Source organism: Opisthocomus hoazin, chromosome 9 (assembly GCF_030867145.1).
Source record: "Opisthocomus hoazin isolate bOpiHoa1 chromosome 9, bOpiHoa1.hap1, whole genome shotgun sequence".
NCBI classification, from domain to species: Eukaryota; Metazoa; Chordata; class Aves; order Opisthocomiformes; family Opisthocomidae; genus Opisthocomus; species Opisthocomus hoazin.
Window position 1 is genome coordinate 24,822,656 of NC_134422.1, and position 72,089 is coordinate 24,894,744.

Sequence of the window (72,089 nt, forward strand, 5' to 3'; positions counted from 1 at the left end):
ACCCTTGGCACCAAAACACTTTCATCCACAGATGCACATCAGTGAAATTGTTTTGCCATAAAACTTCTGTACTGAGAAGCAGTTTCATTAAGAAAATAAACCTCTTTCCTCCCTCTTAAAACAATGCACTAATACAGCTCTGCAACTGGCTGGAGAGATGAGAAACACAACCTAAGTGTTACGAGTGGAAATAATTTATACTAACATGCTCTGTGAACTAAAACAGCTTTTGGAAACCATGCCCATTCACCTGTCTAAACGCAATGGATTCAGACTATGTTAAAATACTGACAACATCCACAGAATGGTGCAAGTCCTAAGCAGCACTGTCTTGTCTCCCAAGCTGCTACTCTTGTGCCTTCCCAAACAATTTCACTCTTTTATTTTATTAAATAGAAGATTAAGCTGATGGTGAGTTAATTCCCTTTTCTCTGTACCTGTCAATTTCTGTTGCTCTGAATCTCAAAAGATTTGCATTAAAATTTTTTCCATTAAACTGCAAATGCAGAAAATCTTCCCTTTGTGACTTTTTCCAATTCTCTCTTCTCTAGACTGAACTCCATCTGGTTTATCCTAAATTATCCTTATCTGTCTTCTGGCCATTTGATACTCCAAGATTTCAGACTTCACAAATAAAAGCTTTTCACTTATATTACAGCATCATATACAACCATCACTCTTTAATGTCAGAGTTCTCACTGGTCTTCTTACTCCATCTACAACCACCACCTCACTCTTCCAGTCTACGCTCACATTTTTCCCCCTTTTACTTACGTTGTCTTCCTATGCTTTATGCAAAACGCTTTCAGCCACAGTTCCCTATCAAGACTGTATCGTGGCCTGTAAGTGTCAGCGGACTTCAATGCAACTTTATTTTCATATTCTATAGGATATGTTTCCTATGTTTTGTTTGTCCCTGCTCAGCATAAGGTCAAAAAAAGTTACCACTACACCAATACAACATATAGTACATGCACATCTGCGCACGCGCAGATGGGGGTTTTTCTGAGAGCAAGGAAGTGGTGTATTACCATCTCCTTGCCTATAAGGAAAGGAAACACCATTTCTACTTCTCACTATCCAGCACAAAACAATAAAACACCTCTGGCTATCAAGATGTATTGTGAAATTACACCTTGTTAGTTAACAAAAAGTACAGTAAACTCAAGTCAAAAGAAAAAAAAAATAGTGTTTTATTAACTACCACACTGTTATAATACACTTTAAACGTACAATAAGGTAGCCTTTAAATTTGAGGTGGTTTTAAGAATAACAAATGAACAGATTTCCAAATGTTTGTAAATAGGTGAACTGCAGTTAATTATTGTACATTTTTTGAAAATGGTATAGCACTTACAGACTGGCTATATAACTTCATTTTGTACATTTTTCTATAATTGAAAATATAAACAGTAATTAAAAAATAAAAAGAAAATTCAGCATAATAAAAAACATATATGTTTATCAGTTAAATGTACTGGATACATACAATTTTAAAGGGAAGAAGCAAAAAAGGAAAGATGGCTGATATTTAAATGCAGATTGACTAACCAAAAACTAAACAACAAACAAATAAAAACCTCATAAAACCCCTAGTTCACTATGACTATATCCATACGTTTGGGAGTACTGTCAATATGGAAGTGATTTTTCTGTTGTATTTGCATATGTTATATTTTACTGGTAATTTACATGATGGCTTTTAAGGCCCTGGCAGACAGATGTTTTTTGGAAAAAGATTTGATAAAAATCACTGCTGAGACGCAATACACCTTATTTTTGGTCCTCCAATGTTCAAAAGAAGGGATATACTTCACTATAACATTTGCCTTACCACCCAAATGCCTCAACCTATACATATTTATTTTTTTAACATTTTAAGCTTTTTAAACATTGGTTATATTGCCCACCTTGGTTACTGAAAGAATATTAACAAGACATCATTTTGGCAAATTAAATCTTAAACATGGCTTTTCAATAGGATTTAAAAGGTGACTATCCCTAGAGCTCCATGTTAAAATGTAGTTTTCAAAATCTTACAAGAGTAATGCTTAAAATATTGTACATAGTTAACCTAATTAAAATAATTAGCTTCAAAATGACAAGTTGATGAGCTAAGTAAAGCCTACACTATGTAACATTTGCTTGGAAACTTGATTTGTCAGTTATGCATAATAAAAATTCCAGTCATCAAGAAAATTACAAAATTTCTTTTATCATAACATGATTTCTTTTCACCCATCAACTTCTTTTATCTTACAATAGATAAATACCAACATGTTCTCATTTTTTTTTACACTAAACCACACAGGATTGATGCATTTGGTTAGACTACCATTTCCATCGTTAAATTCTTTTTTTTTTAATATAACTTGGTAAAATTTCATCTCTTCTAGATTCCAAAAGTACCTACAAAACCCATGCAATTTTACCATTTTAATATACTATGGAATATCATACAAAGTAAGGCATTTCAGTGTCATGTATAACCAAGTTACTGTCAATCCAAAAATTTTTGCACATCAATAAAAAGATATCTAAGAACTTAGGAACAATATTCTCCTCACTACTGTATAAAAATAACCACAATTAATAGGTATCTTGTGTAATATTTACTCCATTGTCTCGTTTCCCGAAACTGTGACAAGCTGTAAAGGTATTTCAGTGTTGGTAAGAATATCCTGATTGCTGGTGCCAGATGTGTTAACAGTTCCTATTCCTGAAACAGAACCTTGTTGAATATTTGCAAGAATAAGTGTTGTTCCTCCTGCAGTAATCAAAGTATCATCAGGTGTTGCTTCCACTGATGCCAGCACTGTACTGCTAGAGTGAATACCTTTTTTATTCTGATGCGTTTTAATGTGTTTGGCAAGGTGGTCACTTCTCATAAAGCGTTTTGAACATTCTGGACAGACAAATTTCTTCTCACCTGTCACAGAAGAAAAAAAAATGTTTTCAAGAGCATTAAAAATATCACATGTACACCAAAAACTGGGATAACTTACTGCCTCTAAGAGTCAGAATTCTAGCAACATCTATACTGAAGAAAAAAGCGATCGAACACGATAAACTTGTGTGTTAAATTTCTAGACACCCAGACAAATCCTTTAAAAGAATTGATTTATTTTTCTATGTCTTACTGAGTTTGGGAAGATCTTTCGGGCAAGCTAAAGAATATTGCCATCTCATATCCTCAGGCTGCTAAGTTTCACCGCAATTATTACCAGTAAATAACTTCTAAGAGGAGAACAAAACCTAACAAATAATGGACGGGGAAGACTATATGAGCTCCTGCAGAACCACACTTGAGACTGACAAACAAGATCATAGGGTAGTTCAGGTTTGAAGGGACTCTGGAGGTCTCTAGTCTGATCTCTCTTTAAGTAGGCTCAGCTATGAGGTCAGATCTGGTTGCTCCAGAATTTATCCAGTTTGGTCTTGAAAAATTTTAAGGACGGAGCCTGCAGAAACTCTCTGGGCATCCTGTTCCAGTGCCTCACAATGAAAAAGTTTTTATTTACATCTGGTCTGAACCTCTCTTGTTTCAACTTACATCTGTTGTCTCTCATCCTCCCACCAATGCACCACCATGGAAAGTCTCTGACTTCTTAACAGTGGCCTTGCAGGTACTAGAAGGCTGCTATCAAGCTCCTGCCTGCCCTTACTCTTCTCTTTGTGCAGCTGAATAAGCCTAGTTCCTACAGCCTCTCCTCATAAGGCAAATGCTCCAGCTTCCTGATCATATTGGTTACCCTTTAGTGAACTCAATCCTGTTGATCAATGTCTTTCTTATATTGGGGGCTGAAAACTAGATGCAATATTCTAGATGCAGTCTAACCAGTGCCAAGAAGGGGATAACCACTTCCCTAGAACTAGTGTGCCTCCTTCTGTTGATACAGTCCCGGCCACCTCTGCTGCTGGCCCTTGCTCATGTTGTGGTTGTCTATCAAGACTCCCAGGTACTTTTCAGTAGAGCTGCTTCCCAACTAGTCAGTGCTTAGCCTGTGCTGCCGGAAGGGTTAATTCCATCCTAGGTGCAGTACCTTGCATTTATCCTTGCTGAATTTGAGAATGTTCCTTCAGCCTCAGTCCCTCTGAATAGCAGCCTTGCCCTCAAATGCATTGACTGGTTGGCCCTGTTTAGTATCATCCACAAACCCAAGAAGCGTGCACTCTGTTGCCTCCTCCAGGTCAGTGATCAAGATGTTAAAACATGTCTCTTTATTGGTATGCAGGTACACTAGGAGTCACTAATGCTCTGAGCTGGATCACTCAACTAGCCTCGGTTTTTTAATCCCATCTGGCTGTCCATCCAGACAGACCATAACATCCCATCTTGGGTACAAGCATCCAAAAACACACCATTAGCTATAAAACATGACATATTTTCCACAGGCATTACAAGGACAGTTTTCTATGCAATGTAGATGCTGATAAGCACATAAATTATTTATCTATTGTCACTGGGTTTTTCAAATAGTCTAATTTTAAAAGGCAAGCATCCTGTAGAATGTAATTATGGGTTCAGTCTGTAGGAAAATAGGTAGTATAGACAGATTTTCAAATTTTATTTTTACAAACTGCTTCTTGAAAAGGTGGAAGATCTAGACTAATCTCTTTGCTTTGTATTAGAGACAAGGAGAAATGTGAACCCAGAGTCCCTAGACCACCCGGTCTAACCATGAAACTAGAAGATGCAGAATGATGCACCATCACATGCTCTTCTTTGATTTTGTGAATGACATTTAATCTGGACATCCAGCCCTTTATTTTTCTTTTTCAAAATGAGAGAAAGTTACTGAAGTTTTAAGCTGGAACAACACTTCTAATCTGGTTCAAACAAATGAAACGCATTGCTGAACCCGAATCAAAGTATTCTGATAAAACTACATTAAATATTAGCTTAAACGTCAGCTCTGAATCAGAAAAGGTAGCTGTTTTTCCTCCTCAGTCTTCCTAAAGCAACCAAAGTGTATACATAGCTGTAAGCATTAGCTGATTTTAGAAAAGTCACACTACATTAAAATCAACCCAGTACAAAGATCTGTTCTCCTCTTAGAAATTATGTATGATAGCCCTCTCCATGACATGTCTTTAGTTAAAGGCACCAGAATCAAAGACTGAAAACCTGTGTGCGTTCTTCGGTGTCGCTGAAGCTCATCGCTGCGGGTGAACCTTTTGCCACAGAACATCCAAGTACAAACAAACGGACGCTCTCCAGAATGCCAGCGGAGATGAGCTCTCAAATGTGAAGTCTTCCCATATACTTTGCCACACCCTGGTATGTGACAAATATGTTGCTTCTTTTTTCCCAAGTTGGAGCCTCTGTTAAAAAAAAAAAAAATAGGAGAGAAGTTATTCATTCTAATACATTCCTGCTAAATACCGGTCATACATATAAGTGGGGTTACATATACCAGTAGATCTCCAAACAAATCTTAGCAGCTTCCCATTTTTGTTTCAAATACAATCAGAGCCCAGTACACTCCATAAGAACCTGGAACTAAATTCTATAATGCTATCCTGATTCTGCAACAAACTATCAATTCAACTGCACATGAAATTTAAACGACAGGACTGTAATCTTTAGCAAGCATACATATACATGAAGTTGGAAATACAGTCATTACAGCAGTTTGCACTACTTTGATGTTGAAGAGCCCATATTGTAAATTTCTCCCAGTTTCAGTTTTTACCAAACCAAAGACAGTTTTGGCAAAGAAAAACACAAATTACTGCAATTGCCAAAACAGAAACTGGAGATTTTGGCAACTGGGAAGAGAACAGATGGGACTTTTGGCATCTTGGGGAAACCTGAGAAGCAGTTTGGGGTTGGAGGACAAGCATACTAACCTGAATATTCCCACTAAAATGAATGGCAGTGAAACAGCTGATCTTGCTAACATATAAATTAATTCCTTTATTATTTCAGAAAAAAAAATAAATCAAAATGAACATATACTTCACACACAGTATAATCCAGATTACTAAACTTGATGCCTTCTTTAACATACTGCCTCCCTGAAATGGTAGGTGATTGATTCAGGGGAAGCACCTAACCACGACAGGCTAACCCTTTTTTTTTTTTTTTTTTTAAATAAAATTACCAGAGAGAGATAAGAGCCTCTGACGACCCAGAGAAAAGAGATCAGTCTGGTCAGTGCAGGGCATTATGATTGATTTTAGCCAATTTAAGTGTTTGCTGCTGCTGAAAGGGGCACTCCAGGGGATAGATCTGGCTGACAACACAACTATATGAATGGTAAATGCTGGTACAAGGGAGGAGACTGGGAAAGGCAGCCAAACATCAGGCCACCTTATTAATCAGCAACATTAACTTAGAACAGCTTAAGTGGATTCTGAAATCACAATCTTGGGCACTCCATCCTCCATGACTGATTATACAATTTTCAGTTACCTCCCCAGGGCAATTTTCTTCCTTAAATTGGGGTGCTGAACTTCTGCTTAGAAGTTCAGTGGCTGAAGGATTTAAGGATTTGCCAAGCAACTATTAGATACAGACTCTCATCCCTGCATTCAGAACAACTCTGTTTTACATCTAATGAGGGTTCAGGGTAAAATGCATACACACTTTAAGGAGCTAGCACTTGGAGCAAGCATTTCTGAAGAGGCACAGAATTAACTCACTCTAAAAACTCAAAGCATCTAATGGGAATTCCAACCTAAGCACATACGTCCCTAAAACACTCCAGACAGTCCAGAAAAGTAAGAAGATAAAGCCCAATTAAGTCCTAGGAAATGTTTCTAAGAAGTCTCGATACAGAGCAATCTTCATACAGCTTCATTAGTCACTTTGTCTCAGAAGAAAAAACTATCCCTTTTACATACTAGTTACTCGTCATGACAATGTATGTTTTGACTTCAGAACAAATTCAACAGCAGCAGAAGTAAAAAGTCCAGAAGGCTTTTGACCCTGCTGTGGTAGCAGTAGACTCATATGAGCCTATGGGTATAGTAACAGAAGAGATTCTGCTTATCTATCTAATTTTTGGGGTGTTTATTGCAACCTCTCAATCCTTAGCCTCACAGAAAGTTCACCCGCTTCTCTTATCCAGCTTGTTTATAAATTTCATGTAAAAAAATTCTCTGGCATCTGACCTGACATCGTCAGCTCTTCCATCATTATTAGTCTTAGCAAGAATATTTTTGACTTAATTTTCCTTTTTCAAATGTCCCAAAAGAAGATCACTTCTTTGGACCAGGACAAACACTGCCTTTTTTACATCTCCTACCTCAGCCAAAACATCAATTTTTGCTAACCTTTGCTACATCTAAACTGTCGGGTTCACATTCTTCCATGGCCTTCCCTCAAGCCAAGACTAAAAAGCAAAATTAACTGTAATGTCAGGCATTTACCTTTTGTCCTATGCCACCTACACAAAAGCTCAATATTCACAAGTTTTGAACATTCAGCCAATCTCTAGCCATTTAGCAAAATGTCTTTAGATTGCCTGCTTTCTTTTCTAGTTTCTCAGCCTCTGCAGACGGATAGGACACCACACAAAACTCGCTCTACCTGTAACAGTTCCAGTGGCATTCATCTATCAGCCCAAGACACCCAGCTCCCCAGATTCCAAGGAAGAAATTTTCTGTATTGCTCCTTTTGCCTTACTGCAACAAGTTCCACAGTTCTCAGGCTCTACGTTCATCTTCATCTAATCACTGAGTTCTAGACAGGTCGTCTTCAGGTCCTCATTTGGTGGCTCAATGCATCCAGCAACTGTGGTGCAAAGCAAAGGAATACCCATGGCTCTTCTCAATTTAACAGCCTTGGTAACTGAAAGAAATGCTGCTACCCTGTGTCTTTAATTGTCTGTCCAACTTCATGTAACCCTAAGAAGTGCTCAACCTGTGCTTATTATAACAAAATGTATTTCTGCATTCGAGAATATATTTCTGCACACAGAATATTTTTTTGTATTTGGTATTTCATCCTCACACCTTCTCCAAATATACCGCAGTCTTCCCCTCCACAATAATCAGTACAAATCTTTTGTAACTTTGCATGATACAGTACATAAATGTGACATAAATGACATGAAATCACGTCTTGGAATAATTTTAAGATTCCTAAGTCAATCAGTTGAAGTTGCTTAATTGCACTTTTAGTCTAGACCGAAGGAAACCAAGGTCCAACTCATGGTCAGCTTACTATGCGTAGGTGGTGCAGCATACGTAATTCTAAGCACCTCACTTAACTGACAACAGAATTCCTTAGCGTGACTCTGAAGTTCAAAGTGAGGGGGACGTTAGGGATTCACAGAATGAAATCAGCAAGACTACTGCGAATGAGTAACTAAGTGTATTTATTCCACACAGCTTCATACAGGCATCCGCATGTTTGCTTCATGTGTGCTCTGAACTGACTGGATATGAGCCAGATTCTATCTGGACACTCTGCAGCTGTGACAGTCTGGCACTATGCCCTTACACGTCATGCTAAGAGGCCTTTCTTGCTGCACTGGCCAATAAGCATCATCACTGAGTAAAAGGATCTGACTCAGGACTGCTCCTCAACTGAAGTCTTCAAGTCAATTAATATTTCAGAATTTTCATAGTACATGTTAGCTTTATTAATATTGGAAACTATGTTTCTCAGTAACCATGCAGAATGCAACAGTTTGAGCAGGAGACGCCTTCATCCACTGAGAAACTGGCCTTCCAGTCCAGCATTACTTCCAGGAGAAACATCAAGTATTTCAAGGGTAAAACATACACTTATTAGTTATTTTAAGAATGGGTATTTTAGAGTCACGTACCTGAAGTGGTACTTAGAAGCACAGTTCGTCTATAGATCCAGACAGTAGTGGTTACATCTCAGTGTAATTCCAGATGTAACTGAGAGGAGGGTGAACTTTTCACCTAACTTCAGACACCCTAACTAGAATCCTACTACAGTCTGTTTGCGATCAGTCATCCTTTGAGTTACATCTCTCTCTCTCTCTCTCTCCACTTGCTTATCCCCCCATTTACTACATAAGCTTGAGGCTATAAGGTTTTAATTTACACATCTCATACATGATCCTCTTCCCTTCCTACCTTCCCCCCGCCAAGTCAGGTAAAGATAATAGTGGCTCCCTACTTCATGGGACTGGTACAAATAGAAATCCTTTGAAGACTGCAACGTAGTCTAGTTCTGTAGCAAGAGTCAAAAAAAACACAACAAAAGCCAAGAACAAAACATAGAAAGAACCCCTCAATCCCCCTTTGCATCCAGAAAACAGAAAATACAAGAAATGCCAAAACTAAGACTACACAACAGACGAAATTATGATGAAGTCTGCATATGTGAAGCCACATACTACCTTTTCCTACCCCATTCAGTGCATAGGAGGGATAGTATTCATTGAGTGAAATGCTATTCACCTTTTTCATACTGATTTAATGTGCTTTTATTGTCTTACTAGTTGTGTATTTTTTAACTACTATCTTAAATACAGAATTATTCATTTCCCCAGGGCTTTTTTTTCTTCATCATGGGCACTTCAAACACTCACAGTGCCTAAGCAATTCACAAACATTAATGAACTGATCATCTTGCAACACTCCTGTGTAGCGAACTTGAACTAGTACAATCATTTCATACATCCAAATATGAGGTAGAAACAGATTAAGGCCAAAACTGTCAAACACCCACCAGTCTGAGGTGTCAAGTTCAGTATAGCAGAAGCATATTTTCTTAGAGTACTGTAGATGTTCACAATTCAGCTCAATCGACTTCTTTACAGGAATGCACTCAGTACTTCTGCAGTGGAGAAGGTGGGGTGGATAGACAAACACCTCCAAAACTTCAGAGCACTGTCGCTGCAGTCTCGTATCATTCCCTAAACACCTTCCACTTTCTGCAATGAGTGAAGCAGGTGCCAATCATTACACAGCCCTGACTCACTCCTGGTGCATCATCCACCCCATCCACTGAATGCCACTGGGGTCATATGAAAAAAATAGTACGCAATCATGTAATTAAAAAACAAGTGATAATACATATGTACAAGGGATTAAAGTTACCCAGGATATCTTAACTCCAGCATTTGCCAACTTCCGAGTTTTCAATTTTGCAACCTTAACATCATTTTTAGAATTGTGAATGCTATCTGAAAAAATTTATAAAAGCAAATGTTCTATTATCTGAAACTCTGCAACTCATCAGCAAAGTTTAAACACAAATCAAAACTCAGAATTACGGCACTAAACAAGTAACTATAGCAGCTATGAAACATGATCTACATGTATCAGAGGAAGGAAAATATTCTTCCAAGTGGGCTTATTTCTTTTTGCTAGACTCTGAAGGAATTCTACATTCCAGTGGGAAAGTTGTTCTAGCAACTGTAGGCACTTTCACTCTTTTTCTATTTCCTCACCATTGTCTCCTTCATTATCCTGTTTCTATTCCAGTCCTAATTCTTCTCACCTCCTGACTTCCTGTCCTACTTTTCCTACTTACTTTGTACATTTGTCCTGTCCTTCCTTTACAGTAGATTTCAGATACCCACCTATCTAAACTCTGTTCTAGCTCTTATCTCAACTCCTTCCCAAATTCCCCTATCTGAGTTTCAGTCAGACTACGCCCTTCTCCAGACTTCATCAAAACCATCTCTTGGAAAGATCTTCTTGGGCTTCGACTTCAAAATTTGGTGTTATAGCAAACCCACTTAGGAGTAAGAGGATATTAAAGTAAAGATGTCTTGAAATTAAAGCCACTCTAGTTTGGAATAGATCACAAGGAAGATGGTACATGTGAAATCCCTATGTTTCCTAAGAGTACGGCCAGTGCAAAGCACATTTTCAGAGTTTTCTCCCAGACCGAAGCAAATCTCAACCCAGGGTGTACTTTGGGCAGATCTTCATCTGGACCTTATAAATGCTTATAAATATCTCAAGGGTGGGTGTCAGGAGGATGAGGCCAAGCTCTTTTCAGTGGTGCCCAGAGACAGGACAAGGGGCAATGGGCACAAACTGAAGCATAGGAAGTTCCGTCTGAACATGAGAAAGAACTTCTTCACTCTGAGGGTGACGGAGCACTGGAACAGGCCGCCCAGGGAGGCTGTGGAGTCTCCTTCTCTGGAGATATTCAAGACCCACCTGGACAAGGTCCTGTGCAGCCTGCTGTAGGTGGCCCTGCTTCGGCAGGGCGGTTGTACTAGATGACCCACAGAGGTCCCTTCCAACCCCGAACTTTCTGTGATTCTGTGATTCATGGCAGAGCCAAGGTTCACCAAGAACCCAGGAACGTCTATGCCAGGTTTCAGTGAACTACACATAGGAATTTAATAATAGGAAGCTGATGGACAAAGATGCTATATATTATTAGTTTCATTTGTGATGTAAACCTATTGTTTTCATCTTAAACATTTAATATTTACTTGCCATAGCTGCCTAAGACATTACCTCTCCGTGCTTGCAAAGAAGGTATCTAGAATACACAGTAAAAACCCACAAGAGAATTGACAACAGAAATATACAGTCAGCACTATTAGAACTCTCAGAGCCACAGGACATTGACAGGTTCTTTAAAGAGAACTCAGTAATTTACACGATAGTTCTCACACAAGTAAGATTTCCATTTTAGAGAAAAAAATATCAAAATGGACAAATTTCAGTGTACTGGAAAGAAGCCCCTGCACAATTATACCAAGCACAAAGACACCTAAATGTTTTCACTTATAAAAGGCAGCCTATTATTCCCACTTCCTTGCTTATATCCATAATTGAGATGTTTAAAAGGAAGTGTTTTGGAATAGAATAAAATATCTATAATAACAAAAAGCTGAAGAATACTTTCATGAGATATAGAATAATAAAACATGGCTTTCTGTGCAGCCCTGAAGTTCTTTATGAATTGGAACCTAGTACCTCATTATCAGCCAATCTCCACTAACTTGGACTGAAAACAATCAGCCAATTCAAAATTTGGTATTTAGAGTTATTATATAAACCTTGATTTTCTTAGGAAACCAGTGAATAAGAAAACCAGGATAACTGTATTTTTGTAACACTCTAAAGCAATCAAACTGCGGAAAAAAATGCTCAATCAGTGAGGAAATGCGGGAACACAGGATTTAATCAAGCCCTTGACATATGATAGGAAGCCAATCACGGATGTGCATATTCCAAAATACTTCATTTTCATATTATTTAGTGCAATGTTCTATCCCCCTCACTTGTACGAGGTGGCATGTAACTCCAGATTTTTCCAATTAAACCCAGTGGAGTAACTCACAGAAGATGGAATAATCTGCCTGTCCATCTACAAACCCAGAAATAAAGGTGACAGTCCTTTATTGCAGAAGCTCTTTTGCATAAGTCTCTAGTTTTCTCTCACTGCAGACAACTGCTGTTAACTAAGGCTCCTTTTTTCCTCACTCATTATTTGTTTTCGTCATTACATGCATTATATAACACTGAACGTTACCTACCTTCCACCACCTTCTTTGCAGTTGGGACATGTGCAAGCTACTCGTCGCAGTCTTTTTCCCTCTTGATGCGGTTGGTCCCCTTCCTCGTCTACCACCTGTACTCTCAAATGTGTTAGATCATTGGTATTCAGTGTAGAATCACCACTGAGCTGCCACTCTTCTGGATCAGGCTCCTCTTCTTTAATCCTAATATCTGAGAAGAAGAACAAACACAGATCCATAAGTAGCCCATTAAATAGAGAGAAGCAAACCGTAATGATCAAATCTTTTTACTGTTGAGAGCACTATGTCAGTCAAAAGTCAACATCCTTTAGTGCATACTGACATCGCTTCTGTGCCCTTGTAACCTGCATCGTATTTTTAAAGTTTATCTTACTATACATTTCAAAGTTGAAGACAAGCTATAACGAAGTATTAAACTTTAAGCTTGAACTGTTCTTGGTAGGGAATGCTGTCACTAGGAGGATTTTGCTTGCTTGAAACTTGGGAAAAACTGAGGAACAAGAGGTGTCAAAAAATGTAAACGCATGTCTAAAATGATCCTGAGTAGCCATTTATGTTTCCACAGGATTTCTCAATTAGTGTGACATGTAGTAGAAACAGCCTTTCTCGATGATCTTCAGAAGTTATCAGTATGCAGAGTGATATATAAAGTAATACCAGAAATCAATTAAATAAAAGGTTTTGACCTAAGAAAGTCCAAGATATCTAAGTAAAACAAAAAAAAAGCGCATGCCTTTGTTCCCCTGAGCACCTTAAATTTATGCCTTTTCCACCACATATAGAGAAGAAAACATTTAGGGAAGAATGATATTCAGCATTACAGAGAGGTATGCAACACACAAACCACTTCAACATTTTGATGAGCTAGTAGTCAAAATAGGTCCTTCTGGCTTCATGGATACAAAAAAGCACCTTAAGTTATTCTCATAGGATGGACATTTGTAAGTACGTACACCCTTCTCCCCACAGAGCACTCATTCAATCTAATCCAAAGAACTAATTACACCATCATAGTACACTGTGAAACAACAACTATTTTAACAGATCTACATTTTAATAGGAACATTTTTCCCCTCAGACACAATTCTGTATTCCCAATGAGCTGAAAGTCTGAATTTCTTTATTTTGTTCTTTTGTTGAAACTTCAAACAAAAAGCTGTGTGTCTTTCTAGATGTATTTAAACTGCTTTCTCTGCAGAACAAACTCAGTTGTCATGCAGATTTTTATCTTCAACTCAAACTGCACTCAAACACTGAAACTTTAACTGAGCACTGTAGTCTGGGAGTTAGGGCATCAGCTATCTTCTGCACAGGGAAGACAAAACTGCACAGATTGCGTGATAAAACGAATGAAAAACTGTGCTGGGCCAGGTCATAAGCAGCATCCTGTCCTAGTAGAGACCAGGAAAGAAATTAATGACAAAACATGTAAAGAGTAATAGTTACCTGGTCTGTCTTCCAAATCATCTCCAGCATTCATCTGTTTGGAGACAAAGGATGTAGCTACACACAAAAATTTGCTCAGTGCTACTAAAGTCACAGTCCAGTCTTTCCCAACACCACAATTTGCTTTCCTTTTACTTGCACACGTATAACCATTTGTGGGACTGTGCTGTAAACTACATCACTGATATAACTAAAGTTAAAATAATTGTCTAGGAAACTACTGCATTGGGAAGAGAATACCAGGTCAGAAGCAGGAAGTCCAGACTATTTGCCTGGTTGGGTTGCAAAAGTCAACGCTAGAAATTAAGTTTGCATGAATATGACAGACGGAGCTGTGGGAATCCAGGAGCTAGCACACTCACTCTTGTTGACTCTTTACCCATGTGGTAACATCCAGCAAAACTACTGTGGTAAGCTTGAGGCGAGTCACCTGCACACCGAGCTTCACTCTTACCATAGGAAGTTCCCAATTTCTGACAGCAACATAAAAAGTATCTTTCATGTGAAGACCCAAAAAACCTCTGTGGTGACTACTAGTGTTCTGCATTAGCCACCAAACTATCTTTCCTACCAAATTAAGTCACTCTCTGAGACTCACCTATTAAATAATTTTATTATATGTAATAATTTGTATATACATGCTATATATAAAATTAATTTTACATAAGCAAAGATTAAAACACTATACAACATACAAAGAGATTATAGAACTGATCTTTCAAATTTGATACTATTAAGTATACTAATACATTCACTCACAGCAACTTCAGCAGGAGGCAAAAGCCTCATTTATTCTTAGGCAACTGCGCACACAATAGGAAAATACAGCAAAGTGGCAAGGCTGCCAGCACAGGCCAATACAAGCCTCCAAGCACTTCTTTTTAGGACTCAGTATGTTACACACCATACTCAAAACTCTTTTACCAATGAAAGTGTTCCACAAAATGTATGTGATATAAATTCTGTTTTTATCTAAAACACAAATTACTGTAATGTTAAACACTGTAATAAGATAATTTAACTATGATCTTACTGATGTTGGACACTTGCATATGATGAGTCTGTAAAGTCAGTAGCTGAATCCAGTCAGCAGTGCATACTCAAAAGAGGTATCAACATGTCCTAGCAAAGATGAATGGACCAAATTAGGATCTGTGCTCCCAAGACCCAACTCCAGTACTGAAGTCAAACCCTGCTTATAACGTATGACTTCTCCTGTTATATGGACACCCCAAAGTCACACTCTAATAACAGAGAGACACCTAACAATAGAGATATATCCAGAATGCCTATTACTGCACGCCAGTATCCAGGACTTTCTACCTTCAGCTCATGCAATGTTTGTTTCACTTTGCAAACCTTCATCATGAGTTCCTTCCACTTTTTTCATCTATTCCCAGCCCCTACCAATCATCACCACTATTGCAGCAGCACAAAGGCTCAGAATTTAGTTTTATAATGGTGGAGGCATAAATGAGAAAATTATTTGGACAAAAAAAGAGGGACAGACAAAACACTCCTAAGAGTTGAGGATACTGGAGAAAACAACATTTTGCAGAGACATACAATAGTTTATAGTATCATTAAAAAAAATGCAAAACTGAAAGTCATAGTAGTACTGTGTTTGTAATTTGTGCTGTGTTTCCCCGTTATCTTTGTAAGGCAGAAAGTGTAGCTTTTACTTTCAGTATTCTTCTGAAGAACCGTCTTCTACTCCAGGCACACAGAAAAGTACAACATAAAGTGGCAATTTACAGACAGGACTTTTTAATACGTAATCATGTAGATTATACTTTAAATAACACAAAACTAAATATCAAACGCTGCATATCTAGCCTCTCCAGGATGTAGCATAGCAGAGAGTGGACTGTACCCAATCCCATAGAGAATGTGATTGCCTTAACAAGGTCCTTGGAGCCAATGAGGCTGTTGTCCTCCAAGTAGGTTTTACATTATTGCAACAGGTGAGGGAAAATTCCCTCACTTTTTCTGGGGGGAGGAGGAGGTGCCACTGTAATTTAGACAGCACTAAGAAAATGAAGGATTAAAAGGGGCAAACCATGGAGAAGAGCAAAAGCTAAGAGTCTTCTCCAATGCAATGAACTGGAGATTATGCAAATTCATACAGATAGCAACAACTCTGCATTTCTCCCTTTGTGTTCTCCTCTGGAGATGCTCCATTCTAATTCAGTCTCAAGTGACAAAATACTAGGCGTTACACACGCTACAAAAAATTAGACGTAAAAAAAATTTACATAATCCCTAAACTCATGCCAAGCTGATGCAAACAATGGTAAATTTGAGGCAACCAATTAAACGTAGGCTAAACGAAGGTTATATTTTCTTTACTACTATTTTATTTCCATGCTTTAAAATTTCTGTATGTCCTTACTTCTTAATTAAGTTCAAGACCTAGTACTAGGCAAGTATGAAGGCGAAATTCAGACAAAGATACTGTTTCAAACTGCCTACAAATTCTGAAAACTGTATATTCTGTTCAAGTTCTTCTTGGTATCTAGTAAGCTAGATTTGTTTCAGGTTTTGCTTTCCTCTTAAGGATGGAAATTAGGATCTTAGTGTACAATTTTGTTCCAAAGGTAGCATTACAGAGTTACAGAAAGCCCAGAGCTGGCTACAATATGGAGCAAGTTTAAGTGGATTTGGAAAATAAAAACAATAACTAAGAGATTTGTTTAAAGTGTTTCAGAGAAGAATAACTAAACTGACAGGATGAAACTATGCAGATGTAAATACAGCTTAAACTGTTCTTGAGTACATTTCAGCTACAGTGTGCAGAGAATTACTGCTGCCCACTGATACAGCCAGGTCATTTACCTACTCCACCATCTATCAAATGAACACATCAGTAAAGCTTCATGTTCTATCTTGGTCTGTTTCAACCAGGACTTCAAAAAAATACTGTTTTCTTTATCTACGAGAAAAGTTCTTAGGTTACCCAACAGCCATAGAAACAGGGATAAACTGAGAAGGGAGGGGGATGCAGTCCAAAAACACTCCATTTGAGGACTATGCCACCACTTCAATTTTTTTTTTTCATACATCTGCCTCTGCAGAATATCACATAAAGGCACTCTCAGCATTACCTGTAACTCTCCAGACTGTGGGCTTCTAGTTTAACTGCTTTTCCTAGATGCTGAAAGCCATCCTGCCTTTCTACTCAGCTAAGCTTTACAAGTTCCTGATCAGAAAAGCAGAAATACGGACTTTCAACTGAAAACAGATTTGCACTAGCACTGCACATACCTTTACACCAATTTCCTCACAGCATCACAAATTGACTGCAGTTTCAACATCTTGTAATCAGTCATGCCTATTCATTTATTTTTCCAAATGGGAAGATGTTTCCCTTCCCAATTGTCCCAAGAAAACAGATGTGAATTCACATCTCCTTTCCATCTTCTCTTGTTAATTTGGTTTTCAGTTTTCTCTACAGTGCGGCCCCTGTTCCCTCAGTGTCTTGACTCATCTTGCCTTAACCTCTGGATATGAGGAAGCTTTAATAACGATGTTCAAATTTCTTATACACAGTCCTTGTTCATTCCCATCTAAACCAAACTTCCTAAACTAAACTAAGTTAAACTCCCCCTAGTATTTGGCCAGCTGTCCAAGTCTTTGAGATGAGAAATTCAACAAGGTTAATGATCTCTACCTTGATTTGCCCCCAAAAACTTATGTGTAAATTTAGGCATTTCTATTTTGTAATAAACTACAAGGCAACAGAAGACACGCTACAAGATGTCTTCTTGAAACACATGTGAACATCAGCTCAGAAGAAAGACTGTCATTTAGTTTCAATCGCTCTAAATCAGATTTTAAGCTTCTGAGGAAAACAACAGTTGTGTACAAGCCTAAAAGCAGGACCTCACAGCACTGAATATTCAAGCAGTACCAGCAAAATGATTAACAACAGAGCTATAGATGATTTTTCTTACAAGAAATGCCACATACTTTATTTCCAAGTGATCCTATGCATTATTCTAAGCCGGTCATTTAAAAATTTGAATCATGAAAGTACTTAAGCCAGTGCTACTATAACACATATTACATACCCTACAGTAACTGCAGTTCTTTGAGATGTGTTGTCCACAGACTCTCAAGATTTTGGGTTCTTCTGGACAGTAATATGTGCTGCAGTACGCCTTTATTTTTTTCCTCTTTTTTTCCCATAGTTGAAAATATAAGAGAGGATAACTAGAAACGGGGAAGAAGAGTTGATCATGCTTGACATAGAAGAAGTCAGGAACTGCAGAAATAAGTAAGGTAAGCAGGAACACACAGAGAATTCTGTGACCAGTGGAGTTAAGTATTCCTACACAAAAGCATATTAGGCTGCTGCTAGGGTCAAACAACAGAATTGTCAGCAGTAACTGAGGAAGGCAGAACTGTTCAGAAGTATCTCTGTTCTATATTTCGGTAAAACAAAATAATAGTCCTATCACTACAAGAGAATGAAAAGCTTCCCACTCACAGTAACTCAAGAAGATGTAAAAACAGCTACTGAAATAAACACTTAATAAATCAACAAATTAGGATAATTTGCATTCAATAATTTAAAGAGAAGGCTGAAGAGCTCTCTGTAGTTTTAATGCTGCAACCCTTGGACCATGTGAATGCTCCAGTGGATTAGAAAAAAGCTAGCACTGTGGTAAGACTGAAAAAGGGTAAACAAAGAAGTAAGGAAGGAATTAATGCCACTCAAAATGGGATTATGGGAACAATTAGATTCAAAAGTAATTTTTTTTTAAATCAATGATGACACTATTGTTGACATAATACACTTGAGAGTTCTGCACAGCAAGTGACTTACTAGGATACAGTAAAACATCATGATTAAAAAAAATGAAGTACAAAACACACATGGAATACATGGATTGAAAACCGGCATGAAGTTTAAATGCAGATTAAGAATTATCATTTCTGTATAATAAATAATGAGGGCATGTCACCGACAATGCCTATTTTTTCCCCTCTTTCTGTCCTTAAAAATTACTACCTTTTGAAAAAAATGTGTCTTCTACAAGCATCGAAAGATAACTCATGTACAACCCAGCCTTACCTTCAAGAGGGCAATCACAACCAAGATTCTGGTGAGCATTACTGGCATTATAAAAGCCTGATGTTGTACTCGGTAAAAACTTCAGATGCTTTTTATGAGCCAGATGTACTGCCAAGTTAGTTTGAGAGATCAGAACCAAAGTATGTGATCCTGCCATGAGGTTCAAAAGACAAGAAAACTGCACAGAAACTGAAACAATGGACCTAAACTGCTGAGACTGCAAAAAAACAGAAGATGAGTTTCCAGCCTTCTTTTTAAGTTGAAGAAGTACTGGAAATAAAATCCCTTGCCTCTTTCACTTCATGGATACTTGCCATACATCTCCACAGGTGTAAGAGAGTTTTCTTTTTGCTTCAGGAGTATCTTGTAAAAAGGGTATTTGAAAAATGAAAAAGGAGTGAGTACCTGAAACTGGGTAATATATTCTTTTGTGAACATCTTGAGGATATCTGAGCCTAAGATAACTCAGGCTAACCTCCTTAACCTTGAGAATCTAAATTGCATCATCAGGCAGCATACATGACAGAATATTCACTTAAGAGTAACACAGACACAATGAAGTTTCACCTCACCACCATGGGCTGCAGGAAAATTAAACACAGAACAGAACAGCACATGGAAGTACACACACAGAGGAAGGATGTGACAGAAAAAATGCAAATCTATTCCACATCAGTAGATACTGCACTAAAAAAAATAATGAGACTAAAGTTATGCAAACTTTCTTAAATTTCGAGTGAAGTATTTTACTATATGCTGTTATAAGCAAGATTGTGAAACACATACAAGATCACCTAATTCTTCCACAATTTATTAATTTCCTTTGAAAATTATGAGAATGATGAGTAAATAAGGAATTAACCTTTTTGAAAGCAAACTATTTACACAAGATCAATAGATAACTCACTCTAATTCCTGCACTAGCTTAAATTTGTCAGTTTCCAATTTAATTTTTCATATCAAAAATAAAACAGTGCAGAAATTGTTTTTAACTATTTTGATTTTACAAAATGTAAACTAAATGCCTCAAATGTAAATGGGATAGCCCAAAACAGATGTTGTCAGATGAAAATATTTACTTAACATCATTGCTTCAGTTTACTTCATGCATTTCATATGACTTTTTTTAGTAATCAGATTCAATTTCATAACAACACCATGCCTCTCTCTCAAAAGCTTGGTATAAAGAATGCCTTAGAAGGAAAAACTGCATAACAAAGTAAAATTAATAAGGTTAAAAACTGGAACTTAAAAAGAAAGAGAAAAAACTAAGTTGTGTCATACTGAAAATCAGTCAAAGCTTTTTAAATGTTCTAGATGCTAGAAGAAAGCTATGCTTTAAGTAGCACTACTTCACCAGAGGCATTAAAATATTGAAACAAACATCTCTACAAGTAAAACTGTACATACTCCATTTTAAATTTTGTTTGGTTGGGGGTTTAGACTGTTTTACCTAACAGATGTTAGACCAAAGCCTCACCAGACACCAGCAGATAAAAGATAAGTTGTCACTTGGCCAACTATTTACCTTGAAAATTGTCAGCCAATTTTTTGGCCAAATTTAAAACAGCTTCAAAAGAACAGCTAAATTATTAGAACAGAATAGCTAAAATTACTTCAGCATGATAAACACTTCGGGTTCTGGCAGGAATGGAATGAAGTCCCCACCACAGTCAGCCAACCACTCCTACTCTCTATCAACTGGTATAAGTTGATCAACAGGCACGACTGTAAACTCCAACCGCAGCAGGCAGAGGAGTCCATAAGTAGCTGCATATACCCCTGCACAGGAGGAGCTGGGAAGAAAGATGAGGGAATTAAAACCTCAGTTTTGCAGTGGCACTTTGAGTCAACCCTTGAAAGGGATCCCTCTGACTTTATTCCAACTGTAGTCCAACCTCGAAAACTTAAAACTTTGTAGGCTTTTTTTATTTTTAAACAAATGAGTCTTCCAGCTGAGCACATCTGGGTTGATAAGCAGCAAAGTCCATTCTCAAGCCAATGCTACTTTCATTCAGGTCACTTGCTAGTTTCTTCAGATGCTACTGGAATAGTCAAAAGAAATATTTAAAAAAAAAAAATGCATCTAGCATCTTATAAAAAGTTAAGCAACCTAGGTAAGACCTGGTAAAATTGCCTTTTATCAGGAAATAGCCAATCCAAAATTGTGATTCAGTAAATTAATAAATTAGCTGAGACCCTACTACAGTTCCATTTTGATTAACACTGTTAAGTCTCCTCTGTCTGGACAAAAAAAAAAAAAAAAGCTAGTAACTTAAAAATTCTTTCAAACTGACAAAACTCGCATGATCATAAACACGAAAACTATGTTGGTACATTTCAGTATCCTGTATTTTTCCAAAAGGAATGTTAGTTTATAACAAATATTTTAAGAAGTAATCTATAAGCATGCTAATAAACACCTTTCTTGAACAGGTAAGCTGCTAGAGAGTAATGTGAACTGCACACATAACAGCCCTTTTTGTTACACACAATGCAGTATTTTATTACAAACTGCCAACAAAAGGAGTTAACTACTAGAGAGCTTTCTCAGATTTAACTCTCAAGACCAGAAGAGCGAAGCCAGAACACAGGTGAGAAAGGAATGTCTTTGCCAGTGTTTAAGACATAGATACTAATCAATACAGCTTTTCGTTCTGAAAAGCAATGCTGAAGAAAGTTTCAGCTATGACTAACCAATACACTTCCCCCTTCTCCACCACAAGACAGCACAGTGAGGAGGAATACGAGCTCTAATAAGTATTCTAAGATAAAAGTAGCTCAGCCAAGACTTTTCAGAACAAATTCAGTGCAATGGAAGGCTGCGTGTACACACACTTGGTAAAGCAGATATTTTGGTAGAAGACTGATTACTAGATATTTTTCAAAGAAAACTGTACATTTACTGGACAAAGCTATTAGCTTTGTATTAGGGTACTGATGACTGCCTATTATGTAAACAAAATGTAGGACCTATGTAAAGACATTTTGTCCTCTCACACACTCATGCGAACAGTAAAGATGTGCTCTGCTGCTTACATGGGAAGCGAAGCTTGGAAGAACACCTCTCACACAATGCGCTGTAGCTACCAAAACTTAAAACCCAACCCACAGTTTTCACAGCTAGACTGCTAACAGAGCAGTCTACATCATTTGGACTTCAGGTAATTACCAGCCACCTCTGGTCCAAGACTTAAAATACGTTCTCTTTATTTTTGCCTCGGGTAGAAAAGCTTTGCTAAATGAAAACGGAAAATACAGCCTGACTATTTGTTACGGAAAGAAGTGCGTTTTCTGGGTTGGGGGAAGAAAATCAAGGGAAACCCTTCTTGTCTTGCTTCAAAACTTGTTGAAAGTTTGCAGAAAAGAGGAATCAAGTAGCCTCTCGCCCTTTACCTTTGATTTGTCTCGTTCTGCTGTCCCTTCCACACATCTTCCTCCTTCAGTTTAAAACTAAATTGTTTTTCCTCATTTACAGATCAGAAAAGCAATAAATTCTTGACTGCAAAAAATTTTTTTGTAATTTCACCTATCTGCTTCTAATTGCATCTTTATTCTTCAACCTGAAGAAAGGGTGACATACTATATTGTAAGGGGTTATATATAAGAAGGGGAGCAACATCACTGAAAAATATTATCTCAGACAACTTTGATATAGACAAAATACCAGATGCATATGAAAAGACATTGAAGGTCAGTCAAGATAATTCAGTCTGATTCTGTTAGTTAAAAGCAGTTTCACAGTGATCATTACTTTGGAAAAGTAAGTTTCTTGTAACATAAAGGAGGGACCAATTAAATTCTCCCCAAATTTAAGGGATGGCAGATTTAATACCTTCCAGTCCATTTACTAGTCCTAGACAAGTAGGAAAAATGTCACTATAAATCTCCACCCTATCATTAATATAACCAGGTGTTTATAGCCATTCACTTCAGGCAATAGTTTCTGCTATTCATCTACCGATTCTGCCTTAATCGCATTTCATATATCCCATTTACTCTCTTCCCTTCCCACATGAAATTCCTCACAGAAAAAATACACTTAAGGAATGCTTGATGGAACTCCCTTGCATTTTATTATGAACCATTATTAAAACACTTTCAAGGACTGTGAACACACAGACTAACACAAAGAGCAGACTCAACTTCTTTTATCTGTCTTTTCTCTTGGTTCCTCTCTCCTTTTCCTTTCTCTTTCTGCTCAAGTTTCTGTTAGGTTACTCCACAAGCAGTAACATTGGCTAATATTAAATACAAGGAGGATGAGAACTTCTTTATTTCTGAGATTTATAATTGGTATAAGATCATGTAGCTACACGGCCCTTTTTCCAAGAGTTAGGTTCTGAGATCCGAGTTCAGCTGTATTACTATGCACAACACATGCCTTTTGTTACTGATGTCTATACCTACTGTCCTCATAAGTAACCAGGTGTGATGGAGACAAACCAAGACTTTTTGTGGTCACTGGAAATAGAAAATTTAAGAATCAAGATTACCCAGCAGAGCAAATGGTGTAAGCAGCACACTCAGCGGTTTGGTGCTGTTGCCTACAAGCCAACGAGGAGCAGGATTATCTAGGTCTGGGTAGCTTTACCTTGGTAAGTCCGCAATATAGAAGTCGTTTCCAAACCAAAAATAACTAGAAAAACATCCCAGCTTATTATTTTAAATTTACATTTTAGATTCCAAAGGGGAAGCAAGTTTACTGACATAAAATACACAAATATCAATAACTACATAAGCATTATAATCAGTAGGCTTTTGAAACAAGCCCAATTCAGCAGCTCCTCTAGGCATTTTTCACTTAACATTGCATTCTTCTCACAAGCTGAAATAGGCATACAATAAAAAAAAAAAGTGTTTTACTTACATATTTATGCTTCAGTATCTTAATGAATCAGAGCCTTGGATCACACAATTACAGCAAAATAGTAATTCCCAAGCTACCTGTGCAACAGTTCCCTCCCAAATTACCTCTACTGCTCACTACCCCTCATAACCAGCCTGGGTACAACCCCGCAATGATGACATTAAACGGTCTCTGGTACAGCAAAATGTCTTGAATCTCCATCATTTCTTATTCTTTCTTTTAGGTAGCTACGACCTAAAATTTGGAATGCACTGCATCAAATTCACCAAAAATAAACAGGCATGTTTATTTTTCCCCACATTAAGAAATACCTGTTTTAAGAAAATTGCCTTTCTCTCTGTTCACAGATACAAAACACACTGCGAATTTTATCATTAACAGTTGTACATTCTGAAACATAATGCAAATAAGTAGTACTGGAAATCCACATACGTTCTTAAGCACAGCCTCCATTTTGATATTTACATGCTTGTTTCACTTCTGCTTACATGAGTTTTGTACATCATAGTCACACTGATATTAAATCAGTAGGAAACAAATTTATCAAAACAGCAGATCAATAACAGCACCTCAGGGGTCTGAAAATTTGCAGGGGAAAAAAATTGTATCAACAGAAATATTAGGATTTTCCATGAAAACTTCATCTATTCAAGACTGAGAAGAATGGGGTATGCTAATGACACTGCTGTCTTAGAACAGTGGTAGTTGATAGTCAGATTTCCCCCTCCACAATTTAGTACGCAGATCTTCTGCACAGCAAGACTTATAAGCACTGATAAACCATGTCTTAGAAGTGCTGTTAGCTAAGTTCAGTGAACCACTTGGGAGATACAGGAGTTTATACTGAAAGAAGTGAGGTGGGACTATGTTCTACCACCACAGTAGTTTCTAATGGAACAATAGTTTCAAATAAAATCTACCATCACTATGTTTAACTCCCTGCATTTTATAAGCTTCCACAGCAAGACAATAATGTTACTATTATCACCATTCAAACCAACCACACGCAATAATAAAAAACAATTTTGTGCAAAAAGAGTAAAATAAATACCTGCAGGACTGCCAGCATTTTCTCCTTGATGCAGCTGAATGCCAGCAGAATCTATAGAGTTTACTGTAACTGTCTGTAGATTTGGCAACTGAGCAGTGCTTAGACTAACTGGAGTTGACGTCAACGCCCCACCTGCTGCAACTTGACCAAGAGTGAGAGTCTGCACAGGGGTTAGAGTTATTTGTTGACCAGGTGCATTCTGAATTTGCAAGTTCTGCAAATTCTGAACTCCTTGCACTTGAAATGTCTGCCAGGTTATCTGCCCAGAAGGCGTCACTGTTTGTGCCTGAATTAAAAAAGTTCCAGGATTCAGCTGCAGTTGAAGATTTTGAAGAGCCTGTTGAGATATACTTTGACTCGCTTGCACACCGTGGATTGTCTGTTGCGCAATACCTTGTACAATCTGGGCTTGACTGGTTGGCTGTTGAGACTCTTGAAGCTGTATGTGTTGTACAATTGGCTGTGCTGTGGAGACCTGAATATTCTGAGCCTGTGTGTCATCAGAGACTGATGTCTGGATGTAATTTCCCTGAAGATCAGAACTGTGAACTTGACCACTAGTTGTGGTCAAGTTGTTTGCATTTTGTTCCAATATACTTGAACTGTCTATGGTAACAGGCAATTGTGATGAAGATGATGTTGGCACAAATAAGTCATTATCAGTGGCGGTTTCTGTAATTTCAGGAGAAACTTGCTCACCAGTCCTTTCAGAAGTATCTGAACTATCCATGGCCTGTCCTGTATTTATCAAGTGCCCATCTGCATTAATGCCTGCTGTCATGGTTTGAGAACCACTGCCAAGTCCCAGAGAATCTAGATCAACACTGTTGATGGGTACAAAAGTAATATTTCCTGGCAGTCCAAGAGGGACGTTAGCAACTACTTGTGCTTGGCCAGGAAAAGACGAACCACCGATTGCAACTCCCTGAACCTGGACTTGACCGGACGGCGATAAGATATTCTGAATATTAGCTGAAGGTGTTCCAGAGGCGATGATGGTTTGATTAGAGCCAGGAATTATCTGAATTTGACCAGTTTCTTGGTTTATACTGCTATTGTCAGAAGAGGCTGCAAAGCCAAGTTGAACCTGCTGACCATCCGCTGTCTGGATCTGGGGTATTACTTGGTATTGTACGTTAGACACTGTACCATTCGACGAATCTGATCCTGGTGCAACAGAAAAGATTTGTTGATTTTGCAAACTCTGAATAGGAAGGACATACTGCCCACTTGAAGTTACTGTGGTAGCACCTGGAATCTGTACTATATTACCAGCTTCATCCTTTATAGTGGCAGGAGCTGCAGACAAGACCTCCCATCTATTTGGAGTTCCTGTTAATTGCACAGAAGCCAAATCCCCTGTCTGAATAAAAAGAAAAAAAGGCAAAATTAAAACCAGAGACATACAGAGTATATGCTAGAACAGTCATGCAATTCAACACTAGAGATTTACACACAACTGGAAACATGCAGTGCAATCCATATGAACAACAGCAACTGGATTAGAACTACGAAATACAAATTTTGTAAATGAACTAACACCTAAGTCATGGTAACGAACCTGTGGTTCGTGAGCTGCATGTGGCTCACGAGCAGGTCAAATGCAGCTCCTGTGCTGTGGCAGGGTTATTTGGGGTAGGGGGGCTGCTGGGTAATCCAAATCCCTGGCGCCAGGAGGAAAAGAGCTGGCAGGGGCTGCTGAAGCTGTGATCGCCACATTACCCAGGGACTCACCTACTCTCTTTACCTAGCCCGGCACCTATTGCACAGAAGTGGAGGAATCGCTGAGGAGCCAGTGTTGCCCGTTATCTCCTGGAGCTCCACTGCCTTTTGACACAGTGTTATATATGGTTTAGAAGTGCATGTTGTGACTCTCAGCAGTACGGAGAGTGTTAAGAGGTGACTTAGTCACACAGTTGGAAAGACTGGATAGCCTCAGTTTAAGTTACGCACAATACAAAGTCCTAGTATTTATAAGCTTGTATGAGTTACTGTTTCACTAGGGAAGAAGGTCTGTCAACTAAAGGACTTTTACACTGAAATCACAGTCGGATTAGTCATATGTATCTGTTGGGGGGGGGGAAATAAATCTATCTTCATTAAGCTGGAACAACAGAAAAGGTCAATGTTTCAGAACAGACCCCTGGATGGTTAAATATTAAAGAACCTAAGGACTGATGTAGTATGCTTTTGTTCCTTATTCAGTAAAGAAAAGGTAAATTGCACTTACCTTTCTTTACCAAAGCAAGCTTTTTCAGAACAGAGTATTAAGAATTAGATTTAACATCCTGCAATGCTTAGCACAGATTTTTGTAGTCAACCAAGTTGGTATTGTAAATAAGCGTCAATCTAAAAAACATGTAGTTAAGTTTCTCCTTGTCTCTTTTACTGCACTACAGTAAACCAATGGAATAACTTTATATTTAGCAACAAGTAACTTGTCTTACAACTCATTCAGCTCTGTGAAACAAATTTTGTCTATTTGGCAAAGTCCACAAGACATAGAAAGAAAAGCTCTAGTTTGTCCTTCTGCACTGATCCTGTTCTCACTCCGAGTAGGGAAGTTACCAGAGCACATCGCAGCCTACTCCTGATGCTGCACTCTGACTTCCTTCAGAATAAAATCTGGACATGCAAAATACTGCACACAGCTTATTCTTCTCTAACATGGTATTGAGCCTGAATGAATCCTGCAGCATGCATCCAAGTGAATTTAGTCTACCGTGTAGGCTGGGACTTTGCTAGTTTCACTTTCTCATTCTATTCTGAGCTGCGACACTAAAACGTTTACACGTACAAGAAAAATACTTAAGTCTGAGTACCAACTAAAAAAAATATAGGTTTTTTGCCACTGTGCTTGTCAAGCTTCATTTCCAATAAGGAAACACACATCCTCATTCTAAATACCTCTCAAAAACTGTACAAATAATAATTGCAAATAAAAAAAAGAATGCCCTCTTTTTTGCCCTCAAAAATATAGATAATCTTTCAGGTAGTTTATTAGTAAATAGATACAGCATCACCAGAACAAAACTAATTTTATGACCTTAATGCTTCAAGGATCAGAAAGAGAAAAAGGAGTAATGGTAATTCTGTTTCATTATTTTCTTTTCCTCTTATATTGATTAGCCTTTCATTTAAAGAACATATTTAAAACCTTTAGTCTTTCAAGCTTATAATTTATGAGATTAGAAAAATTATGCAGTATCCCGTATCACGCCATCTTATCTAGAAAAAGGCAAAAAAAATCCATTTTCCTCTGCTACCACATTAGCTTTATACTCTTGTGTTTAATATTGTTTACACAGAGGTACTGGTTGCAGAAATGCTGCTCAGAAAGTTCATAACTATTCAACTCACTTGTATATAAATAATTATTAACTGAAGGTTTTATAAAGTATCAAAAGACCCATAAAAGTCATAGGTAAACATCAGTCAGAAAATACCAAAAGCAAAAATATGACTGCTATATGTTTAATGTGTCATTATAAAATATATATATATAAATATATATATAAAATAGATGTATAATATGATGTGCTGATAGTATCGCTTAGAACAGGAAAGAAAGAAAAAGTAATGGGAACCATTACAAGTCTGATACAATTTCTCAACGATTTAAGACTACATACAAGCAAATGTTGAATGTTTAGGCTATAACTGGACTCACCTAATATACCATAGTATGTCTATGTCTACTCATACATAATACATATAAGTATCCGCCACACAAATAGTTCAAAGGGAACCTGTCTTCATGATATGGAAATGACCTACGTTCTTCTTCCCCTCCCCAAACACATGTTCATTTCCCTGCCGTCACTTTGCCCTTTTCATGTTGGGCACACACCTCTCTTCGCCTTTTCATGACCTAGTGATATCTTCCCTCAAATCCTACTGTGTACGGGTTTTAGCTCAACAGAACCACTCTTTTAGTAGATGTACTTGTCAGTCCATGGAGAAGTTCAGGCTAGCCATGCACGTGGATATGAAGCTATTGCTACACATAGTACATCAAGTGCCAGTTACTCACAGATTGCTCTTGCAGCTGCCTGTATCAGACACTACCAGACAAATCATGAGGAGAGAGGGGGCAAGAAGAGGGTGAGGCTTTCAAAACACTATTTGGCAGCTATCAAAATTACCAGTACTACAGCATGAAAAAGCCCTGTATGGCAAAGAGTATTTGAGGATGATCTCTAACCTCCACTGGTCATCAATCTGCCATGACAAACTTGACTGTCATACCCTTTCTCAAAGTCTGCTGAGCTAGTAGGACATTTCTTGGATACCTTTTCCTACTAAAAAGAGTAGTAACCTTTCACTGCATCCTCAAGCAACTAAGCATTGTTGTCGTAACCCAAAGTTCCACCACTGATGTATGAGCCACAACATCACCAGTCCACTCACTGATCTTTACAGCGCTGTCCTAATAGGCCAGAGAAAAATACTTAGAGGACAGAGATAAAGCACCAACTCTTTTCCTTGTCAATTGGTACTGAGACAGCAGTTATCTGGAAGCTGCTCCTTTAGAGAAGGATGAGCGCTTGCAATCCAAAGGCTCTGTGACAAGAGGAAGGGACAAAGATCTAAGGAAAGTTCAGCACTAGCACTGCTCAGCCAAGGAGGAGAGAACAGGAAGCAACGGGGAGCTCACTGGAAGCCTCATCAGGAAACAAGAGAGAGAGAGACAGGAACAGAGCAAAAAGAGGAGCTGGCACAGAACACAGGAAGAATTAAAATCAAATGATGCATCCACCTGAAAAAAGGTGAAGTACCACCAAAGAGTGGAAGCAACAACCGCTGTTCAGCCTGTCTTTTGATTCTTTAACAAGCCTTGTAATTTCCAGCAGGTAAAACAGAGAGATCTCTCCGAGCCAAAATCCTCATCCCTGAAGAATGAGGGGTCATGATAAATCAAAATCTAGTAATTGTCTTGTTCAATTTGTTTCAAGCAAATTAAAACAACATTAAGTCAAATGTGGAATGAGACAAGAGAAACACATACAGAGATAAAATACTTCTAAAAGTGATCTAAACCATGCTGATGGATGGGACTTGGGCCGAAAACAATAAAATGTCCTTCACCAAAGTAAAACTGGAAAGGGCAGAAGCATCCTTGTAAGAACTCATATATGTTGTAGGCATCTGCATTTCAACATGTCAAATGTGATCAACTGGACACATGCCATTAGCCTTCAGTATCTGATTGCTAAAGAACTACCAAACGTTTATCTGTGCCAGTCTATTGTGGACTGCTTTTTGCTGCACTTTTCAGAAAGTCACTTTTACCCCATTTAGTCCTGGAGCAAAAGCATCAGCAAAATGAGCAGAGGTGGACAGATAATGAGTCACGAGCTCCTAAACATCTAAAAATCACATACCTAATGAACAAGATTGGCCACTGCCTCATCCAAATTGTTGTTTTATGGAACAGTTAGCGCTCTAACGCATGAGTTTAATACCAAGTGTTTACCAAGCTACAGTAAACTACCTGTGCATTCTTAGGTCATTACAAATACAAGATAGAATGCACTTGCTTCAACTCTTTCATTAAGGTATGAGCTAACACATTCTATCTTGTATTTGCCATAGGTTAAAAACATGTTCAACATCAGTCACTGTGGTTCAGCTGACACAAAGCTGCCTGTTAAGGCAAATTAATTCTGTGGCATGCTTCAGACCTCTGCCAATGAAGCCACTCAGTTCAGAGAAATACATTTGCCCAAATCAAAAGTTTAGAGAATCAAAGAATGTTTCAGGGAAAAAGTATTATCTGGGGCTGCCTAAAATGTTAAAGACAATACCAATCCGGTGAAACGTATTTAACATTTAATTGTGTCTCATTTAAGGAACATCTACATCTTTTTGCTTGAGATGGACAACTGGACGCAAAACTTTAATAGCTTGTTTTTAATCAGCAGAAGTTCAGAATACAACGTCCTTGACATTAGTAGAAACAAGAAAGATGCAGTATTAAGGCATGAGATAAGGCAACAAGGAGGCATTTTTAACCAGATTGTATGTGACTTCAATTGTTTATTAATTATTAACTTATATACGTGTACTAATCTCTACATAACGGCATGCCAAACTAGAATCTTGCACAGAAGTTTGCGTGAAATGGTTCATTTTCCTTGTGCCTACAACTCAGGTTCTGAAGGCTTTACAAAATCATCAAGAAGGGCAAGAAAGAGGACCCGGGGCCTCAGCTTCATCTTTCGGAACGCAATAGAGCAAATAACCTTGAAAACAACCTTGGGTGAAAAAAAATTAAAATAACCTTCAAATAACCTTGAAGGAAAAAAAAAAGGTGGTGATCAGAAGTAGTCAGAAAGGGGAACTGATGCTTGATTAACTAACCTGACAACCTTCTATGAGACAACTGACTTGGTAGATGGGGTTAGGCAGGGGATATTATTTATTACTACCTCAGTCAGGCTTTTGACTCTGTCCCCTATAACGTAAGAAAAAACTTTTTTGGTTTTTTTTTTTACTATAGGGGTGATCAAACACTGGAACAGGCTGCCCAGTGGAGTCTCCATTCTTAGAGATATTCAAAGTCAACTGGACACAGTCCTGAGCACTCTGCTCTTGCTGACCCTGCTTTGAGCAAGGGGGTTGAACCACACACTCTCCAGAGATCCTTACCTGTCTAATCTGTTCTGTGAAACCTATCACTTCTTACTAGTGTTTAAATATCAGAGAGAGAATTTTTTGGTTTATGCAGTCTTTAAATATGGAAATGTTTTAAAACATATTTTCTTACTTTTTCTAAAACTGTAAAGAGAAATAAAACGGATTTTTGTAAGAACATCCCTAAAACACCTGTAAAAACCACTTCTACACTTGATTCTGATCCAGCACTAGGAAGATATAATTGGAATATAAAAATCAAAGAACATTTTAAAAGATGAGTTTCTGGACAGCTGCAGAGGAAACATACTGTCAGGCACTACACTGTACCTCAAACTTCCCTGTTTCGCAAAAGTATAAAACAGAGAGAGGCAAGACAATCCCAGGCAGACTTTTCCACGGTGGCTGAACACATTCTGGTGCATCTGTTCATGTCCAGAAACTTAGCATCAGGAAGCTATATCATCACCCACAAAGGAGAAAATGGACACATGGCATTCATCCATATTTTTGCCTAGTGGAAAACATGAGATGTAAAATGCCTTCATACTTTGCTTTCCTATCAGCATTATTACTACTTTCACCTAAACTAAGGTTATGCTAGTTGCATCTCAGATGGTTACAGTAATGTTCTGAGGCATAAACAAACCGGAATTCCTTATTTTCATTATGTTCTGTGAAGCATTGATACTCAATTCTAAAGCTCAAGATATGCCAAAGCAGTCTTGTAACGTTCCAACCTTTATTTGTAAGATACAAAGAAATGCCTTGTCTACAGCAGAGAACCGATACTCATCTTCCCCATATTGCTAATTATTTACTTCTCCAAATGTTTTCCATATATTGTTGGTAAGCAATAACACAAGTAAATCGTTCCCCCCTGCTTTTTTTTTTCTTTTTTGAAAGACTAAAGAATCGGTGTGGCCTGCAGCGCACTAGATGCAACTACATACCGCAAGTGGGGCAGTCATCTCTGACAGCTCCCATTCTTTGGCAGCTCTCAGAGCCAACAGCTTTCTCAGCCAGCCTGCCACTTTTCTCCATTCACCCGCCTCCCAGTCCTCCCATCCCGCAGTCCCATCAGTCTTGCACTGCATCCTCACCTACCTCGGCCATGCCCAGCATAACCACAAAAATGGCCCTTGGGAGCACAACAGGTCAAGAGAGTGTCTTTAGCTTTACGTTGCAATGAAGTAAGACAACATAAACAACTGGTTATCATCCCAACTTTGTACCTTCTTAAACAATCATGTGATCATGCGACAACCATACAACTGGCCATCAAGACTTTGCTGGACCTAAATTTTAGAATCTGTTTCCTCTTTTGTTTTCTCCCCTATGCATAGCTCTGCCACCTTCTGCTTTGCTTCTCCTTTTCACCTAGTGCTAAAGTCTTTGCAGATGTCTAAAATGGAATAAAACTAGAGTATTTATAACTAAATGAAAAAGAATCCTAAATATGAAAGCTTAAAGTAGAATTATTCGTTGACAATAAACAGTGAGAAAGCAAGACCCAAACTAAAACTTCTCAAGACTTAAAATTCCCAAGAGAGGGAAAGACTTCCAGAGAGGTCAAAACATATGAGCTGTCATTCTAGGTCAGGCAGCAGCTCTAACTATCCCAGCGAGGCTTTCGTACATACCAGAAGGCAGCAATATTCGAGGGGAAGTTACCATATGGTAAGCATTTGAACCAACCACGGATGCAGCAGTATGGCAACCAGGGAGAAGATTCTCAGGTAAGCAAGCCACAAGCTCAAGGCCATCTACATTAAAACCAAACAAGAGCAGCAAAACACAAAGCAGTGGTGTTGGATGGTTGCAGGCAGAATAAACCATGGTGTCAAAGCCTAAGCTGACAGACTGCAATCTCCGTCAGCGCACAAAGATGAGATCAACAGTAGTGCCTGCTTGTATTCTACTATCCAAAAGTAATATAGCTCTAACTTGAATCCTGGGCCAAGCCAAAAACCTTGTGGATTAGAGACAGCCTGCCCACTTCACTGACAGAAGGGAGAAGAGGGTTGGGTTTAGTTCTGTCAACTGTCTTCTTCACTCGCTTTCCATACCAAGCAGTTGCCACGTTCGTTAGTCTTTTTATTTCCACACTAATCCTTTCAGTTGCGTGAAAGTGGCATCCACTCCAACAGCAGGCTTGGATTCAGATACCAACAAAGAATCACAGAAAAATTTCAGCTGGAAAGGACCTCTGAAGGTCATCTGGTCCAATCGCTATGCTCAAAGCAAGGCCAACTAGATCACAGCAAACACAATCACATTTGCTACAGCTCTTCCCAAAATCCCAGACATGCAATATTCCCTGCATTCCTATGGGAGCTCTGTTGTTGCTGTTACTTTTAAATCATACTCCTGGTCTCTTGGGGAGCAGCTGCAGCATACCATTTCAGCCAGGAAAGTAGCGTGCAGTAACTGGCTAGCCTAGCATACTGGCTCCAGTCCCACCAGTTCCTACCACGCAAATGTCAGTAGAGCGTTAAGAGAATAAACCCAAAACTACAAGCTCTTCAAAAGACCTAGTTTAACTTCTACTATCCATTTACATGACTTGAGAGTTCTATCAAATGTTCAGCAGTCAGAACTGGAGCCCGGGTACAGAAGATAATGGGAACGACTGCCTCTCCATCGCTACGTTGGGGACCATCACTCACACACAGGTATCAAACTGATTCATCGATACTCCTGGGAGAGGGATGAGCATCACAAACCCCGGGAAGACAGTATGTCTGTGTCCATGCATATAGATTTCATTTTCCATACAAGTTATGAGTTACCTACAATTTAAGTCTTTTTAGCTCCTCCCTCCTTTTCCTACCCCCCAATAAGATACACTCAGGGGATCAGCAAAAAAAAAAAAAAAAAAAAAAAAAAAAAAAAATCTTTATTGCAGTAAATCCCTTAAGGCATACTGTTCTTCACAAGGAATACATTTCATGGACTTCAGTCCCTTCCCTCCCTTTATTACAGAATCACAGAATCACAGAATAGTAGGGGCTGGAAGGGACCACTGTGGGTCATCTAGTCCAACCCTCCTGCTGAAGCAGGGTCACCTACAGGAGGCTGCACAGGACCTTGTCCAGGCGGGTCTTGAATATCTCCAGAGAAGGAGACTCCACAACCTCCCTGGGCAGCCTGTTCCAGTGCTCCGTCACCCTCAGAGGGAAGAAATTCTTCCTCATGTTCAGACAGAACTTCCTGTGCCTCAGTTTGTGCCCATTGCCCCTTGTCCTGCCACTTGGCACCACTGAAAAGAGCTTGGCCCCATCCTCCTGACACCCACCCTTCAGATATTTATAAGCATTTATTAGGTCCCCTCGCAGCCTTCTCTTCTTCAGGCTGAACAAGCCCAGCTCCCTCAGCCTCTCCTCGTAGGGGAGATGTTCCAGTCCCCTCACCATCCTTGTAGCCCTCCGCTGGACTCTATCCAGTAGCTCTTCATCTTTCTTGAACTGGGGAGCCCAGAACTGGACACAGTACTCCAGATGGGGCCTCACTAGGGCAGTGTAGAGGGGAAGAAGAACCTCCCTCGTCCTGCTGGCCACACTCTTCTTGATGTACCCCAGGATTCCATTTGCTTTCTTGGCAGCCAGGGCACACTGCTGGCTCATGGTTAACCTGTCGTCCACCAGGACACCCAGGTCCCTCTCCGCAGAGCTGCACTCCAGTAGGTCCACCCCAAGCCTGTACTGGTGCATGGGGTTGTTCCTCCCCAGGTGCAGGACCCTGCATTTGCCTTTGTTGAACCTCATCAGGTTCCTCTCTGCCCAGCTTTCCAGCCTGTCCAGGTCACGCTGAATGGCAGCACAGCCTTCCGGTGTGTCTACCACACCTCCCAGTCTGGTGTCATCAGCAAACTTGCTGAGGGTACATTCTAACTCTTCATCCAGGTCATTGATGAAGAAGTTAAACAAGACTGGGCCCAGTACTGACCCCTGGGGGACACCACCATCATCTTAATTAACTCCAGTGTCTAGTTCAGCTACTGTAGGTATCTTCTCCAATTCATATTTAGTTTCCACCCAAAATATTCTGAATCATTCAAGAGCTATGTTGTGGGAGTATAAAAATTACCAGAATGGTATAACCTAACTCATAGCAGATAGGTAGGAGGGGCCTATCTGCATCTATGAAAAGTAGTGAGTGAGTTTATATTCATATTTAGTTTTAACTAAGATTTTGGCTTCTCTTGAATTGCTTCCGCCTTGCCCTGAAAAGCCCCTTCTATAGAAACGTAACAACAGATTAATTTAACAGGAATAAAGAAGTACTATTTCAAAACCACTTCACCCATTTTGAACTATCAGGAACCATTTGTCCTGTACCAGCACTCTCGTACCCCGTCAGACCTAGCACTGCTCACGCTAAGCGATCAACCCATTCTCCAGATGCACAATTCCAGCTTTAACATGAGAACAGCCTTAAGACAGATGCAGGAAAGCAAGCTACCATTTAAGCATAATTCATTTTTCAATGTGTATGTTTATGCAAGAGACAGATCTAACATTCCACTTTTCAGCATTGTATGCATCTGGTATTATGAAACAAATTTTGGAGGTATCAGGCACTTAATATCTAGAAAGATTTTCAAAAGCGTACCGCTGAAGAAAACAAACAGCAGAAAGGACACTTGAAAGGGGGTCAGAATCTTAATATATTTACGAGCTCTGTCATTAGTCTGCAGCGTGCTGCATGACCTCAGACAACTATTTTGCTGCAGCTTCCCTTTATGTAAAGTAAGCTGAAATGCACAGTTGATGAAAAGTATTTTAAAGCTTAGCACTTGAGTATTTAGTAAACTTAACATTATCATTAACATTTTGACATCTGTTAAAAGCTCACTAAAGCCACTTCATCCACCAGTACAACCCTCTGCAGGATTTTTTCCTATTTGCAGAATCCTAAAAACATACAAGGCTGTTGTACGGCAAGTTTAAAAATCAAGGCTTGTTTTAAAAGCAAGAAAAGGAGCTTTTTTTCCCCTTGTTTTAAAATCCTTTTTGTAAAAAAAAAAAACCACAAAAACAACACAACAAATATTCAGAGGTACTGTACATGATTTCCCAATGACTAAGGCCAAAAAACACCTCATCGTGCCATTGTAAAAGCTATTATGGAACTCCCTTTTAATATACCGATATTTTTAGGTATCAGTTATTTAGAAATGCCCCATCTCTTTTAACTTTATAAGCATACGTCAACACGAGAGTTTAGCTAGGCCAATTATGGAACATACGAGTTTCCATTACATTAGGCTTTTGTTACGGAGACGGTTAAACGAGCTTCGACAAGAATACGTTCCTAGCCTGCAAGCTCCATCTGATCGCACAAGGTCCCAAGGTCATCGCGGCTCCCTTCAGAGCCGCCGGCGCCCGAGAGATAAGGGCAAAAATTCGGTTTGCAGCGCGAGGAACCGCACGATAACCGCGCCTAGGAGCGGCAGCGTCGCGACAGGAAGCAGCCTTCCACCGCCGCGTCCGCGTCTAAACAGCCATTTTACTGCTAGCTACATCCTTCCCCGCAGCCGGCCTTCATTTTGTGCGCCCGCCCGGCGCGCCGCTCCGGGCCGGCAGCCGGGCCCAGGGCACCGGGGGCGCGCCCAGGTGGAGGGGAGCCGCCTCCAGCCCCGCCGGGCCGGCCGCTCCGGTGCCAGGGCCGGGGGAGTGAAGGTTTCCCGCCTCCCCCCGGTTTTGAAAGTAAACGAAGGCGCCGCTCCCAGTGGCGGGGGAGGGGGCGGCCGGGCTCCCTCCTCCTCCTCCTCCCGGGAGCCCGGCTCCTCCTGGAGAGGCAGGGGAGCCCGGGGACCCCTCTCCTGGCAGGTCGGCCCTGCTATCGTCCCTCCCCCCGGGCGGGCAGTGCCGTGTGTCCCGTCCCTCCCCCCGGGCGGGCGGGCTGGCTGGCTGTGCTGTCTCTCCCCCCGGCAGGCCGTGCGAGAGCGGCGGGGCGGGCACTCACCGCTCCGGCAGAGTGAGAGGCAGCGGCGGCGGCGGCGGCCTCATCCTCCTCCGGCGACGGCGGGCCGATCTTGCTGCAGGTGGCCGCCAGCAGAGCGAGCGGTGACGGCTGAGCGTCCTACCCACAGTGGGCGGGTTCAGGGAGAGAGAGTGGGTGGCGGTTAGTGCGGGACGGCGACCGGGCTCCTCGCAGGCGCGCACACAGGAAGCGGCGGCGGCGGCACCGGCTCCCGCACCCGCTCACAACGTGTCACCCGGGGGGGTGGGGGGAAGGGGCCCGGCCGGGCCTGCGCCTACCTGGGGGGCGGCCGCCGCGGCGGAGGCCGAGGCGGCGCCGTTGCCGTGCTGGAGATACTCGTTGTGGCTGCTGCTGTCCACGTCTAAGGCAGCCATTTCCTCTTGTTTCACGGGCTTCTCGGGAGCTGCGGGCGCAGCGGGGAGGGGGAGGGGAGAGTCACTGACGGGAGCGATCACCCCCCTCCCTCCCTCCCTCCCTCCCTCCCTCCCTCTCCCTCCCTCCCCCCCCCTAACCCCAGCGCTCCCCCCGCCCTCCCGCACGGAGCCCTCCTCCTCCTCCTCCTCCTCCTCCCCGTGCTGCTGCCCCTGCCCCTCTTCTCCCTCCTCCCCCTGCTCCTCCTGCTGCTGCTCTCAGTGCCGCTCTCGCCTCGCTCGCACACGGACGTTCCGGGGCCGGAGCGGGGAAGCGCAGGGCCGGAGCAGGAGCAGGGAGCCCCGCGGGGCGGCTCGGTCGGTGCGTACGTACCGGTCATGGTGTGAGTGCGAGCGGCCGGCTGGCTGGCTGGCTGGGCGGGAGGCAGGCAGGCAGGCAGGCTGGCTGGCTCGCACACAGGCCCTGCTGGCGGGGGCTAGGCGGCTGCCGCCGGGGACATGCTTATTGTGCTCACGGGCTGAAGCGGCGGCGGCGGCCCGAGCCTACTCCGGGGTTTTTTTTCCTATTTTGATTGACGGTGCGGGAAAGCCGAAAGGTGGGGCTTGCAGCGGGAGAGGGGGCCCGGCCGACACCGCCGCCCGCCCGCCCGCCTGCCAGCCCGGAACTCCCGCCTACACGCGCGCGCGCGCGCTCATTGGCTGCGCCTCGCCGCCGCCGCCGCTCGCACTGGCCGCTCGGCCTGCCAGTCATCCGCCATAGGCGGAGGGGGGGGCGCCCCATGCCGAGGCGGCTTCCTGTTTGCCAGGGCTTGTGCGAGGAACAATGAGCGGGACCCGCCGAGAGCCCCGCGGCCTGCTCCGGCCCGGGCCCGCGCTGCCCCTGCGCCGCGGGGAGCTGGCCCCGCCGCCGCGCCGGGGCAACGCGTCCCCGCGGGCCAGGCCCTCCCGCGCCGCAGGGGTCAGCGCAGAGGCACAGCTGCGCGGCGGCGGCGCCACCCCCCCCGGTTCTCCCCTCCCCCCCGTCGCGCAGGCGGCGCGTTGCGTGTGTGCTCGGGAGGCGCCGGGCTGGAGCCGCGCTCGTTTGAAATCTCCCCGCCGGGGCAGGGGTGTCGGTCCCGGCGGCCCACAGCCGCGGCTCCGGGGCGGCGGCGGCGGCCCAGCAGCGCCCACCCCGCAGCCGCCGCTGTCCCGCCGGCGCTAAGGTGTCGGCGCGCCGTCTCCCGGGGGAGCCGGCCCGCCCGGGCAGGCCCTGCCTGGCGGCGGCCCTGAGCCCGCGGGGCAGGCCGCCCCTCCCGCGGGACGGGGGGGCCCCGGGCTCGGCAGCCGCCCCTCTATGGCCGCCGGGCGGGCCGTTGCATAAGCTCGCTGGCCGTGGCGGGCTCCCGCCTGGCTGACCCGGGCGGGCCAAAGCTAAAAAGCTTCTTCGCCCCCCCCCGTGAAATCGAGCCCGTAGAGGGTGAGGCGGCGCGGAAGGTTTTAAGGCGCCACGTCCTTCCGACGGGAGGGAGCGACGGGCGCTGCCCGGAGCTGGGGAGCCAGGCCTGCGCGCGAGCCGAGTGTTCGTGCCAGCGGATTTCGTTTTAGTCACATTAAGGGGAATTAATACGATCTCGGCGTCGGTTCGCTGCTCTGTCCCCCGTGTTATGCAACACAGAGGAAACCGAGAGTGCTCGATTGCGAAGCGAAGGCAGGAAATGTGTTTAAAGCCTTATATAAGTATATGATGATGGAGAAGTTACGATTAGTGGGGCCTGTTTCCCTGCTGCACCGCGTAGCGTGTGAAGGGTTCCTGTGAAGGGGGACAGCTCGGCCTTTCCTCACGTCCGAGTGCACAGGCAGGGTGGTAGGACGCTGCGTAGGCCGAGGCGATGGCTTTGACCCTTAGCTTGTAAACTCCCCTGATCAGCGAATTTTTGTTAGTTACCTTTCGTCTGGTGTTCCAGGGAGTCTGTGAATGAGGCTGAAAAGTATCGAAGAGCTCAAACCTACTTTCCTGTTACAGTATTTAATGTAATTATCACTGAGAATTACCTAGCAGATACAGTGAGCGTAGTTGCCTATGTCCGTAGTTTTGCTGGGTATCTGAAGCCACAGGCCAGCCAGATAAGCCCGTGGAGAAGTTTGTAACTAGGAAACCCAGAAACGCAGTCAGGATTTTCAACAGTCTCTCTGAGCAAAGAATAAACAGTGCTTTTTAATCAGTCCAGCACTATGACCTTGCAGTAACTGCCTAGGCTTAGCCTAGGAGCTATTACAGAACAGGAAAAAAACGCACTGAGAAAATGTGAATTTAATATCAGGAAGTTATGATGGAGGCAGACTGCAGTATCTTCCCTGTCAGTGGAAGACTGCTGTTACTGTGTGATTGTGTAGTCTTATTTTAAGCCTGTTTACTTTTGCCAGTATGTTGAGAGTGCCTTCAGGTGACTTTTAATAGTAAGTTGTAAATTAATCCCAAAGCTGTTTGTCACAATTCATTTTTTCCAGGGTAGTAAAAAAAACAAACTGCACTTCTGTTTTTAAAATGTCGGTATTTGTTTACATAGTCTCTTGTGAGTCTACTTTAGAATCAGTTGTTGACAAGTTAAATAACTTATCGATAGAAGTGAGGAAGCTTTTTTTGCAATTCATTATTTTTATTGTAAGAACAGAACAATCTCAGAAGCAAAAGTTGTAACTAGGAACAGAAGTCGCATTTCTTTTTAAAAAAATAATATAATAGTGTCAGAAACAATTTTTAGCCAGTTAAAGCTAGAAACCGAGTCAGTATATACACATAAACAAATTTTGGAAGCAAAATGAAAATGTAAGATTATGTGATCCACAAGACTACTGTACTATCTAAAAAAACCTCTTCTACAGATGGTATAAAATCTGCAATTTGTTGTGCAATATCAGAAGTTGTTGGTGAAATGGATGATAGCCTGTCATGCTAGAACCAGAACTATGTCAGATGACTTTGGGCTTCCAATAATCTAGAAAGTGGTTAAAGATTGATCTGCAAGAGAAATAATTCCTGTTCATGTGCGAGGAAGGTGGGAAAGTTATTAAAAAGCTGGCCCTTGCTAATTAGCAGGATACTGCCAAACATTATCAATGGCATTTTGCTTTAGGAAGATTATGTTGTCTAGGACTTAAACAAAAGATGAATGTTGGTCTTTTTTCTACAGTTGGAGGTACGTTGAGAGGTCTATGACTTCAGTGAGATGTTGTCGATAAGAGTAGTTTACCTGTATGGATCTGACTGCAGGCTTGGACATAACTGCAAGGCTTTAGGACAGAGTGATTTGAAATACCAATAATGAGATTGTGTTTATATATTAAGGAGTTTTTCAGTGCAATAAAACTTGGATGTAAATAGGCTTCACAACACTAGCTGAGGACCAACTTTTCTAGTCAAGTACCTAAAATTAGGGGATTGCCATGACGGTATTATTACATTCAGATAAAAAAAGAAGCAAAATGTAATAGAGTATTGATAGACTATTAGAAAATAAGATAAATTGCAACAAAGTTGAAAAAAGGTATGCTATTATGAAAAAGTAGTGTAAAGAAAAGACTTGGTCAGAGTTGTTACATAGAAACTGAATGGTAATAAAAATAAAATATTTTTGTTTACCACTTCCCAGTAAAGATTAAGAACATGCGAGAAGCAAAAAAAAAATCAAGAAAAAAAGGAAATGAGAAAAGACATTATTTGTAGCTTTTTGCTTATCAATATCCTAGCATCAAGACGTTCACTAGAAAAATGCTGAATGTATCGGGGAGGTCATTGTATCCGTACCGGGTGGAAGTTCTGTGAGGTGGTGGTCTTTCTGCTGAGTTAGCACTGTGTCGATATCCCCACAGAGATTGAGCTCCATGCCCAATTAGAGGAGCCATTGTTTCCTCTTTCTTGAGATTACCCACCAGATGTACTGTATCAGTATGCGATCTGAATAAACTAACCGTGACTGGTTTATTGTTGAAGAGCCTTGCCTCTTTAAGCCCTTGCCTCCTGCTTCTAGGCTGCTTGTGGTTAAACTGCCGGTCCTGGGACGAATTCTCAATCCGTTTGCTGAAAATGGTGCTTTGTAATTTGAGCTAGGTAGCTACAGAGAAAGCAACAGTGGTCTATACACTATGAGAATACCTCCACCAGATACCAAAATGCAGCTATTTCAGAACTGAGGTGCAGCCTTTGTGGTAAGTAGCAGTGGAGTTCAGGAGAGGAAGTGATGCCTACCAGCTTCTGATGAAACTTCAGGGAAGGTTTTGAAAGATCAAATAAGATGCAAATTGAAAAGAACACTAAAACTTAACACCTACCCTGTATTTCAGTTGTACGCTCGGTGCTGCATTTGGCCACTGTAACTTGCAGGTGTAAGTCTTGGAGCTCAGTCTCTGGGGATACCGGTTCAGTACAAATGGAGAAGGAAGTGCACCACCGAACACAGCTTCCATCCAGTACAGTGCCTGCTGTACTTGCAAATGTCTTTTCTGTCTGTATACTCCTTTGAAACTTCTGAGTTATGCCATATTCTTTCTGTCTTTAGTAGTCCCTTCTGTTGGTCATCCTGCATTTAAGGGAACCTGTTATTTAAGGGTCATTGGTACGTGGTCCACTTCAGTTTTCACATCCGTGTTACTCCATTCCTCTGTAAAGTGGTGGTTTTGTCATGCTGAAGCCTAGAATGCGACTGGACAAGACGAACAGGAACGCGTTCTGCTGTGGGGTGTTCTGTGCTACTGGGAAAACTACTGGGAAAACTCAGACTCGGGTTGCTTTAGTTTGAAAGGCTGGGTTTAGAATTGCATAGAAGACTCAGCAGGGATTCGATTCAACAAGCTACCTTAAAGAGCAGCCTTTACTGAAGGGACAACAAGCAGAATGATGTGTAAATCTCATGCCTGAAAAAGTAACTAGGACACAAAAAAACACCAGTTCAGAGGAGGTATGCTTTTGAATTTGAGGTACCTTCTTTTACTTTAGTCATCTGTTTAAAATTTCAGTAGAATCTGGAGGGCCATATGTTTTAGTTTCGAAGTGGCAAACATTTACTCGGTACTGCAAAAAACAGATAATTACAAGGTTCTGAATCAGACCTATTAAACTTACTAGAATTTGACTTAATTCTGAATTCCGGCCTTCCTTTCCAGTTTGTTTAAGTCCTAGCAAACAGGAAAAACACTCTAGCTACTAGTTGTAGACATCACACTCTTAATTTCGGCATCACATAGGGGGCTATTTGCTTCAGAGTATTGGGAGATCTTTACATACGGCCGCAGGAAGAATGGACAGGTTGCCTTGCAAGATTTCTTGAGTCAGCACATAGTAGTCGGCAGATTGTTGCATGACTTGAGTCCATCCCCTTAGAAATCAACAGAGAAATGGTTCCTCGCCTGGCATAAAATGAACAAGGAAGAAGCAGTGGTCAGAGATAGGTGTTGGCTGGGATCGTGTCATCATCCCCCAGAAAGCACCTGCCTATCCTGAGATGAGAGGCTACGAGAGCAGAAATTTTGCAAGGCGGGAGCAGGCTTGAGCAGTAGGTGTGGTTTGACCAGAAGAAGCTGGGCCATCCTGGTAGCTCATTGACCTCGTCACAATTTAATCAACTCGCACAACTGCCAGAAAACAAACCCTGCAGAAGTACGCTCCCCACATTGCTAGCTAAATTCAGTCAGACTAGACAGTGGGGGACAGGGCTCCATGGGTGGGAGTAGACGAGGAGAGGTAGGACTCTTTCAGCAGCAGCAAGTAGATTGATTGAGGGTGTCAAGCTTGCTAGACTGCACGGGAGCTTGCTTTTGGCTATGCTTGTCTAAAGCGCCTGTCAGTAGCCCGGGATTTCTGGCCTGTTGGAGGAGCACAAACAGTACTCCAGAGCATGTGAAATATCAAGGCATTTGTATAGTCCGCTGCACAAGCGTGATGGTATCCAAGTGTAACCATATAAAAGACAAATAATATTTATTAAAAGTGAAATTGGATTTTAGAAGAGCAATTTTTTCAGTTTTAAATGGGAAAGCAATTCTAAAAATACTAATTTCTGCCTGAAACAACTCCATTAAAGAGAGGTCAAAGAAATCTGTGGTACCTGGATCCAGCTGGTAGCAGGGGAGACATTTTATTCCACTGATCTGCTCACATCCAGTGGAAGATGTTGATGGGATAAAGAAAGGCCTAGCAAACTAATGGACTTCACAGCAGGAACACGCCAGCTCCAGACACTTGCTGCACTTGACTACTGGAGGTCTGAGGCGCAACTAGCCACAGTAAGAGGAGGAACCTGGAAATATGTAGCGTAACTACCCAGTCTGCGCACAGCTCTAAGGGCTGTGACTCTTCACCAACACAGATGACAGACCTTCAAGAAATGGGGCCAACAGAAAGTCTGTCCAAGCTCTACACATGCCAATGTGTGAGGACAGTCCTCTGGGACATTGTTTCTAGCCTAGTCATTGTATTTATGAATTTTTTTTAAGCAATTAGGGCAAAATAAGTCATGTTCCCTTTTAGTCAGAAATTCTTCCTCATTTGTTACAGCTGCAGCTCTCCCTGGGTGATACATTTTTGTATATTTTGCAAATTGTCAAATTCCATGGGGACATCTAATATTTGACTGGTAAACAGGCTCTGTCCTTAATAACATGTTCAAGAAAACTAATTCTGCTGTTCTTTCTTTTTCATGTTAAACTATGTGACTAAGACAGGTGAAGAATTTCAATATACTTGCACGAGGCGGTTTTATCCCATTACATGTATTGTCTTGTTTGTAGTTGTGTATACGAATAAAGAATATATTAGTTATTTCTTCTATAAAGTTTGGGTGGTTTTTATTAAGTTGGCAGCTCATTCCATCTAAGTAAGAATTTTTTTCATTAACAAAATTTATTTCTTACAAAGAGGAAACAAATTCATCTAAGCTCTCTCCCATTTGGGAGAGGTGGCAGCAAAAAGCAGATAGGTGCATAGCTGAAAACTTGCCCTTCCCCAGGTAAATCGCTGTAGACAGCTCTTTCATTTCACCTTGCTTCAATGAGAAACGCATAGCCCTTTGTGCAAGCTTTCTAAAACTAACTGCCTTTGGGCGCCATCATTATCCTGTCTGTGTATGCTTCAAGGTCATCACAACAGATACAATTTAATTGTAGAAATAATTGGGGAGAAAAATCATAGATCCTTTAGGTAAGGTTAGAAAAATTGTTCAGAGGAAAAAGTCCATAACCATGACTTGCAGAATCAGTAATACAGCATCTCAGGATCCTTCTCCATAGCCCATCACAAAATTGTAATGGAAATAAATAGGTACAGAGGTAAATTCACCTGAAAGAAAAGAAAATGTATCTGGTTATGTACTGCTTGTCTAGTGTTATTCTGTCTTTCTCCCAGTTTGGCATTTTACTTTTAATAGTACTGATAGAAGTGGGCTATTGTGGAAATGAAAGAGACTGACAAATTATATACATGCACATATGTTTACTGAAAAAATGAAAACTTAACAGCAGGAGTTACGTACTCTGAAAGGAAATATTTTTAGAGGGATGAAGTGACATTTTTTTAAGAATCCGAGTGAATTCCAGCTCCCAGAGCAAGGTCAAGCCGGGCTCCGTGGCTTCCTCTAGGAGAAGGAAGCCTGGGGCTACAGTGCAGACCTCATCCCATGCTGTCTCTGGCACCTCGGCTGTTGGTGACCAGCCCCAGTTCCAGCAGCCTAGGGGCCAGAGGGTTAGGGTGGACTGAACAGCAAGGGATCAAAGGAATGGCCACTGTTCTATGTAAAGTTGATTCATAAACGTGGATGACAGCTCTAAACTCTTACATATCTTTAGGTGAGGAAGGGTTTTTTGTTTCTTAAAAAAAAAAACCACCAAACCACAATTCTTGTCAGGATCTTTGAAAGAGGAGTCATGGGCAGCAGCTTCCAGAAGAGGGCTGGGGGCCATACATGGCAGGAGAACCTTCACTGGGAGGTGTCTGCTGCAGGAGCGACCTGACCTCACAGCAGTTCTCAGCATTTTCTTTTAGCTGGCACCAGGGGACTGCACGCAGCCCGTGCCATCTCTAGCCTGGCTGGCTTGGATGCCCCCGAGGCGCCCGATCTGCTCTTGCTTCCCTGTGAGGAACCCCAGTTGTTGAACAGAGTTCTGGCATGTCCATGGTGGCATATAAAGCCTTTGTGGTTTTTTTCTTACAAGAATAATTTCATTAAAGTACACATAAGCATTAAGAGCAATAGAATTAGGTTTGTGCCTTTCTACTTACTAACGTTGGAAAAGGAGGTGGAAAGTTCTAGGGTTCATTTTAGGTTTTTCTGTGTGTTGCAGAGAAGTCACAATTTAAAATTTGCACATGACAATGGTAACAGATACGTTCACCTTACGTTCCTGCAATACCACAGGCAAGTGGGATTGCATCACAAATACCAAGGAAGGGAAAGCTGAGTGAGATTTGAAATTCCAGTTCTGGTCATAGAAAAAAAATTATTCAGGGAAAAAAAGGATACTAATTAATATTTATCTGAGAAACACCTCAGTAAAAGAATCATCAATCTATTTCAGCTTAAGTCTGAAAGAGGCACATTTAAGGCTAGAAAATGACCATAATTAACACACTGATGGTGCTGACATAAAACACCAATAGGCATTTTTTAACTGCTTATTAACCTCTGACTTCTATAGACGTCTTTAAAAAAATGCACATCTTCATCACCTTTTCTGTAGCTCACTGGCAATCACATAGTTCACGCTACTTCTCAGACCATTACTGAGATGGTCACACTCTTGGTCCTATTGACCTGTTTTCATTTCAGAATTACTGCACAGCCTTCCCAATCTAATGACACTTGCTGCAGGTGTCCTTCCTATTTCTAAAAATTAATTAACGAAAGTTAATTATTTTTTAATATATTGTTTCTCATGTCAATTAATATCTGAATTATTGAAGTGGATCATTGCTATTAGTTTGTTTTCACAAAGTTGGAAAACTCTGAAACCCCACTATCATCTTAATTGCTTACAAATGAAGGGTAAAGTGCCTTCCTTCCGTGGCAAAACTCCAAAAGATGTAATGGAGACAGGATCTCAACAGCAAGTTTGTGTTCCTGACGCATTCCTCCAGTCTCACCAGGACCACTCGAGCACTGGAGGCGAAGCATGCGTGCCCTGCATGAGCACGAGTGTGCAGCTCCAGGACAAGGATCCCATCACATCTTCTACTTTACAGTAGTAGTGCCAGGTTTTCAGCACATGTGTTTAAACAGAGTGGCAACTGAATATTCTGTCTGCTGCGTTAAAAAAAAAAAATTAGTTCATCCTCCTTTTCCTCTCCCAAAGAAAAAACGTTGCAATACTTTTTTTCCTAGCCTGGATTCCTACAGAAATTAAAAGGGTTTCGAGATCATTATCTCTTCATATGTATAATAAATCTCTGTGTGTGTGTTCATGTGTGCACACATACGTGCATGTACTGACTTCCACGTTGTGCAAGAGAGGGAGCAAGAACAAACAGCAGCCAATTTTAACCACATCTGACAGAGCAACAGAAGGCTAAAAGCGTTATTCCTATAGATTTTGTGAGCACAGGCTGCTAAGTAAAAAGGAGACCCAGTGCAGCTTGAGTTAAACCCTTATTAAACACCAAGAAAGCTGCAAAGATGAAAGATGTTAGGAATACCCACCCACAGGAAAAGCTGCAGTCAGAGCTTCGAGCTACGTAGACCTGGGAGAATCCAAACGAGATCACCCAAGGGAAACAAGCCTCATCAGATCCATAGTTCACGGGACTGCTGGTTTGTGCGGGATTTCTATTCCATTGCTGTCTGGCTCTGAAGATGACATACTCAATTTTTGGCCTTTGACTCTGAGGAAGAAAAGATTTATTTTTTTTTCATACAGATTTCTCAAACCTGATGAGCTGCAACCCAAGATGAAAGGAAGGACCAGAATATGTTCTCAAAGACCCCGTGGGACATTCTCACCAGAGGCTCACTGATCCGCACGCAACACACTAGACAAAACAGCATCTGCAGGTTCTTAAACCCTGGAGACCAGAGAAAGACTTCATGCCCTGACAGCCAGGACTTTGGTCTTGTTTAAGTTAGCAAGAGCCAGTGCTGTTAAAAAGCCTTTCATCCCACTTTCTATCCTGTCACATCACTGATGTCCAGGGGTCTAACCATGCTCAGAAGCTTGGCGCAGGAGACACATCTTAGGCCTATCGACTTCCCTGATTTTTCTGTAGTAAATGGCGGTATCCGTGCAGAAGGCACAGCTGGAGGAAGGAGTAAGTCAGGCTTGGAGGAAGGAGTCAGTTAGGCTTCCCAGCACTGCTGTCCCTTGCTGGTGCAGTGCGGGGCCCTTGGCTCTGCTGGTCTGCAGGGGACGTGCGCGGCAGTGCCATGTCTTTGGCATCTCGCTGATGGAAGAAGGAAGGCGAGAGAGGTCCAAACCAGGTGCTGCACGATGCAGCCATAAACACACACTCTTCACGACACTTACCCACTATAGCGCTTGTCTTGGTCACGTTTCCTCCCCGTTCATCGCTGCGGCACGTTTGGCAAGGTTTGTTTACTTCACCCCAGAGCTGCATGCTCATCACCTATCAGTCACACAGCTGGGGACGAACTCCAGTACTCCAACATTTGCAATCTCCTCCAGATGACTGCCTGCCTTTTTATGGCCTAGTCACAGTAACTCGTCTTTCATCTGTACCTCTCTTCTTTACTGTACACTCCTTTGCTAGGCACATTCACATCTCTAAATATATCATCCAGGAACTTTTAATTCTTCATGTTGTGTAGTGAGGAAACTTGGCTCTCGAGCTCAGCAGTCTTGCTCGTAGGTGCTGAGGCGATCAATGCACCCAGGCTGCCTTGGATGCCTGTAGCCGTATCTAGCAGTGCTCCGATTCACAGTCCTTCACACCCCACACAAAGGAAGGAGACATAATGAAAGAATTCAGCAGCCAGATCCTGCTATTCCCCTCTGCTTCCCAAAAAAGGTTAACTCCAGAAAAACCAGAAGTGCCCGTTCTTGTCACAGGGTGACAAAGGGATGCGTGTGGCATTATTATTACGCTTGCTGCTACACGTGTGTGAGGTTAGCCTGAGATTTTTTTTAATGAACTTTTTATTTAATCTTTTGTTGCTAAGAGAATAATAATGACCTGGCACAGTAATAAGAGTCTCCAAGGCTTGGAGCAATAAAATCAAGTTACAGTCCTCTAAACTAGCTACATTTTGCCAGTACGTTTTACCTGTCAATCCCTGTTTTTCCTACACTGATCTAAAATAAATGAGACAAGTAGCCTTCTTTTTGTGCTCTGTCATTCATTACTAAAGGATAGAGAGAGGAAGTTAGACCAGCATGTTTGTCAAATAAGTAAATATTTAACAAATTGACTTTCATTTTAACAGCATAAGTGAACAATATCATAAAACCTTAGAAATTTGGCGGTACTCTTATCTCTTTTTATGTGACACTCAAGTTAGTCATTGGAGCCATTTTATTTCCTGGATGAATGATAATTCATGTGGTAGGACAATTCAACATAAATATCTGCAATAAAACAGGTCAAATAAATCTGCAAGTTAATTCTAGGCCAGAGGGAGAAAGCTGCCTCATTCTTCTTTTCTGTTCCCTGAGGAGTTAAGACCCCAGGGCAGTACAAATCTGCATGGACTAGAAGCTAAACACACACTTCTGAGTTTCTGGGACCCAGACCCTCACAGTTCTGCAATTCACGATAGTGCTTCTAGTTGAGAGTGCAGTAGTCTGAAAACGTTGCCTTATTCCCATGATTTTCAGGCAATGAAAGAGGCAGGCTGGGAAGCAGGTTTCTAAAGGCTACATTAAAAAAAAAAAAAAAAAAGAAAAACACCACCACCAAAAAAACCCACAACAATTTTAGGAGTTTCCAAATGATCTGTGAAACTTTGTAATCTGCCTCTGGGCTTTCCATGGGGAGAAGAAAGTTATTTTTGAAAGTCAGCATAAAGAGCTGCAGTTTGGCATCTGTGAAAAGAGTGAGCTAGATATTACTCTTGTCACACAGAAATCAACAGGAATTAAAGTTTGTTAATGATTTCCCACGGGGTCAGAGGCAGCCACTCGCACATCAAAAACGAGTGGCAGCCCACAGGACAGTGAGCTGATGCTCCTTTCTCCCATGTCCTCACCGGTTCCTCTGCCATTTGACACGCGGGTCATCAGTGTGGTGATTAGAAACGGAGCAGAGACTTCCCAGAGAACATAACCTGCTGTATCCTGCGCGAAAAGGCCTCAGCCTGGCCAGTATCTCGTATCTAATTCAGCTCCCTGTTCCAGTCTGTACCAGACTGTTCAGGAGGTATTAAGAGAGTCTGAGAACTCCCAGCTAGTGACTATGCGAAGTGTTTTCATTGCTGCAGCTAATCTACAAAGACAAATATTTTCTTGTTTACACCGTGAGAAACAAAATATCCTTATCTCCCGATATAAAACATTTGTTCTTTGCTGGATACCAACACTGTTAAACTCCAAAACTGTTTGAAATCCTGGCTTGTTGCTTATCTAAAGTGCCCTTTATGGAAATCAGAGAACTCCCTCCCATATTGCTCTAACCTCCCTTTCTGAGCAATTGGTCTGTGGAGGATGTTCTTCTCATAAAATCTCAGTTGATCATGGAAGACATTATCTGCATATTCACAGACATGAATGCAGGAGTATTGACAGCCTTGCCAGAGGTCACGGCAGAACCAAGAAGGGAACTCCCATTTTTTGGATCCCAATCCATCCTCCCTTTTACCATCTTTCCACCTCAAAGAAGAAAAATAGAACAATATTCTTTCCTTGTCCTCTGAGTAAGAGCCTAATTATTTGGCTACTGCTTCATTCTGTTATTTGGAAAATGTTTTTCCTTCCTGTTGTAGATTTTCCACATGCACATGCCTTCACAGTTTGCACATTGCTGCCACGCAGCATCAGTTAGCGTCCTGGGAAGCAGCAGGCCAGCTACAAACGCAGCTCTGGCACAGCACCAGCCCCGGTTCTGCCGGCACCACGCGTCTGTAGTTATGCAGAAGGGAAACAACTCAAGGCGTTATGGTGGGAGTGGTTCTGAATTCATCAGCAGCTCGGTGTCCTCTTGGGCACTTCAGCATCTGAGCCGGGAATCCTGCAAAGCCCACACAGAGCCCGCCGCCACCTGGCCCGCGCTCTCCGGTTTGGACCATTTCACACACGCTTGTGGGTAGGAAGCGTATCATTACGGCCCCTGGGCACTATAGCCAACGGGCTTTTCAGCCTGGATGTTAACGGAAGCCATTCCCAACATTTTGTCAATTAGTGCTATTGCCAAGATACTGGCTGGAAATTAGTCAGATCTGGTTTTCCACTTTTTTTTTTTTGTTTGTGCTGTACTTAAGAAAACCAAAAACAAAACCAATTTTTCCAAGTCCGCCTGTGCAGTATCAGTAACAGTTTCCTTGTAGGACAGATCTCTCTCAGTCATCTCTGTACAGTTTTCAAGCCTTGCCACCTGCCCATCTAAGTTGTTGATTATCTCTGATATTTCCCTGTATCTTCCAGAGAAGAAAGGGGCCATTGAAGAATATCGCACAGAGTCTCAAGCAGTTCCCGAACTGATCCCTCAAGGCTCAGGCTGGTGAGAGAGCAGCATGGCTCAGAGGCAGAGCCCGGCAGAATTTGTTGAGGAAGCTTTGAGCCAGCAGCATGCCGCTTGAAAAGCCTTTCTCCTTCAGACACGTTCGTGCCTCAAATCATTACCAAATATAGAATGTATTCTTTAAAAGCTACTACTTTCCCCACATGAGGTATCTAAAACTGTTGTAAAAAGCAAAGCTGAAAAATACAGTGATACCCCTTGCCATATGTGAGACGTGATTAAATGAAAATACCCCCACAGCCTGACCTGGTGGCCATACAAACCTCCGCTTTACTCACCCGGGTAGGCATACAAGATACAACCAGGCTCCTCGGGGCACGGGGGTATTCACACACACAGACAGCCACGGGCTGCGCTCCTTGCATGCTGCCGGCTAGGTGCCAGGCTACGCTGGCGTGGCTGCCGTCAAGCAGCCTGCACGTAGGAAGGGGCATTCAGCAGGACCATTGTTAAAAACAGGAAGATATTAAAAGTATCCAAAACAAAGATATCACATTCCCTTGTGACACACTGTGGGTCTCACAGTTGCTGCTCTTGCTGTAGTCATATCTGGCCATCACAGAAATGGTCTGTCCCAGTATTTTGCCTCTGTCACGAAGAAAATAGCATTACCAGCTCCCCTCCCAGCAGGGCTGCAGACCCTGGCACCCAGCTCCCTCTTGGCCCCTTGCCTTTCTGCCCTGTTGCGCTCTGGCTGCTCTTGCAACGTCGAGCGCTGTGGGGCGGTGGGTAAGGCAGTGGTGCACGCCTCAGGCACACGCACTTGCCCAAGAAGCCCAGAGCAGCGCGTTTGTTTTTACGTTTGAAGTGAAATAATGATATAAAAAAACAATTTGCATGGTTTACATGACATACACTTCCACCAGCAAAGGTAGTTCCCAGGAAAAGGTTAAGGATGAGCAAGAGAAGGATAAAGTCCCTCCTCCCGCTACTTTTTAACCCCCTTCACGCTGTATAAAGTTTCCTTTTTCCATTCCAGGAAGCAGGCTTGCATTTTAGTGGCAGTTATTTATCTAAAAAACATACTAGTTTATTTCACACAAAAAAAAAGAAAAAAAATGCTTCTGATTTGGGGCTTACACTGGATAGTTGTTTTAGTCCCAAAAACTGTCAAAAAAGAAGGGGTAACTCTCCCTCCCTTTGTTTCTTTTCCACTTTTACCCACTTCCTGGTCTACTTCCCTTGTGGCTGGTCTCATCTCCATGTTTTTCTCACATATCTTGTGAGATCATTCACTCCGTCCATCGCCTGTGCGTTTGACACACGTTTACGTTCCACAGGCATTTGCTTCCGCGCTGAAGTCCCGAGCGCGCTCTGTTCTGCAGCACAAACCAGCTGCGTACCTGGTGCCCAAAGCTGCAGTCACCTACCTTGTGTGCCAGCCCTGCTTAGACTTCTCTGTTTTCAGGTGTGTCCTCGACGCCCTTCCCTACTCTTCAGGTAGGGATACAGCTTCCCCTCCTTCTAGCTCTTCTTCCAGCTGTGCAGTCTCCTCGAGGAGAGGAGCTGGGTGCTTCGGGCTGATCCAGGCTTCACTGGAGGGGCTTCAAACCCTTCAGAGCTGGCATTCCCAGCTGGGCTCCTTCGCTCCTTCGCACCAGTGCTGCCCTGAATCACGGTAAGGCACAACACTAACCAGGAAACAGTGGCCCTTGAGCAAATACCTTCCGCTGTTGTAAGAAGTGTGAAAAGCAAGATCCCAAACACCGCTGCGATAAGATACTCTGTATTTTGATGCACATTTGCTTGAACATTCAGAGGTCCCAGCTCATCTCAGCAGCTCTCTGACTTGCACACAACATCTGCCTTGGTGTTTCTTTCCTGCACGTGTAAAGACTAACCATGTATAAGCCACTATTCAGGCCAAAACTGAAGGCTACACAAGCAAACGGGCTGTTCATCTGCTGTGAAATGTTTAACCGCAGTGTGAATTGAGCTCTTAGAAAATGGCAGCCGTTCACTGGGAGTAGCACACTTAGAAATAGATTAGGAGAGTCATCATAACAAGATGCAATGTATATACTAGAAAAGTCCATGCTCTGGGTTGTGTGTGTCTGTTGCAAAATAGCACTTAAATGCTGCAGCACTAGGTGGTTGTGCTGCTTGGCTGAATGAAGGGAAAAAATGGAGGGGAGGAGGGAAAGCAAACTGTCACCACTCCTCATGTCGGAGCCCTGACGGTGCCCGCTCTGTCGCTCTGCCTGAGCACCTGAACATTATCACGCTTGCACATCTGAGACATGAATACAAATACGTCCCTTAGAAGCTGGCCAGCTGATCGCTTCTGCCTTGCAACATTTTGCTTATTCATTTTGGTATCCTTTCATTATAAGGCTGATAAATACAATCCAGACATTGAGGAAGCGGGAAGACCCAGCGTTCTTCCACACTGACAGTGCATTCCTAGAAGGTAGATCTAGTTAAGGCAAGTCCTACCCCCCCTGGAGGAACTGAAAAAAACCCCACATACTCCTAGTTTACATCTTTGATCCACCAACTTTCCACACGGAGCACAGCATGCCTGCCATGGAATTTCGCTGAGGGCTGTTCTCCCCTTGTGCTGGTGGTGGGACCCTGGGAGGTGCAGTGTGCGTCTGTTACAGCTGCAGGACAACAGCTGGGGGTCAAGAAAATCAGAGGCAGAAGCGGCATCAAAACTATTTTCTGACTCATCACAAAAATCAACACAGAAAAAAAAATCTTTAAAATCCTCTCAAGATGTTTTAATATTAAATGTTAAAAGTTATACAGACGTGATACTTACAAGTTGCTCCCAAATAAACAACAACTTTTCAGGCAGCTACTATACTAGTACACAGTTTGTACCAACATTGTTAAGACCCCTCAGATATTTACAATCTTCCCTTCTAACCCAAGGGTGTGCCAAAATGCAAAAAACAATTCTGGTAACAAGATGACTTACAGACAAAATGGTCTTGCAACATTTCCCAAGCTGTGGACAGTGGAAATGCATTGGGATGCTGCTTGTTCACACACGCCATTGGAGCAGCAAACACCAGGTTTAAATATCGGGTCTTACCATGAGAGAGGTGCTCTGCAGCTCCGGCTGGCCATCCGGCAGTGGGCATCTCCCCACTTGGTCTCAAAGAGCTTCAAAGCAGCAAATGCAACAACGTATCATACTATTTAGACTCTCATTAATGAACTGTTTCTAGCTGGTGACCGTTTCTAGCCGCTGTAAGTTCGAAGTCTCTGAGCATGAACTGATACTAATCTTCGCAAATACAGTGGTGCAAAGAAAACCAGTATCTGCTCCAAGGTCAGAGAGGATTTAATGCTGAACGCAGTGCTAACAGATGAGGAGAAGGTATAATTAATCTATTTCACTGTTACAGTCAGACCAAGTCTGGGATTCTGGAAGAAGCCTACACAGCTCTTCCCTTTCCAACGGAAGGCAAAGATCCGAGCATCTCCTAAGTGAACTGGTGTTGGTTTCTTAACTGCTCTACTGGAGTAGCTACTGGGGACTGTGAAAGAAAGTGTCCTGTTCTGTTCCAGCCCAGCCGAGCAGGCAGTGGTAGAACTACCACAGTCGTGTCCAACTGGCCTTGCAGGGAGGGCAGCTCAGCAGGGCTGTGCCATAGCCAGCGTCTCGGTCAGCCACACCAACAGTGCATCATCCTGTGATGTCTCGTGGTTTCTTATATCCCACCCCAAAGCTCTTGCTTCACTTTCCTGACCTACAATATCTCCTTTCTGTTCCATTCATCCTTAGCTGTGCTTGGTATTTCTTTAAGTTTTCCTTCTCTTTTCTTCAGCTTTGTTTATTCTGTTTTCTGGTTGTTCCCAGTATTTCCACCTGAAGCTACATCCTTTGTTCTCTCATGCACTTTTGGAACAAGCAGCACAACTGCGTGAGCTCTGTACAAGTCCCTGCGCAACCAAGGAGAAGAGGGGCATAGAGTAGAAATGAGAAAAAGAATTAGGGAGAGAGGCTGACTTCCCTGCAGCCGCTGTGCTACCTCTGAGCAGAGCTAGTCCTCCCACGTGAGCCTAGAGCCACCAGCCCACTTCATACCAAAAGCAATTGACTTTAGCAACCCAGATGCCACAGGGCTTTGCCTCCTCCTGCCCGACATTCAGATAGTGGAGGGCATGCGGGAAAGAACTCACCCATTAAAGTAACACCTTCAGCAGATCTTTCCTGGACCCACTGAGATGCCAGGCAGCTGCAGTGTCTCCAACAGTTCAGCGCAGAAAATACGTGGCTCCCCAGGATGAATCACATTTGTTCCCAGCTCTTTTGCTGAAGCCTGATGAGTCCCGGTGGCCTTGGCATTGCACTCAGCCCAGAGGGCAATTCCAGCTGGGTCTCTCCTGCTGTGCCATTGCACTGGGACCTGTGGGGAAAGCTCCCGTGTAAGGTCCCAGTTCCTCCACCAGGCTGGTGTGGGGGAAGCGGGTTGCTGCCTTTGGCTGGTGGCCTCCAAGTGCTCCTCAAAAACTCCAGAGAGCTGAATGGGCCTTGTGAGCTCTTGCGTACACCTACCTTTATATAATTAAGGGCTCACAGACTTCACGGGAAAAACAGACCAGTTCCTCCCTTCTACCCCTTCAGCCAGAGAAGTCTTAGAAATTCCTTTTAACAACTGTGAGCAATTTTTAAGTGGCTGGTGTCTTTCAATTACTGAGCGATATCATGTATTCAGAGAGTCACAGCAAGGTTTTTGTCTTGAAAAAGCTTAATTTCCTGAAGCACATATCAAAATCCCACCCTATGAATCCCTTCTGTGCAATAGAGCTCTCCTTGTTAAAATTCTGCACAGCACATTTCCTCCCCGCTCCCTCAGGTACCATTCTCTCTATGTACACTACAATAACAACTGTGCCTTTACTAAGATTGAACACAATAACCAGGTCTTTGTAGAGGATAATTAACAGCCAGCGGTGAATCTCAGCGTTTATTCAATGGGGTATGAATGAGTTATGAAAATTCTTTTTTGCTGGAGAGGTAATGGGATATTGTTACCTTTGCATATGCTTTGCCTCTTGCATGATAGCATATTTATGGTGTTCATAGTTTAACGTCAGAAATATGTACACAGATATTATGTGTTTGTATTCAGGCAGTTATGCCTCAACATGTTTGCCTCTCTTTCTGTCATTAATGAAATCCCCACTCCATCTGTATCTAATCCAAATTCCTCATGTCCATTCTGAGCAGGATGAGTAGACCTGAGCCTCTCCAGCTGTTCCTAGAGATGCAAAGGTTCATTTCTGGAATTGAATTTCCACAGTCTTACGTAAACTATCCAGATTAGTGCCCTCACACAAGATACCTCATAGAGTACTTGGAGGTAAATACAATGACATTACACAGTTCTGAAATACATGGAGCCCCTAAATTTGTGTGTGTTTTTCATTTCATGATATAAAACTGTCCTGTTGTTTTTTACCATTGAATAGCTAAGTATGCGTGAAAAGCAGCAACTCCCACTTGCAGCAGTGTATGTATATCTATAGAGTGTATTTGTGTATGTATATACATTATATATATAAAATACAGAAACATCTTTCAACTCTAAGACTAAAAACCAATTGTAGCATAATTTTAAATGAGAACATGGTATTTTTAAAGCAGAAATACTAGTGGCCATTGGTAAAAAGGCAAAAGAAAGAAAGAATGTCCAGGTCCATTAAAAAATAATAAAGAAGAAAAGGTTTTATCGGGACTGTTCCCAAAGCCCACAGTTTTGGTTCTCATCCAAGCTAACAGATGACTAAGAGGGGACTCAGGCTGAGGGAACGCACGCTTTTGCTGCTGACTCACAAAACACCTTTTGCCCACTTTTTTGCAGCCCGAGAAATGTTGATATTCCGGAAGCTACTGCAGAAAGTGGCCAGCTCTTACCTGGCCGCACGTTGCAGGCACACTCCTGCATCACCAGGGTGTATCGAGACGCGACAGCTTAGGTGCAGTAGCCAGATGGGGACGTGGTGAGCTTTGTCGCTGCCCTTACTTGGTTTTACATTGCTAAGCACACACAAAATCTTGGGAATGCTGCCAGAAAAGGAGCCTTTTGGTCTGACCTTGGGCCTGTGAAATGGCTGGAAAAGCAATAACATGATTGCTGGCATGCGAATGAGTGTGCCAGGCAGCCCGGGCTGGTGTAGGAGTCCCGGCTGTGAATGGGCCATGACGGGGGGTTTCCTATTGCCGGTCAGGGCTTGCTGAAGCTGGAAACACAACTGTATGCGGGCACGTCACACCAGTGCTCCTGACAACGGACTTCACACCATTTCTGTAATTGTTACTGAATAGGTGGTTTTTTTCTTCTCCCCTGCAACCTAAAAGTCCCCTTTCAGTCCAGCGTGTCATTCACACGGAAGGTTCATTTCCAAAGCAGCGATTTTCAGAGAGGACCAGGAATAAAAACATTGCAGTGCTCGGCTGCAGCGCAGCAGCCCTCAAAGGTGACCTCCAAAGGCAGCCCGCGAGCCTCTGACCTCCCCTGCCCTTTTATCATGGTTTAAAGGAGTCATGAATTTTTTTTTCTTTGAAAACTGGCAGGGACAGATGAGAGATTCTGTGCAACTGTTTGTTTATTTGTTTGTTTTCCTTTCGAAATGTAGGGTCTTTCTCTCCTATAAGGGGTTCTGGCTAGCTGGGTGACTAATGGAACAATACTATTGCCTGAGATGAGGGAGTGAAAGTCTAGAAGGGAAAATGCATTTTTTACTTACTTTTTGGGTTTTGTCTGACTGCTCAGCATTCCTTCTTCCTAGTTAATGTCTACTGGAGTCCAGTCACCAGCTGACACTTTGGAGAAACAAGCTTTTTGTAAAACATCCAAGAGCTCCACTCCTCCTAGCAAAGCCTCTGCACCAAACACACAGCTGCCAGCCCACGGAACGGCGTTTCAGGCAAGATCAGCATTTAGTACTGCACATGTTTTAGGGGTTAAACAAAGTAAAAAAAGGGGATTTGTCTTCTAAGTCTGTCCACTGCCTTTTTAACCATCATGCAAAAGAAAACGATGAAAAGAAAATAGGAATTGCTCTGCAAATCACCTGTAGACAGCAGACGTGATGAGTTGGAGATACTTTGTTCATTTGCAGGAATTTCTTCTACACATTGTGCAACCTGCGCTCTGTAGCCCTTAGCTAACATATCCCGCACCGTGGTATAAACGAACGCGTAACGTTTTGAACTACTGGCCAGAAGACCACTCGACAAGCACTACACTTGAAGTTATTCATTGCAAAGATGAGTTAAAAATTGAGTCGGCTTCAGCACATGTGCAAAAAAGCCACTCTTTGTACAGGAGGGGGTTTGGACATGAGATTAGGTTCAGCAGAAGACGATGGAGATGCACGTAATGAATTTGTAACTGCGGGGAAGCAAAGCGCCGTTTCTCACCCAGATAAAGCCCGAGACGTTCACTGGAGTCCCCGGGGGCTGGCAGGAGGAGCACGGCCCGGGGCCGACCGCGTGCCGGCACCTTGCCCGCCGCAGGCATCCTCGCCACGGCGGCAAACACAAACGCGGATTACTACACTGAACACGTCAGGCTAAGTCAATAGTTTAATAACCACTATTAAGGCTTTTCCAAATCCATTTAACAACTGTAAATTATTCCAAAATAAAATAGCCTCAGCCAATCAGCTGTGTAGTCACTGACCCGCAACTATGTGCTTATTTCTCAATTAAGCAAATCTCCGCACCCTGGTTGGCTTAGCTGCTGTTGTGGTTTTGTATGTTGCAAGATCCAGCGTATAAATCCTTGTCCCCAGCCCAAGAGCCTCAGCTGACTGTTCCCGACACCAGGTACGGCAGCTTCGCCCTCGCTGGTGGTGACGCTGGTGCTGGGATAAGCCTCCCTGCTCCGCTCGCCCCCTGACACCCCCTCCTGTCACATCCCCCCACTAAGCCACGCTGCTCAGCCGCCCCTGCCCTGCCAGGGTGCAGAACCACCCTGGAGACCTGTGCTTGGTGTGGGAGGAGAAGGGCCATCACCGCCCAGTGCCGTCCTGGAGCTCCCTGGGACCGAGCCGGGGCAGCCACCCTCGCCTCTTGGAGCAGCACCCGCACTCCCATCGGGCTCCAGGGGTCGTTGGGTCCCGGGCCCTTCGCCGGCTCCAGGCAGATGAACTGGCAGCGGCCATGCCGGCACCAGCAGGGAGGTGACGGGGCGGGGAGCGTGGCGAGGCAGCGCCGTTAATGAGCCCGTGGCACCGCTCCGTCGTTTAGAGCTGGAGGGTTTATAGCAGCCAATCAGTCCGTCGCGGGGAGCGGGGAGAGCCCGTCAGGCACAGCAGGAATAATTGGAGGGAGCTCCTAATTAATTTGATAATAACCCTATCCTGTACTAACACACTCCACATGCAAGAACAGGTAAAAAGTGCCAATTAGCGGTGGAAGGAAACGTGTGATGGGGACGGCGGGCGCTTCGCAGCCGAGGCCTGGCGGCCGCAGGGCTGCTGGCCCTTGGCGGCCCCGTCGCTCTCGGGCGCTGGGGTGACCGGCTGGCAGCTCTGACAGCCCGGTGTCTGCCCCAGCCCCCGCCTCCCACGCGATGAGTTAGCTTTCTGCTCGGTACTCACACCCATCAACCAGCCGCAGATGGGCTCACGAGACATTTCGGGGCTGCTCTAAATTGTTTTCCCAGTCAGTTTTGCGAGACCCAAGATCCTCATCCTCCTCAAATGTGCGGGACTGTGGGACCTGCGTGCCTGCAAGCCGAGGAGGGAGTGCGGGCAGCAGAGCAAGGCCTCAGCTCTTTCAAAAGTGGAGCTGTAGCTGCACGGCCAAGCTGGGCACCCACAGACACCTTGATCCTTCCACAGCAGCATCATCGGTTTTCTTATTTTTGGAGGTTTGGGGCAAAGTGGGCAGAGCCGCCGTCCTCCAGCTCCCCTGCCCGGCTCCCAGCGCCGCTGGGGTGGTGCCAGCAGGGTCGGCCCGAAGATGGCACCCACAAAGCTCGCAGAGAGCCATGACCCCGCAGGGCCCCTGGAGCTGCCCCTCGCCCCCCGCAGCACTCAGCACAACCTGCTGCTAGTGCACAAATCAGATTTAGGATTTCATTTCTAAATACTGATGTTGGCCTGCCACCAGCGTTTCAGATAGCCTTTTTTTCCTTTTCCCTTCTATTAGTCTGCATCAAGCTGTTTTGTATTTTCACTCCTGAATTTTCTCAAAACTCTCAGCATTCTGTATTACAGCCTAATCCCTGGGCCAAAACTGGCAAATAATTCAATACATTTGTCAGAAAATGGGCAGCTCAGATCTAATTATACGTTGTTGAAGTTTTACCAGGTATCTCGTAAGCACCACTTTTAAAGCTCCCATAAAGCATGCAGCTATAATGAGCTCCAGCTTGCTTTCTGGGCAAATATGAAAGAGGCTTTTTTTTTTTTTAATATTTGTGAACACAGACAAAAGTCCGTGCCCTGTGGATGCTATTGTGACCGCTGGAACAGACAGGCGGTGTTTTACTGATTTCGTAATTTGTGCCTCGCAAAGCAGAGGGCACATGCAGGAATTTGTGTATTCCAGTGGCCCAGCAGTCTGCAAAGCCAGCAAGAGACGAGCTGCAGAGTACAGAAAGGCGGTGGCTGCCAGCTCCTGTCAGGGCACGAGCAGGGAAAGGGGACCAGAGTCCAGTGGCCCATCCTCACACTAGCTCCCCGTTCACAGAGCAAGTGGTGACTTCCAGCCGCTTGGCACCCAGCGCTTGCTTTCAGCCGCAGGAAAAGGGCGGTTGGGATGAAGCGGATGCCTCAGACGCGGTGGTGCCCCACGGCCCAGAAATCCGGTTTAACGAAGCCTCGGAAGAGCCCCCGCCCCTGAGCAGCCCCTTTGCCCCCCCCTCCCGGGTCGAGAGTCAGCAGAGGGAGCCCGAAGCCGCAGCGTGGACAGGGGTGGGAAACAGCGTTGATACCTGTGCAGGGAAGCCAAGCAAGATTTCCCTCCTCACGGGGCAATGCCTTTAACACTGGGGCCAAATCTTGGGTTTAAAATAAAGCCAAAAAAGCAAACCCTCCCCCAGCATTCATAAGCCTCTTAAATGCTTCAATTTAAAATGAAACACAAACCTGGCATCTTGCCACGGGACTGCATGGCTTTTAACTGACCCCATATGTAAAGCCAACCTGAGCGAGCTGTTAAATATGTTAATCCAGCCCTCCAGCCCCCCAGAGGCACCTTCCTCCGGTGAACTCTGGAGCCAAATCTCTGCAACAGCAAGCTTCAAATCTGGAAACATTAACTACCTTCGCATCTCGTTAGAGAATAACAGTATTCGCCAGGACATAACGAACAGTAAACCAAATGCCCAAGTTAGAATCACAGAGTCATAGAATCATTAAGGTTGGAAAAGACCTCTAAGACCATGAAGTCCAGTCGTCAACCCAACACTACCACACCTGCTAAACTATGTCCTGAAGTGCCACATCTACACGTTTTTTGAACGTTAGGGATAAGGCAGACTCAGCCCTCCTGCAAGGTACAGCAGCGAGACACGACTTCAACCCCACTCAGCTTTGCTGCACCAGTTGTACATCTCCATCTCAGGTCAAACTAGGCCCACCTCAGGCTCCCCACAAGCTGCCTATTCCTTTCTCCCGTAAAGCACTCATGTTTGGAAAGTGTCATTCACTATTAATGGTGGCACTCGGTCACAGCAGGGTCTGCCTTTTAATTAGATGATGATACAAAGAGGTCGTCCTGTGTACCACGTGCAACTGCGAAGGTGTTGGTTGTAGAAAGCATCCCTGCCGCTGCTGTCAGCTCCCATCCAAGCCCACTGCACAGGAGGAGGGGGCTGCTCCTCCTTCCCTGGGAATTTATTAATTTTAGACCGCATTGCAGTAGAGCAGATTCAGTCCCCCCAGTAGAAATAAGAAATAAACCACACTCTTTCCTTAGAGCAAAGAGACCAAAACTGAAGCATAGGACATACTTAGTTAAAAAAACCCAACACACACCAATTTGATGTATTTGATGCAGGAAATGACATGGTTTCTCCAGCTATATTGCTATGAAATCTTAAGTGAAAGATTGCTTCCAGCAGAACACTCTCATTAAATCTGAAGATATTTAAGAAAAAATAAGATTTCAAGGCCCAATTAATTTTCTGATTAAGAAGTCAAGATGGGTAAGGAACTGGGAGTGGTAGCTGAGATGCGAGTCTTTCTCCTTGATTATGCTTCTGTTTATTAATGAAGTTTTAAAAAACAAGGTACAGGGGAATAAAAGGCTGACCTTTGATGTATGTGATATGCCATAAACTAGAACCAGTCCTCCAGATTTTTGCTTGTCAGCTTTGCATTTACTAAACAGAAGTTGCCTTTAAGGATAATTTAACATGATTATAGGTCTCTCTCTAAGACTGAAGTTTCCTCTTAAGTAGCCTATATATATTGTCCCGTCTTCCTTTACAGTGTTTAACAAAAAAAAAAAAGGCCTGACAGGTTTGAGAACCAATGCTTCCTGCTTGCCTCTTTTTCCTGGCATCCCAAAGTCATGCAAAATCTCGTCCTTCTTTTTTTTTGCTAGAGAAATTTGTAGGCAATCTGGGCTTCTCTGCAAGTGGAGAGGGGCTTCCTTGCTCCTGTGGAACCGTAGGAAAAAGGCAGTTCCTTCACAAAAAGAGCTTTTCTTAGAAACGTGTTAGCAATGATCATAAAAATGAAAAAAAGTCTAAATAAGCAACATTTATGGGTGCTGGATGAGGACATCGTGCACTCGGCAGAAGGGAGCCCCAATCAGCCGTTCTCCAGCCAGCCACAGAGGCTCACAGAACAGATGTGCCATTTCAGTGTTTGAAAACATACAACTGAAAACCAAACCCCTTTCCAAGATCTTCTTTCCACACTAATAATCAAGGAGCACGTTATTTTCAAGGAATAATGACTAGAAATCATTTCTGCAGAACCATGCTCCTAACAAAATCTCAACCTCCAACTTAAAAGTTTGACTAAAAAGAGGGAAAACAGCCAAACTGTCCCCTGTGTTGGGGAATGTGAGAGACTTCCCTGTGTCCAAATCAGCCACATGCAAACGCTGAAACAAGGGGTTACCTAAAAAAGTGAGGGCGGCGGGGAGGGGGGGGTGGAGAATCACCCAGGAGTAAAGTCAACTGTACTGAGATTCCCATGTACTGCAGGCAGTGAAAATTGTCTAACCCCCTGAAGTTTGTAATCCTCGTCTAAAGTACTATATACTCCGTAAGTAAAACCTCCTGCCCCAGAAATCCAAGGGAGGGTGAAAGAACTCACTTGAAGGTTTGCCTCTTTGAAAAAGACCTGAGGAAAGCGAAAAAAGGTCCATTCTGGGGCTCCGAGAATAAGTGTATTTAGATACTCCTCCTTAAGAAAGAACCCAGATGCAAGCAAGGTTTGTGCCATAGTTTAAATCCAGGTTCCCAGGAAAACTTGCTTACAGAAAGATCAGAAGATCTGAGGATCATTACTGCCGAGGATTCAGAGAAATTATCTCCTAACATGCAGTTGAAGACAGAACTAGTCTTGGTCTCTCTTTGGCTTGAACCTCTACTGAAATTTAATGCTGACAAATCAAAAAAGGATATATCCAGAATCCGTAACCCTGATAAAAATGGGAAATCTGTATCATCTTAATCAAAGGATATGCCACCCTGTGCTGGATCTGTGTCTTGTCCCTTGGCCTCGTATGACTCCTGTGTGCTAGAGGTTAAGGGTTTGTTAAAGAATATCGGTTTTGATTAAGTGTCACATACGGTGTAAAACATCCTCTTTATCATTGGAAGTGAAGGTTGGGGGGCCAGACAGTGCCTTTTAGTGAGCTTCTAATATAAATTAGGTGTCTTAGGTAATGGGTGGTTTTCAGACAGGATTGATCTTTCTATGGTCCAGTGAAAGTAGCTGTGTTTGGCGAGATGTCACAAAAGCGAGCTTCCTGGCACCTATACTAATGGGCTGGTTACCCCTTTTGGAGTAGGACTTGAAAAATGTAGCACAGGAATCCCCCCTCCCCCTTCCTAACTTTTTCATTTTCTTGATGTAATGGGCAAAGGTCTATATATCCTTTACTCCTTTGGTATTTCAGTCCTTGTATTTGCAGTACCACTCAGTGAATCTTAAGCCACTCATCCTTTTAGTCACTTACAGCTCCCTAAACTTGCATGAACTTAAAGATGAAGCGGTTATGAGTAGACTAGGTTACTTACTATTTTTATCAGTGTACAACCTTTAAAGAAAAATGTATCAAGTACACCATCACCACCACAACCAAATGATTTCTATTCCCCGTTAAGTCATCCCTGGAAACTTTGATTGCACAGAGACCTAGGAAGAACTGTAGAGATGTTAAACCCTAAGTTCCCTTCCTCAAAAATAAGAGCAAACATGCATTTCTATAGACATCAAACCGTGTCTGTATTTTCCTCTTTATGAAACAGAAATTCTCTCAGCTTTGTGCAAAGAGTGGCATGATCAAAAGCACAAACTGAGCACATGAGAGCCAGAAGCTCTAATGCAGAGTCTAACCATGGACCTCAGGTAGAGAGGGTATATACAAAATAAACCTTTCCTTTATAGTTCATTGACATGTTGTAGTTAAAACTTTTCTGAAAAGTTTCTATGGATGTATGAAGAAGTGAAAGCACAAACGCACAGTCGGTATTGCAGGCTCATAAACCCAGCCAATGAACAAAATCCATGAATCTTTAAGTATCCAAGAATGTCACAAACATTTTAATATTTCACTGCATTTCCTACATGCCCACTCATCATTTGAGCACTGGTAAATATCAAATTTGTTAAAAATATTTAGATAATTAAGACACTTAAATCTATTCTGATTCTCACTCTGAAAAGCTTCCTTTTGTCCCCAATTTCACTAACCAAGGTAACCAAAATTTAGAGCATGAATATCCTTAATTTGCTTATAAAAATGTAGTCGTCTTCAGGCAAAGACTTAAGCACAGAATAGGTTCACTGAATACAGTGGGATCATTATGATTAAAGTTGCATTTGCCTGCAAACCATAACAGAACCGGCCTGAGACGTTGCCTTCATTTTTAGTTATTTCAGAAGTGAAGTGTAAAACCTCTTGTGTTCCTATGGAAGACCTGGACAACATTTTCTCTCTCCTATCTCAGGAGCTCTTGTGCTTCTTTTTGCTTATTTGCTCCTTGTTATAATGAGGTAACTTTGACAAATTGGTTTAAATCTCTTTCTTATTACAGACTTTTTCAACACCTGATTAACCAGTTGAGGTTTGGGTTTTTTTTCACTAGCATCAAAAGAAGGACATCTATTCTTACACCACATCTTCCCCGACTGATTCCTAGTTGTCACTTCCTATATCCAAAGAGGACACGTGGAACCAGCAGTGTGACAGACAGGTATTTCTGCTCGTTAGATCACCCATTGAAATGAGAAGAGAGATGGATATTTTCCAGGTGTGGTTGCTCAGTGGGAACACCCAAGGGAACCAACACCCTGGCCAGGTGTTGGGGTCCTCAGACAGGCCCCCAGCAAGGCTCAGGCACCAAATGCCTTTGGGCTCATGGGCTGGTCTTGGGCCCCTAAAAGAAATCGGGTCTCACGTTTTGAAGGTGCCCAGCTTGACTGTCAGGGTTATGGTACAGATTTGTTTCTAATGCATTTAAAGATATTTCCTGCCAAGTAAAGGCATTACATGGAATACAAATAACATATATATTTTTACTGATTGCTAGAAATAATATATGAATACTTCTAAGATACAACCTGTCATAGCATTAAAATACAAGAGTCGTGCAAATAAACCTCCATTGCTTTTGAAAACAGAGCTACTAATTTCAGGGTGAACGTACCCATCTCAGAATGGACACAATGCCAATGTCCTTCAAACCACTCCAGCAGCTCACGCAGGAAATAAATATACATTTTATGAGGCTGTCTTATATGAAACCACCTTATTCCTCATGGAAGAACTGAAAAATGTTTCCAAAACTGCAGTTAGCTGAAATAAGTCATTTGCCCATCACAAACACACCTGATCCTGCAGGAACAATGGACCAGCAGCAGAGAATCATAGAATCACAAAGGTTGGAAAAGACCTCTAAGATCATAGAGTCCAACTGTCAACCCAACACCACCATGCCTACTAAACCATGTCCCAAAGTGCCATATCCACACATTTTGTAAATACCTCTAGGGATGGTGACTCCACCACCTCCCTGGGCAGCCTGTTCCAATGCCTGACCACTCTTTCAGTAAAGAAATTTTTCCTAATATCCAGTCTAATCCTCCCCTGACACAACTTGAGGCCATTGCCTCTCATCCTATCGCTAGTTACTTGGGAGAAGAGACCGACCCCCACCTCGCTACAACCTCCTTTCAGGTAGTTGTAGAGAGCAATAAGGTCTCCCCTCAGCCTCCTCTTCTCCAGACTGGACAGCCCCAGCTCCCTCCACAGCTCCTCATAAGACTTGTTCTCTAGACCCTTCATCAGCCTCGTTGCCCTTCTCTGGACACGCTCCAGCAACTCAGTGTCTTGTAGTGAGGGGCACAAAACCAAACTCAGTACTCCAGGTGTGGCCTCACCAGTGCCGAGTACAGGGGCACGATCACCTCCCTACTCCTGCTGGCCACACTATTCCTGACACAAGCCAGGATGCCGTTGGCCTTCTTGGCCACCTGGGCACACCGCTGGCTCATGTTCAGCTGGCTGTCGACCAACACCCCCAGGTCCTTTTCCGCTGGGAAGCTTTCCAGCCACTCCTCCCCAAGCCGGTAGCGTTGCATGGGGTTGTTGTGACCCAAGTGCAGGACCCGGCACTTGGCCTTGTTGAAACTCATACATTTGGCCTCGGCCCATCAATCCAGCCTGTCCAGGTCCTTCTGCAGACCCTTCCTATCCTCAAGCAGATCGACACTCCCACCCAACTTGGTGTCATCTGTAAACTTACTGAGGGAGCACTCAATCCCCTCATTCAGATCATTGATGAAGATGTTAAACAAGACGGGACCCAAATCTGAGCCCTGGGGAACACCCCTCATGACCAGCCGCCAGCTGTATTTAACTCCATTCACCACCACTTTCTGGGCCTGGCCATCCATCCATTTTTTTATCCAGCACAGAGTATACCCATCCAAACCATGGGCAGCTAGTTTCTCCAGGAGAATGCTGTGGGGAACAGTGTCAAAGGTCTTACTAAAGTCCAGGTAGACAACATCCACAGCCTTTCCCTAACACACTAGACAGGTCACCTGGTCATAGAAGGAGATCAGGCTGGTCGAGCAGGACCTGCCGTTCATGAACCCATGCTGGCTGGGCATGAATCCCTGGTTGTCCTTCACATGCCTGGTGAGCACACTCAGGATGGATTGCTCCATAACCTTGCCCGGCACCGAGGTCAGGCTGACAGGCCTGTAGTTCCCGGGATCCTCCTTCTGGCCCTTCTTGTGGATGGGCATCACATTGGCAATCCTCCAGTGGATGCAAGGCTGAGCATCACCCAGCTTTGCTAATTTGTTGCCACTTGGACCATGCCATCAGGATCATGCAAGACATTTACTACCAGGTTTAAAACAGCTGAAACCAGGAGCAGGGGCGGGAGGCAGAGCTGCCGCAGCAGGACCCCCCGCAAGCCTGACCCCCCAAGCCCTGCCGGGGGCTGCCTCAAGCAGCTGTAGGCAGCCCATCCTAATTCCTTTTTTTTTTTTTTTTTCCCAAGACTCAGACATAATTTCAAGGTGCTCCTGTCTCCCGAGACTCACATTAAATGTTAACAGTGCCTGATTTGTCACGGGAGCACCCCCTCCACCACAGAAATTGGGGAGGGAGGTGGGACGGAGCACAGACGTGCCATGCTCGCAGCTCCTCTCCCAGACATGGGGCCGGCGACTGGGATGCAGCTACCAGAGGTTGCTGGTCAAGCTGCTTCTCCATCCTTTGCCAAAGGCACTCTCTCACAGTCTGGGAAACACTGCATAAGAGCACTTCCGACAAGGATGCACTGGTTTATTCCCAGCTCACCCTGTGTATCAGCAGGGCTGCAGTAACCAGGCAGTTCGCAGCAGCAAGGGCAGTCTGGCAGCCGCAGCGTGGACCTCCCTGCAGCCCCTTTTATCCAGCGGAGAGGGACGTTTGCCTGGCACTTACCTGTCAGAGCCAGGACAGCAGCAGCATCACAGCAGCGCTTTCCGCCCTGCCCTGCCACCCTCTCCTTCCCACAGACACCGTCGGCGGCCCAAACCCCCGGTGTGGGGTCGCAAGGAGCACGAGGCGGGGCTCAGCGACTGGCAGGTCGTTTTCTCTGTGCCACAGTAGATTTACTGCAAAGCCAGAAAATGGAGATATCTCACTGCTCTAAAGAAGCATTATAGGCATAGTGGTGGCTCTCTACCTTATTTCACACACAGAGATATTGCGCCTCCCTTGTATTATTTAATTTGGCAGAGATAAGAAGTGCTGGAAGGGTAATGCTGAACAGGAACTGAAGGAGCAGGTCTACATTTGTTACTCTCCTTTTTGTGCTGATGGGAATACAAAGTAATTAAAGCTGTGACAAAACCGTGACTGGATTCCTGGGATTGCCCCTTTTATCCTGTGGCCATCAAATGGTGGGCAGATCACCCGGTGAGCTGGCTGCCCTCGCCTGAGGTGCGAGGAAGGGGAGGGCTGTTCTCTCTGGGGACGAAGCACAGAGAAAGGGGAGGATTTAGGGCCTATTGCCGCAGGGATTTCATGGGGCCTTGCTGGTGTTCCTAATTAGATGTACAATAGCACGTCCTACTTGAAAGGTAGGTGATGGACGTGAGCAAACATCGCTGCAGGATATGCAAGAGGCAAACAAAGGCCTTTGGAAATGCAGGTCTACTATCAGAACAATCTACTTACAGGGGTCACACCAAAATCAAGAGAAAATGGTTTATTTTCTTTCTTGCTCTTTAATGCCAACACAGCCCAGAAAAGAATACATCTTAAATGCAGTTTGCTACCCCATCCCTTCTGCGCACCCCTCTGCAGGAGCTCTCCTGCACGCCTTGCCAGTGCAGAATTTCTCTGTACAGAAGTGACCCTTCAAGGGTTTGACAATTGTCTGTGTATGAGCAGAGGAGGGGAAAAATAAGACTAAGAAACCTTGACCTTTAAAGAACAGGCTTGTCAAATTTAAGGGACAATTTTCATGAAATGGAGTATTAAATTGTTCGGCGCTCTCCCTAACTGCAAGGTCCGTGATTACTGTCCTGCACCCACTTTGGTTTTATTAATTTCTAATTTCTACTAGTCTTTCTTCATTAGATGGGCAAAGAGTGGGTTTCTTGGGCTGTGGTACAGATCCACCTCCGCCTTGGAGACGAAGGGGAGGCCATCCTTGCTCCGGCGGGACCCCTGGCTGCCCAGCCCGCCGCCCCGGCACCAAGCCCAAGGCGTTGCTGCGCTCTCCGGCTCTTTCGGAGCTGCGCATCCAGCATCTCTGCTGCCTCTGGGGCGCGTGGTGCTTTGTGCTGCCCCGAGGTGTGCTGGGCTTTGCCCCAGGCTCCTGTCGTGGCTCGTGACAGATGAGCTTGACAGCCTGTGCCGCAACCAGGTGACTGAGCATTAGCTCCCCTGCGAGTGCAGGCGCTAAGTAAATCTCATTCCTAATCCAAATCGCTTTTGATAAGAAGAAAAGCCGTGTTCAAATGAATATTTCCATCTTATTTCAAATTCTAGGTTTCAACTGCAATATTAATGCTATTTTACAGTGTAATTTACTTGTAATAATATGTCATTATTGCCATTTTACAGTTTTCTCTTAAAGTAGTAAAGAAAATGTTTTAAAAGCCACAAATAGCTGCAGCACAAGTCTCCATTCAGCCTAAGAATCTGTGCTCTCCCGTCAGAATAGCACGTAATTGAAAACAATGACATCCCCAATGCGCTAAACACTCCACTCATTAACGCATTTTTATTTTGGAGTAAGAGAGCACACTGACAGCTTTTTTCCTAAATAGTAAATATAAATTAAACATTTCTCTTCTGTTCCCAGAATGGCATCTGCCAGTGAAGCCAGGGCTGACCTCAAACACTTTCCGCAAGCGCGTCTCAAACCAACACGCTGGGTTTAGACGCGACGCTCCCCAAGGCAAAGGGTTTACCTGCGGCCCAGCACGTAAAAGGCGGCCTGCAGCAGGAGAAGCGTCCTTACCCGGTCACAAGCTCCTGAGCGCCAGGTGACCGTACCACCGGTCAGCAGGAACCACAGAAAACTCGGGCAAGCCGTCAAAAGCCAGGCTGTGTGCGAAGGACTGGAGATGTCGCAAGAAGGCGGCGTTGCTAATGGAGAAGACGTATGTCATACACCACGCACGTAATTTTACACCAGTTATGTTTCCATCTCTCCTGTATATCTCTGGATGAAAACTGATGCACCATTAGTCCTCCTGATGAGCGAGGGAACCCGTCCCGGGGAAGAGCTGACAGCTGAAGTCTTTGCTCTGTGACAGAATCCACAAACACTGAAGGCAGTATCCCACTGTTTTTTATGAAAAATATAAATATGTCAACAGTTGGACTTAAACAGCAGCCATCCCTTGGTAGGAACTTGAAAACCCTGTTTATGCTTTGCACAGGCTTCCAGCACCTTTCCACATAAGAAGTGACCCCGTAGCTTGGTCTTGCCCCCCACGTGCTCCCAGTCCGCAGGAGGAGGGATGGGAGCTGTGCTTGGCAGGAATGGAGATACGGACACCCCTCCTCCACGGAAAAGTCCCTCCTGCAGCCCGTGCGGGACCACGCCGTGCGGCCAGGTCCCACCAGGGCACTGCTCGGGCACGAGCCCAGCCTCCGGGCAGCCCCGAACGTGCTGGGAGACCACGAGCTGGACACTGCCGCCCCGGGGGTTTGACTGAAGCTCGATGAGCAAAGCAGACACGAGGGCTTGGCTGGCAGTCGGGAAGTAAAAATGACTTTGTATAAATTTTTTCACCCCAACGCAACAAGTGAAGAGGGACTTCAAAAACATTTTTTAACTTTGATGAGTCTTTATCCTTGCTTCCTTCGGGGTGTACCCGTTTGCACGGCCAGACGGTTGCGGCCATTTGGTTCATCAGGGTGGAGCCCAGAGCCAAGGGGCACAAGCTGTCTGCGCGGGAAGGTCCGAAGGCTGCCACAGACTTCTCCAGAAGGATTCCCACTCTTCCCCTATCACGACTCTCCACAGACAGACAGGGTGAAGGCTATCCGAGATCCAAGCGGCCAGGAGGGCTGCAGGTTACACATCAAGCTGTCTCCTGAAGGCTGCAAGTTTACACCAGCAGCGACTGTTGTTGAGCAGCTGTGAGATTTATGCCGCATTTCCAAAAAATACGAATTCTCAGTGTGATCTCTGTCTGAATTTGGCAGAAAAATATTTAATGGCTGGCAAAACATTAGTAAATAAAAGCAGATCAAGATGATGTTGTTACAATAACAGATTACATTACTATTCTCTGTCCTTAGGAAAGCCCTGATTAGACCCAGATCCTCACAGGGTCTGATGAATAAGTCAGGAAGGGTCTTTAATGACCCCACGTAAGAGCATGCGAGCTGCAGCGCAGCCAGCGAGGTGCCAGGTGCCTCTCGGAAACAGGCACGAGCCT

At 43.2% G+C, this 72,089-nt stretch overlaps 1 protein-coding gene across 2 annotated transcripts; it reads right to left on the bottom strand.

Moving 5' to 3' along the window:
- Nucleotides 1–1,169: 1,169 nt before the first annotated feature.
- SP3 (Sp3 transcription factor) lies at nucleotides 1,170–38,542 on the bottom strand. Of its 2 annotated transcripts, XM_075430503.1 has the most exons (8): nucleotides 38,253–38,542; nucleotides 37,787–37,911; nucleotides 37,491–37,607; nucleotides 26,157–26,247; nucleotides 24,885–26,051; nucleotides 12,438–12,630; nucleotides 5,129–5,325; nucleotides 1,170–2,929 (listed from the first exon to the last, which is right to left on the bottom strand). In XM_075430503.1, the coding sequence occupies exons 1-8, from the start codon at nucleotides 38,257–38,259 to the stop codon at nucleotides 2,613–2,615; spliced, it is 2,214 nt and encodes a 737-aa protein (XP_075286618.1). In that variant the 5' UTR covers nucleotides 38,260–38,542; the 3' UTR covers nucleotides 1,170–2,612. The 2 variants fall into 2 exon arrangements, with proteins under 2 accessions (XP_075286618.1, XP_075286616.1); XM_075430501.1 differs by having other exon boundaries at nucleotides 24,885–26,247.
- Between the last annotated feature and the right edge of the window lie 33,547 nt (nucleotides 38,543–72,089).

Coding starts and splice junctions, on each gene's coding strand:
- SP3 (XM_075430501.1), bottom strand. Junction 5,326..12,437: donor TGCAAAGAAGGTGGTGGAAG/GTAGGTAACGTT, acceptor TTTTTTTAACAG/AGGCTCCAACTTGGGAAAAA. Junction 2,930..5,128: donor ACACCGAAGAACGCACACAG/GTTTTCAGTCTT, acceptor CTTCTGTGACAG/GTGAGAAGAAATTTGTCTGT.